This window comes from Diceros bicornis, chromosome 39 (assembly GCF_020826845.1).
Source record: "Diceros bicornis minor isolate mBicDic1 chromosome 39, mDicBic1.mat.cur, whole genome shotgun sequence".
Classification (NCBI taxonomy): Eukaryota; Metazoa; Chordata; class Mammalia; order Perissodactyla; family Rhinocerotidae; genus Diceros; species Diceros bicornis.
Genome location: NC_080778.1, coordinates 4306308 through 4378396, shown reverse-complemented (window position 1 = coordinate 4378396; position 72089 = coordinate 4306308). Strand labels below are relative to the sequence as shown.

General features: G+C 41.4%; 1 protein-coding gene across 4 annotated transcripts; it reads left to right on the top strand.

Annotated features, from left to right (window-relative positions):
• The first annotated feature begins 13377 nt into the window (after positions 1–13377).
• Positions 13378–44316, top strand: CEP43 (centrosomal protein 43). 4 transcript variants are annotated; one of them, XM_058534004.1, is made up of 13 exons: positions 13378–13515; positions 14323–14376; positions 17153–17207; positions 17679–17767; positions 18209–18346; positions 22983–23063; positions 25388–25447; positions 33048–33271; positions 35558–35670; positions 37061–37129; positions 41864–41903; positions 42664–42760; positions 44057–44316. In XM_058534004.1, the coding sequence occupies exons 1-13, from the start codon at positions 13414–13416 to the stop codon at positions 44129–44131; spliced, it is 1197 nt and encodes a 398-aa protein (XP_058389987.1). In that variant the 5' UTR covers positions 13378–13413; the 3' UTR covers positions 44132–44316. The 4 variants fall into 4 exon arrangements, with proteins under 4 accessions (XP_058389987.1, XP_058389986.1, XP_058389989.1 ...); XM_058534003.1 differs by having other exon boundaries at positions 33045–33271; XM_058534006.1 differs by lacking the exon at positions 25388–25447.
• Positions 44317–72089: the final 27773 nt, after the last annotated feature.

Below are 72089 nucleotides of genomic sequence, written 5' to 3'. Positions count from 1 at the left end.
TAGAAGAATACATAGAATAATATATTTCTAATCTCGAGCTATGCAAGGATTTTTTAAAAACAAAGCCCATACCCAGTGGCATAGTGGTTAAGTGCGCGCGCTCAGCTTCTTTGGTGGCCTGGGCTTCGCAGGTTCGGATCCCATGCACAGACCTACACACTGCTCATCAAGCCATGCTGTGGTGGTGTCCCATATATAGTAGAGGAAGATGGGCATGGATGTTAGCCCAGGGCCAATCTTCCTCAGCAAAAAGAGGAGGATTGACAACAGATGTTAGCTCAGGGCTAATCTTCCTCACACAAAAGAATAAAAATTAAATAAAAATAAAAACAAAGCCCATAAAGTACTAGCCATAAAAAGATGGTAAATATGACTATGTTAAAATTTAAAATTTCTGACAATGCAAAGAAATTGAAGAGAAAGCCACAATCTTTGTAACACATTACTAACAAAGGCTTGGTATCCATAATATATAAAGAACTTCTAGAAATCAATAAGAAAAGGAGAATAGGAGACAACCTAATAGGAGAATGGGCAAACGAGAATCTCACAGAAGACAAAACACGTACAGCTAATAAACACATGGAAAGACATGCAATCTCAAGTCATTAGGAAATGAAAATTTAAAACACACTGAGAGACCATTTTATACCCACCAGTTTGGCAAAAATTAAGATGTTCTGAAAATACCAATTATTAGCATGATAAGAATCGTTGTCTTATAGTGGAACAAGTAAACTAAAAAAATATTCTGCAGTAACTTGTAAAATAGAATATTCACATGGCCTGGGCCCTCGTCATAGAAAAGTCTTAAAGATGTTCACCAGGTGACATACATTAAAGCTTGTTTATAGTTATAGTGAAGGGGGTCAGAACACACCACCCCAAAATACATTACTTTGACACATGGGTTATTTTGAACTGAAGGCAATTGAGAACCAACAGACACAGGAAAAGCTCTTTACCTTCCCCTTAACTACCTAAAATACAGTATAACTTTCCCCTTTTGTAAAGGAAATTTAAATTTATAAAGGAAATTTCCACTAGTAAAGGTATCTGTACCAGAAAGAGAGCTATGTCCAGATACACATTTTTCACCTGAGGGACTTATCTGCATAATAAGACAATCTTTATTCATCACACATTTCCTCCCCTCCCCTCCCATAATTTGCGTCCCCCAGCCCAGAATTCCCAAACCCCTACTTCTTTCCTCAGCTCAGGATGACGTAAAGTTTCAATCATCTGGCTGCCTCCTTGAGTCTCATATTTTTGGGAAACTCCTGTGCATACGTAATGGAAATTGTTTTTTCCCCTGTTAATCTGTCTTATGTCAATTAAATTCTTAGACCAGCCCCAGATCCTAGAAGGGTAGAAGGAAGGCTTTGCCTCCCCTACAATTGCCAAAGTGCTCAAAAGAGCAAGAGAAGAAAAACAGTCCACAAGAACGGATAATTGTGTTGGGGCATATCTGTTCAATAATAGAATATTACGCAGCAAGGAGCATATTATTAAACACAACAGCATGGACACAGCTCAGAGACACAGGTTGAGTGAAAAGAGCAATACCCAGAGGAGAATATATACCCTGATATAGCTCTATAAAGCTCAAAAATATCGTGTAGGCATACAAACATATGTGACAAAGCTGTACAAAGAATAAAAAGAAGGGATTAATAAACCCAAAATACAGAACAGTGGTTCCCTCCACGGCAGAGACAGGGAGATGGGATACGGGAGGAGACCATAGGTAGTTACTAGTTAATGACAATTATCTAGTCCTGGGTTGGGGGCTAGGCTCACAAGAGTTCACTATTTTTATTATGCTTTATAACTTATATACATGTCATACATTTCTGTGTGCTTTCAAATATTATATTGAAAAGAGAATAAAATTCAGTGTAGTTTATGGCAGCGGGAGAATAATAGGTAAGTTAAGAGCAGACATTGGAGGACAATGCTATGTATTTATTGAAAAGCTTATAATCTTGATAAACATTAGGCAATTTGGCACATACTTTCAGGGTGTAAATACCTCTTTGTCCACGTAGCACTTTATTTTTTTCACAGCTAGTGTATGATTGTGTGAATAACTTACCATCTCCGGCCTCTGCTACCTCATTTGTAAAATGAGGATGATAGTAATTTTGGTTTCTAAATACTATTTTCCTCTAAAAGGAAACAGGGATCCTTGGATAAACGGCTGATTCCAGAGCTGGGACAGGGAAAATACAGGCTAAACCTAGAACATCTCATGCAGAAAGGAAGGAAGTGATAAAAACTGATGGGGAAATGTGAAAGGGCAAAGGAGTCAAAGGGACCCCCACAGGTTAAATCTGTGGCAATTAGAGCAGCAACTCCCAAATCCAAAATGTCTCCAGACACGGCCAGATAACCCCCGGGGAGGGCAAAATCACCCCAACTGAGAACCACTGCTCTAGATCCAGAAGTCAAAACAAAGAGAGGAAGCTGGTGTATGTACATACACACGTGTACGTGAAAGACATTTTAAGAGGCTCAGGGTTTCTTTCAATGGACATGTCCTGACCTTTGTGTTTTTTAATCTTCTTGTGTATTTTTTAGATTCACCAATTAAATCAGCCTAATTTTCTATTTCACCCACGTTTTAGAGAATTCACATCCATTTTGGAATTAAAATAGTACTGGCATCTAATGGTTTTAATTAATTTATCTTAAGCCCTGATATATTGGTCAAATTCTGAGCTTCAGTGTCAAAGATATTTAATTAATGGGTTAAAAGAATGGATCAACAATGGAACAGAATTGAAAGCCCAGAGATAAAACCACACATATACGGACAGCTAATTTTCGACAAAGGAGCTAAGAACATACAATGGAGAAAGGAAAGTCTCTTCAATAAATGGTGTTGGGAAAACTGGACAGCCACACGCAAAAGAATGAAAGTGGACCATCTGCTATCGCCATTCATAAAAATTAACTCAAAATGGATCAAAGACTTGAAGGTGAGACCGGAAACTGTAAAACTCATAGAAGAAAATATAGGCAACACACTATTTGACATTGGTCATAAAGGAATCTTTTCGGATGGCATGCCTACCCAGACTAGGGAAACTAAAGAAAAAATAAACAAGTGGGACTTTATCAGATTAAAGAGCTTCTATAAGACAAACGAGACCAGAATCAAGATGAACAGACAACCCACCAGCTGGGAGAGAATATTTGCAAAACATACATCTGACAAGGGATTGATCTCCATAATATGTAAAGAACTCACACCACTGAACAACAAAAAAAACAAACAACCTGATGAAAAAATGGGCAGAGGAAATGAACAGACACTTCTCCAAAGAAGGTATACAGATGGCCAATAGGCGCATGAAAAGATGTTCAACATCATTAATCATCAGGGAAATGCAAATCAAAACAACACTAAGATATCACCTCACGCCTGTTAGAATGGCTATAATCACCAAGACAAAAACAACAAATGTTGGAGAGGATGTGGAGAAACAGGAACCCTCATACACAGCTGGTGGGAATGCAAACTGGTGCAGCCTCTACGGAAAACGGTATGGAGATTCCTCAAAGACTTAAAAATAGAGATGCCCTATGATCCAGCCATCCCACTACTGGGAATCTATCCAACAAACCTGAAATCAACAATCCAAAGAGGCTTATGCCCCGCTATGTTCATTGCAGCATTATTCACCATAGCCAAGAAGTGGAAGCAACCTAAGGGTCCCTCGACTGACGATTGGATCAAGAAAATACATATATATATATATATATGTATATATACACAATGGAATACTACTCAGCCATAGAAAAAGACAAAATCGTCCCATTTGCAACAACATGGATGGGCCTGGAGGGTATTATGTTAAGTGAAGTTAAGCCAGAAGGAGAAAGACAAACACTGTATGCTCTCACTCATATGTGGAATATAAACCAACACATGGACAGAGAAAACTGTATTGTGGTTACGAGGGGCAGTGGGGGTGGGGGGTGGGCACAAGGGGTGAAGGGAGTCATATATATGGTGATGGACAAACAAAAATGTACAACACAAAATTTCACAATGTTAAAAACTATTAAAACATCAATAAAAAATAAATACATAAATAAATCCCATACCCTGAAAAAAAAAAAGAGTGGATCAAAATAGTAAGAGCAATTAGAAGTAATTTTTAAAAATCCCAATTCTTCAAGTTTGGGTAGTACACAGCTTCTGAAACACTGAGAACGTGCATTTCCAAGGTTTGGATGTACCATATTCTGATATGGTACTGTAGGTATGGCTTTTGTAACAATCAGTTATGCATAGACATGCACTTAGCAACAAGATAATTAAATTCACAAAGAGGGCTAAGCATTGTAAAGCTAAGTAAATAAATAAAACCTCAGAGAAGTAGTGAAGTAGAAGAAAACCACTTTCATGTTGTTCTCGGCATCAAAGAGCATCTACTTTACAGGCATCAGTTAAGTGGAGAGTCCATTAGCTGTTAGCAATAGTTGTCCACCTCTGTGTCATATCTTTGAGCTGTTACTGAAAAACAATGAAAAAGGGGACCCCTGCCATTGTCCTGGTGCACACTGTCCCCTGGTGGCGTTGAACGTGCCTCGGGAAGGTAGACTCCTATCTCTTGCGTTCCATATCTCCTTCATTCAATCATTTTTTTCTATTTTGTTTCATTCTATTTGATTTAATGAAGTTACATTCTATAAATATTAAGGGGAAGCAAAATATGGAAACAAAATGGGTTGGGGATGAAATAGATTTGGATGGTTAATCTTAGCTGCAAGCTGTGTGACTGTGGGTAAAATACCTAACTCTTTTGAGCATTAGTTGTCTCATCTGTAAAACGGAGTTAAAATCGAAAACAAAAAAACCAGCTCAGAGCATCATGGAGAAAACGAAATGAGGCTGTGTATACAAGGTAACTAATAATGGCTAATATTCTTATCCTGTTTTCTGTTTCAGACCTTGAATACTATCTAGCAATCTTTCTAACTGTACGTATTCACACACACATGAAGACTTTTACCCCATTTCAAATGGGAAACCAAGGCACAGAGAGTTTAAGGAGCTTGCTACAATCAACACAATCAGTAAGTGGATTTGAACCCGTGCAACGTGGCTCAAAAGCCCATACTTGTAACCACCACACAAAACCTGTTATCAATAAATCCTTGTTAAAATAATGAACTAAGTAATTTCTATAAGGTGTGATGAATATTGCAACATGGGAAATTTCCCAACATGTTACCGTATTTTGCACAATCTATAAAATATTTATGGAAACTCATTGGCCATTAAGAACTTTATTCATTCTCCACCTCTGTCTAAACTATCCTGACTTTTGCAAGCACAGAACGGCTGACCTCTAGAGAGAAGGCCTTAGGGTCCGGCCCCATGACTTAGCAGTTAAGTGCGCGTGCTCCGCTACTGGCAGCCCGGGGTTCGGATCCTGGGCGCACACCGAGGCACCGCTTCTCCGGCCATGCTGAGGCCGCGTCCCACATACAGCAACTAGAAGGATGTGCAACTATGACATACGACTATCTACTGGGGCTTTGGGGGACAAAAAAAAAAAGGAGGAGGAGGATTGGCAATAGATGTTAGCTCAGAGCCGGTCTTCCTCAGCAAAAAGAGGAGGATTAGCACAGATGTTAGCTCAGGGCTGATCTTCCTCACAAAAAAAAGAAAAAAGAGAGAAAGCCTTAATATTCCTGAGTGCAGACTGAAAGACTATCTCCATGATTCGATACACATTTTCAACATTTTAATATTAAAGAATCAGGAATTTTCTATGCCAAGAATATGCAAGTGGGAAGTCAGAGACATTTCTCTATTCTAGGATCCTGAATTTATTGTCAGAATCTAGTTATTTAAAGAGTTTGTTTCTATAACACATTCGTATCTCTCAAATCCATCCTTTTCTCTGCACCTTCACTTCTGCAGCATGAGTCCAGGTCCTTTTTCTCTTCAAACAGCAAATTGTCATTATTTCTAGGTGTCAATCAGAAATACATTGAGTACGTATACGTTCACATAAGAACTTGTACACAGTGTTCATAGAAGCATTATTCATAATAGCCCAAACTAGGAAATGACCCAAGTGTCCTTCCACTGATGAATAGATAAATAAAATGTGGTACATCCATCCAATGGCATATTACTCAGTGTTAATAGGAAATGAAGTATAACACATTACAACATGGATGAACCTTGAAAACATTGTGCTAAGTAAAAGAAGCCAGTCACAAAGGCACATGCTACATGATTCCATCTATAGATATTGACCTGAAGAGGCAAAATTACTGAGACCTGAAGCAGATTAGTGGTGGCCTAGGGCTGCAGAGTAGGGTGGAGAGTGACAGCTAAGGAGTATGGGGTTGTTTTAGGAGGGGCAAAAATATTCTAAAACTAGAATGTGGTGATGTTGCACAACTCTGTAAATATGTTAAAATCATTGACTTGTACACCTTCAGTGGACGAACGTATGGTATGTAACTTATCTCTCAACAATGCTCTGACAAAGAGAGAAATAAATTGAATAGCTTGGATAAAGAGATGAGTTAATAACACAAAATTATCAACTGTGCAGTTGTTTCTTCTTTATAATATTCTTAAATAAAATATAGAGACTATGTTAATATAAGAACAAGCTAAATGTGAAATACATAATTAGTAACACATTTAAGGGCATCTTTTTCATTGTTTCATTTACATTTTTTTAACCTTTAACTCGTCAATTTTGGTGAGATATGAAAATTAACAAATAAATAGCTCTCTACCCCCCAAGCCCATCAGTGATGCATTTCCCATTTCTCCCTCCTGTGAATGTCTCTTTAATTTAAGTATTTGGAGGATTCTTTTAATTTAATAATATGTTTTCCTTCAATTATTAAAATAAATTGTAAGTAACAGTATTAAAAATCCCATGTTGACAAATGTATAAGTAGTGATACCTCCAGCCTTAAATTGCTCAAGGAAACAGATGTTTCTGGACAGAGCTTCTACTTGATTGATTTTATGATAGGAAAAAACACATGCATTTTAGGGCCAATTCCCTCATTGTGTAAACTACTCCCTGGGGGAAAATAAGGAGTTATATTAACTCTTTTGAGGAAGGAGTAATTGAAATAATAACCTAGTGACTTAGAAAGAGTTACCTTCTAAAGCTGCTAAAGGAAACGAAATAGAGAATTGCAGTTTAGCTGAAAGAGGAACTCTAGTTGCAGCCCTGGGAACCACCGAATAAACACCGAGTGTGCCAGGGCCTCGTGCCCACTTAGTTCCTTCCTTCCCCTCTTGTGGGTCCTTCCCTCCCTCCCTCCTCCATCACCCCTCCCCCCTCCCTTACTCATTCTTCTATGTCTCATTCCCAATGAACATACTCTGAGACCCTGCCACATGCTGGACACACATTCCTCTTACTGTGGCAACACTCACTTCTCATTACTTGGCATGTTTATATTCATTACGTAACATTCAGCTACTGCTGTTTATTCAGAGTATTGGGCAATGTTCCTCTCCTCTTTCCCTAATTTATGTCAACTTGTTATAGGACGTGGGCTGCAGCATTTTATCCCTTCATTTTCTGAGTAATTATCTGATCTTAGAAATATCTTTCTAAGTCCCAGCTGATGCATCTTAATAATAATAATAGTATTAATAACATACAGTGTTCATGGTTATTACGCAGATAAACGGTTTAACGTATGGAGCTTAAATCACAGCTCATTGTAAAGGTTCAATGACACTCTTTATTTATTTTTTTAATTTTTTTATTATTATATTTTATTTTTTTGTGAGGAAGATCAGCTCTGAGTTAACATCCATGCTAATGCTCTTCTTTTTTTTTTTTTTGTATAATTTTATTTATTTATTTATTTTCCCCCCAAAGCCCCAGTGGATAGTTGTATGTCATAGCTGCACATCCTTCTAGTTGCTGTATGTGGGACGTGGCCTCAGCACGGCTGGAGAAGCCGTGCGTCGGTGCGGGCCCAGGATCCGAACTCTGGCTGCCAGCAGCGGAGCGTGAGCACTTAACCGCTAACCCATGGGGCCGGCCCCAAATCCTCCTCTTTTTGCTGAGGAAGACCGGCTCTGAGCTAACATTGCCAATCCTCCTCCTTTTTTTTTCCCCCAAAGCCCCAGTAGATAGTTATATGTCATAGTTGCACATCCTTCTAGTTGCTGCATGTGGGACGCGGCCTCAGCATGACCGGAGAAGCGGTGCGTCGGTGCGCGCCCGGGATCCAAACCCGGGCTGCCAGTATTGGAGCGCGCACTTAACCGCTAAGCCACGGGGACGGCCCTCAATGACACTCTTTATTGAAGACCCTCCGTATATAATATTATACTGGGTAATAACAGTTTCACAAAAGAAATATGTTAGTCTCCAACTGACTTTTAGAAACTTATGTTCCTTATTACTTTTTAAATTTAGAATAATGTAATTTTATTATTTCCTTTATTACATGGCATGTGGCAACAATTTCAAGGAGTTTTGAGCTATTCCATAGGTAAGGAGATTAGTGAGCTATTTCTCCTTGATATCCAATGAATTCCTGATAAATAATTAGCCTCCTCTTTTGAGTGGAGTCCGGGCCCATCTTAATCCTCCCTGGGTCATTGGGCTAATTCCCTGGCCTCCAGTGTCACTACCTCCAACCCACTCTTCCCCCCTTGCTTCTGGATGCTTTCTAAATCCAAATAGGCCAATGCCACATTCTCTTTAAAACTAAGTTTAGCACGCTATTCCGCACCTTCATGACAAAAGTCAAACATTTTACTGCTAGAAAAAGCCTTTGGTGATCCAGCCACATCCTATCTCCCCCACCTGCCCTCCCTGCACAGAGCATACCACCTTGGCCTTCTGGCCTTGGCGTTCTGGTATGGTAGGCTCCCTCTGCCTGGAATGCCCCCTTCTTCCTCAGTTATCAGGAAACCTCGCGTTATGTCGTACTTGTGTCTTATGGTAAGTGTCATCTCCATCAGCAGCCATCCCTTGTCCCTTCTTGGCCAATAAGCTGCTCCTTCCTCTGCCCTCCCAGAGACCTCATGTGAGTCTTCACATGTTGTTGGAAGAGCGTGTCCTTTGTCCTTTGTCTGGATCCCTGGATCCTTGGCTGCAGGAACTGGGTGTTGTCTGTCTCCTCACTACCTAATGCAGCTAGGGTTCCATTTAGAGTGCTGAATACATAAATGGTTTCAAACTGTCTTCTGATTATCCAAATCTAGATATTCAGCTGACACCTCAAATGACACATCACTGTCTACGTGGACCCAGCTCCTCCTGATTCTGCCCGTCACTGATACTGACTTTGGCTTCAACTCCCTGCTTTCTCCCCCACCCACAACACTTGTCTCCCCTGTCTAAAGTTCATATATTCCATGGTCTGCTCCCATTTTTTCCAGATCCACTGGTTTCTGTTTTCTCTCGTGTGTCCTAATTCTAACAGATCGGATCCCCTGTTCCCCCAAGCGGGCCATGCTGCCCATCCCTTATCTCTTACTCACATTGTCCTTGATGTTTGGAATGACCTTCCTTCTCTCACCTTGTTCTGATTTAGTTATTCTTCTCAAGGCCCTCCTCAAAAACCAACTTCTTAATGAATCTTTCCTTTCCTGATCTCAGGAAATAGGTGTGATTTCCAACAAACTATCTTATTTTATATTACAAAACTCTTAGGTAGGTTAGTACTTCACACCTGAGGGGACTGAGGCTTAGAAAGGTCTAGAAACTTTGAGAATTAAACAGTATAAATCCTCAGATTCAGGAAGCCTGCTGAATGCCATGGTGTGCTAGTGTCTTGACATGAGTACAGCCATGTTTGGCGGCTCCATTGACCTATAGCCACCAGCACACAAAGAAATACAAAGCTGCTTTCTGTGTGGTGGGAACTGGCCTTTTCCCGGGAACTGGCCTTTCTCCCACGGAGGGAGTTGCAAGTTGTAACAGTTCAAGGCTCTTGGAGCGTCGTAGCACGGGATGGACTGGCCATCTGTCCTGGGCTAAGAAGATAACCAAAGAAAACAATGCACGTACACAACTACTGGGCTGGGACGTTAGCCAAGGGGCTCAGTGCACGTACGCCACTGATAACCATGTGTGCATGGAAACACTGGATGCTTGCTCTGTAAACTCTGTAACTGCTTATATAAACTGCTGGAGACTGAGACCCGGTGAGAGTTCCACCTGTGGAAGGGACACCTTGCCCAGGACGTGTGATTCTTGCCCAGCCGCGTCGATTGACAGGGCTCTCCCGGCAGTGGGGCGTGGATATTGTGAGTAACTGATTTGATATAAGTAATTGATTTACTATAAAGTAACTGATTTGATGTGTTCTCTTTTCAGTCAACCTGGTGTTTCTCTTTCCGGTTGATTTGTGTCATTTCCCTTCAGTCGACCTGGTGTTTCCCTTTCCGATCGATCTGATGTTTTTCCCTCTTATTATATGACCTATTCGGATCTGCTGCTATCTCAGCCGATGTGGATATTTTCCCTTTCCAGTCGAGCTGGTGTTTTTTCCCTCTTATTATTTGACCTATTTGGATCTGTTTGCGGACTATCGCCTTTACTATACTCTATATAATAAAATATACCTTCAGTCCATTTGTTTGGAGTGGAAAGTGTCTTTTACATCTCCGATCGAATCCCCAAACCTCTCATAACAGCTAGTAAATGTTTAATAACTGGCTCTCTGTGAAAAGGAAAAGCCCCAATTCATAGTATTTGCCAATCTCCATGGTGTTTCCTACCACAGTGAATTTCAAGCTACCAATGTGATATCATGGGATTTTCTGGCTCACAAAAACGGCTTTTACACAGTGCCGTAGGTTGATACCTGGCTGTCATATTCTTGCTTCAGCATTTTGATATCATTTTTAAAAAAATCTGACTCCACAGTCTTTAAAATTACCATCGCCCCCATATCCCCAAGTGCTAGAGAGATTGCACCAGCCTGTGCCCCCCTTCCATGGTGTCCCCTCTCACTTAGTCATAACAGCAAAGCTGCTGCACCATTCCAGGGGTACCACTGCCCCACTTACCACCAACAGTGTGTCCTTGTTGCTATCTGGCTAGTGAGTGATCCAATTCCAGAACCCCATTCCTAGGATGGGCTTCACATGACCAAATCTGGGGTAACTGTCTTAGTCTGAGTGCCCCAGAAGCCTGAGATAAGGATTTGAGTGCAAACAGTTTATTTGGGAGAGAATCCCGGGACACAGCAGTAGGGGAGTGGGAAATGGGACAAGGCAGGGAAGTAAACTCATAAGAGCCGTGCTATTAAGCAGGTTTCTGTTTAACTGGAGCTCAAACAAGAAACACCGGGAGCCAGTGTAGAAGGCACCTTAGAGGTACCTTTCTGCCCCCCTGGGGGTGAGGGAGTTGGGGGTCCTTATCTACTCTCTGCCAGCACTTGCAGGCACTCTCAGGAGGTATGTATTCCCTGGCACTTCAGGCCTTCCCCAAATGCAGGCAGAGCAGGGTCTGGTGACCAGAAAAAGTCAGCAGGCAAATCATCTCAGGTGGGGGCAGTTGGAGTATGCAGAAAAATCTTCAGTTCAAGGGCATAGGGGCTCTGTCTAACAGACCTATTATACCCCTAATAGGGTGGATGCTGTGGCTTGTTTTTCAATTGACCTACAGACAAGGTTTGAAAATATAATTATAATTAAGAGAAGAATGCAAATTCTTGATAGCATAAAAATAAAACTCTAACTCAGAACATTAGGAGCAGTAGAGGTGGAAAGGTGAGAGAGAGTATAAATACATGAATTTCCTCATCTCCCATATTAGGGAGCCAATAGGCAATGTGTAAAATTTATAAATAATGATTTAGGTAAACAATTTAAAGTCACGAAATCTTCCACCAGCAGAACTAAAAGTAATGTAATTTTTAAAATTAGGAGTTGGAAGAGAAGATACATTTTTATCCTTTGAAAAGCTGCTGTTTATGGTTGAGGAGTCAAGATGTATATTATTTAGAGTTATAACGAAAAGAATGAGAAGAACTAAAACAAACATAATTGTTGTTGGGTCTAGAATATGTACCAGGTGATGGATAGGTGAGTAGGAAAGATGCAGAGACTTTTACTTTTCATTTAATGTTTTCCTCTTGTTTGGATTTTTAACCATTGGTATGAATTACTTCCACAACAAACAAAACAAATGCAAACATACTGTAGTCTAATAACAAAAAATAATTTTTGGAACACCCTTAAACAGAGCACTATGCAGGAGTTAAAAAGAATGAGGCAGAGTCTATACCTACATACATCAAAAGATGGTCAGGATTTATTAAACGAAATTAGTAAATTAAAAGACAGTAAGCACAGGACCCAAATTACGGAAGGGGAAAAAGTACACGTGTGTAGTAACGTGTCGATGTACAAAGTTGTCTGGAAAGATATATACCGTACCAATTTTAACAGACGCTGCCAGCAGGGAGAAAAGTTGGCCTCGGCAGAACACCTCGACTTCTACTTCTCATTTGACATATTCCCTTTGTGTCTCAGATAATAATCTGCAGACCACCTGCTTTAGAATCACCTGGCCTACTTGTGAAAATGATTCCTAAAACCTACTGCAGACCGCGTGAGGACCCCTGGGGTGGAGGTCTAGAATCTGCACTTTTTTCTTACAAGCTTCCTAGTACGTAGTTTTGAATTTCCTCACTTTTCTCAACATGTTATTCCAAAACTATGCAAACACACAGGGTGTAAAGAACAGTACAACAGTATATTGAGCGTCCATAAATGCTCCACTGTACCGCACAGTGTAGACGTGCTCTCTCTCGGAGAGCGGGTGCACATACACGCATGCACGTACATGCTCTCCCGGTGACTGCATGCACACACGCACACACGTTCATGTATGCACACACATTTCGGCCGCACCTTGGAGAGCAAGTGGCAGACATCAGGAATTTCCCCCGGCTTCCAGCACCCGTGTCTACACAGACAACCTGCAGGCGCACACCAGGAACATTTCAAACGCCTCTGCTACCCCAGTCTCCCCTCCCCGCCCTTCCCCGCGCCGCCCCCCTCTTCCACCGTCGCCTGCAATGTTCCCGCCTCCCGAGACCCTGAGGCCCCGCCCCGCCCTTTCTTATTGCCCCGCGCCCCGCCCATCTCTCGTCTCCCCGAGGCCCCGCCCCGCCCTTTCTTATTGCCCCGCGCCCCGCCCATCTCTCGTCTCCCCGAGGCCCCGCCCCTCCACATCGCCCCCCCCCCCCCGCACCCCGCCCATCTCACGGCGCCCCCTAGGCCCCGCCCCCGGCCCCCCCGCCCCCGGCGTGAGGAAGGGCTGCGCGCTGGCACCGGGGGCGTGGCTTCGGCCGCGCCGGCGCGCGCCGTGCGGAGTCTGCGGCGGCGGTTGGCCGTTGGCGCGGCTTGGGCGGTTGTCTTGGAGAAGCAAGATGGCGGCGACGGCGGCCGCGGTGGTGGCAGAGGAGGACACGGAGCTGCGGGACCTGCTGGTGCAGACGCTGGAGAACAGCGGGGTCCTGAACCGCATCAAGGTGGGGCGGGGGCCGGGCCAGGCGTGACGAGGGGAGGCCGGCGGCGTCCGTGCCGCAGGGCCTGTGCGGACGGCGGGCGTCACAAAGGGACGCAGGGAGCGTCGGGCTGGCATCCCGGGCGGGGGGCGGGCCACCTCCAGGCGGACCGCGCGGGGGTCGAGGGTCACTCCCGGGAAGCTCCGGCCGCGCGGCGGCGTGCGGGAGAGGCGCCCCGGCCTGGACTCTTCGTCCGAGGAGGCCAGACCACCGGCTCCCCGGGCCCCCACCCCGCGTCCGGGGCTCCAGTCGCCCGCTGCCCCCCTGAGTCCCCCCTCGTTCGGGGGTCGAGTCGCCCGCTGCCCCCCTGAGTCCCCCCTCGTCCGGGGGTCGAGTCGCCGGCTGTCCCCCGACCCCGCCCTACGTCCGGGGGACCCAGTCGCCCACGCCCCCCCCCCCCCCCCCCCCGCCCAGCTCGCTGTAACCAGCTGGGTTGCCCGTGTCTGGCGAGGTATTTCTCCAGGTGGACTTCTCAGACATTGTCGTGGCTCGTAGGCACGATTAGGAAAGGGAGAGCAGAGCTAAAAGAGTGATGGTGCTGAGAGAAGATGGAGGGGAGCAGTGGTAGACTTGGGGAACGGAGAGCTAGTTGACTCTCTTTTCAGAATGTTTCAGGATGCTTTTTCCACATCTCTCTGCGTTATCGTCTGGCTAGTTTTCCTTTCGTTTGGCTTCAGGTGGTGTGGATGGTGCCTATCTTAGCAAGTATTCGCTTCTTGTCATGAAAATCGTGTTGAGATAATTTTTGTTCCTTTATCCTTCTTTTTTAAGGCGGAACTCCGAGCAGCTGTGTTTTTAGCGCTAGAGGAGCAAGAAAAAGTAGAGGTATGAAATTGACAAATTTTAATGTGACTGTATTCGTTGATGTTTAATTTCTAATTACTTAAAAACCGTTCTAAAATATTGTTTATAGTAGCATATAGCCAGGGATAATTTTGGACTATTAATGATTACATTTTTTACTGTTGAGAGAGAGTCAAAATTATTCTCTTCTTGTGTATGTTTTAGAATTTTGGAATAATTTAAAGAAAGTTAAGGTACCACAGTAACTCTGAGGCTGGTACTAAATCTTAAATGTCATAGATCTCTTTCCATAGGGGAGATCTGAGACACAAGTTCATAGGAGTTACACACAGAAATGATTCTGTTGTCAGTGAGTTTACTTTCTTGCAGGATCCCTCAGAACCTTCAGTATGCTAATGTTCATTGGGGAATATAGTATGCAACTTTTCCCAAAATTATCTGATCACCTAGTTGTTTTAAAATCATGTAATCTTTCTTATTGTCAAAAGTCAAACCACTTCTCTGTACAAGCGTATTTCGTTTTTTCTCTCTACGCTGAGTCCCATCACCATCCTGAGTAAGTGTCTTGGACCTTGTCATCAACAAGAATCACTCCATAATCAAGCTCCTCACCTTGCCCTCTGACAAATCGCTCCCCGCCACAGCTCACTTCTTTAGACCTAGATGCCTGCTCCTCTTTAACTCCATGGAGCTCTTCCAGGCATTAGTCTTCTCTTGGCTGTCTTTTGTTCCTGACTGGTCTGGATGCCATGGGCCATATCTCAAAAACCCTAACTACCTCGCCTTCCAGCCATACTTGGTCTGGGAAAAATCCTAATGGTCATTGAATTTAGCAAAGTAACTCCCTTCCCTGTTCGTGCATGTGCGTGCTAGAGCAAAGTCACCCAACGCTGTGATTGCTGATGTTGCTAATTGGTGGACACCGACCTCAGTGAGGTCCTGAGCAGACCTGGCTTTCTACTCTGTGCTCAGGACCTCCTGTGGCAGCTTCACTGTAGCCCGTACCTCACCCCTTTGCTTCCCTCTCCACAGACGGTCTTGTCTGTTCCTTCAGGGGAAGTAGAAGCACCAGGGCCTAACTTGCTGTGTCCTCTCCCTCAGGCTGTCACTCACCTCAGAAAAAGCTACCCTGCATCTGTTTGTCACTTTTCCTCCTTCCTTCCTGCTTTAGTAGGGGAAGCTCTGTCTTGTCCAAGAAGCATCACTTTCTCTGGGTTTTGCCTTCCAGGTACTGTCAGCCCCTCAGCGACTTGCTGTATCTTTGGCCTCCTTCTTTCTTTTGGCTCTTCTCTTGAGGATGGAAACATGTTTACAGCTCTCTCAAGGAGAAAGCTGTTCCCTTGACTCTTGTTCTGCTTTTAATACCTCTCTATTTTTTTCCCTCATGGCCTAGGTTTGAAAGAATGTGTATGTCTTATACCATTTCTTATGTTCTAGGCACCCTTTAATCCATTAACGTCTTAAATCCAACTCTACTACACCAAAGTAATTTCTCTTGCTGCGGTCAAGAAGAATCTCCTGATTGAGTCTATTTTAGTTCTTACCCATCTTAGTTGCTCTTTGTGGCATTTGACATTCTCAATTCCTCCTTCCTTCTTGAAAATCTCCCTTGACTTTTGGGACCCTTTTCTTTCTGTTTTCTTTTTTCCTTTTGATCAGTCCTTGGATTCTTTAGCGTGATCTTTTTCCTAAACACCTCACTTAAATCATTGGTGCATTTTCCCGTAGTTCAAATTCTGTGTTCTCTCCCTGGATGACCTCAACCACACCAGTAACTAACTTCAGCCCTCTGTCTCTGGTCCATATCTCCGTCTGGAGCTTCAGACCTGTACGGTACACTGCCTCCTAGACTGCTCTTCTTTACAGGGACCATAATTTATCCAAGCAGGAAACCTGAGAGAGCCCCTAGACCTTGCTCTTTTCTCCGCGTGTCCAGTAGGTCGCCTGCTTCTGTGTCTGTCAGTTCTGTATCTGAAATGTACAGCTGCCCACTTTGCCTACACTTAGTTATCTCTTTTCCAGATTACTTTACCGTTTCCTTTTCTCCAGTCTCCCCTTCACTGGTGTCCCTCACCATCTTCCTGAAGTCCTTTCCCCACATTGCTCCCAGCTGGGCTATTTACAGTACACATCTGATCTTGTCCCTCCATTTTCTTTAATATTTCAGTTTACTCAGCACCGTTTTACATGCCCATCGGCAGTGTATGAGACTACCACTATACCTGTAATTCACGTGGTCTGCTTAAAGAAGCTTTGATGTGCTAGAAGTATTTTTCTATATTTATTCAAATAAATGTGTAATGACAAAAATAAGTAAGTTGACCTCTGCACTACATAAAATCACGTCAGATGCCACTGATGAACTGGGAATCGCAAGTGTATATTCAGAGTCGTGTTCATAGACAGTATGCTATAAGTGGTATAAGATGACAGAGGATCAAACTTTATATATTTGAAATAATAAACAGTTTTTATAAGTAAATTTAATGTCATTTCGCATGAGTATTTGAAGATCTAACTTCTAAAGTAGTTTAATAAGCAATTTATAAAACATTTAGAAATTTAAACTAAATATAAATCTTCATATTTGGTTTTGTTTTATTAACTTTGAGGTATTATTAAATAGCATGAAACAATTCCTGTAGTAATCTATAGTTGTAGAATGGATTTAACCATAATTTTCTGAGTGACAGTATTTTACTTACATCTTTGCCCCAAAATTAAACTTTAATTTCCATTTTTTAGTGGTTTTTAGGATAAACATGTGACACTTAAACAATATTTTATTTTTTAACAGAACAAAACTCCTTTAGTCAACGAGAGCCTGAAAAAATTTTTAAATACGAAAGATGGTAAGATGGTCAGCTTGTTCTTGTTTATTGTCTGTCTCTGAATTTTTAAATCTTGACTCCATTTGGTGGAAATCAGGAATTTCAGATTATTTTTTAAAGTCTGATTCTTATAGGCCCTCATTTTAAAATTGTGTTTATTGTACAACTGTTAAGTTGCTATTAAATATTGGTCATGGGAAATTGCTGGTTGAAGCCAATTTTACTATAAAAAGCAGAACACTGTAATCCATTTATGAAATATCACATTGTCTTACCAATAGTTAGTTCCAGACTAATGATCCTAATGAAAAAATGGGGAGGCTGAGATTTTCGTTACTTAATTGTATTATTCAAAGAGAAGAAATTTGTAATTAAACAACTATAGAAACCTCTTTTCTCTCTTTAATTTCGTTTACTTTATTTCACAGTGTTAGTGCAGAGGCTCCAGGGTTCTTAAAGATTTGCTCACCGCCTCTGTTTCGCTCTTTGCAGGCCGGCTGGTGGCCAGTCTTGTTGCTGAGTTCCTTCAGTTCTTTCATCTGGACTTTACCTTGGCTGTTTTTCAGCCTGAAACCAGCACAGTAAGAATAATGATTTTTACATCTACCTTTGAAACTGTCTTTGATATGGATGAGTTCATTATAAGCTGAAAGTTAACAAAATTTGACAGCTTATAGTGTCTTGCATAAAGGTTTTTTTTTGTACTTGATTATCTGTTTTTCTTAAAAGCCATCTGAGCTGTCAGATAGCTGGCCCCACTGTCCCTGCTTCATATAACTTGAAAGGAGTGTTACTGTAGAGTTAATTTGTTTTGATGTTAAACTACGTCTGTTAATGGAGACTTTGAATATAGAGATTTGGTAAAAGAAATATATAATTTTTCAAAATGGATACTTCATTCATTAGAAAAATGGTCTCTGAGTTTAGAGATGTCTTTAAGTTCTGAAAATATTTTTCTTTAATCTCTGAAAATAATTTTGGTGTATTTTTGTGCAGCTGTATCTTACTTCTGTCTTCTCTAGTTTCAGGGTCTTGAAGGTCGAGAGAATTTAGCACGAGATTTAGGTATTATTGAAGCAGAAGGTACTGTGGGTGGACCCTTATTATTAGAAGTGATCAGACGCTGCCAACAGAAAGAAAAAGGGCCAACCAGTGGGGAAGTAAGTACAATCCTATCCTTTGTTACCTTTTTCTATTTTCTGTTTTAATTGGCTACCTAGTGTAGCCGTGCATGTATCACTGAATACATAGTGAATCAAAGTTTAAATAAGAAGAAACTATCCCTTAAAAACAAAAGGAAACGCACTCAGGTTGTCTTAAGTGCACTTCATAATGAAAATTGGGGCTATGGTAGCTCTGGGCTGCTGCTGCTCCTGCTCTGGGGATTGACACTCAGAGGTTGAGTTCAGGAGCCAGGCTGTGTGGAACCAGTCCCAGCTCCTCCACCAGCTAGCCATCCACCCTGGACACACTACCCGCTCCCGCTCCTCTGTAGAATGGAGCTAGGAGAACCACACGCAGGAGTTGGTGCATGTGCAAGGCTGGGAACATTCAACTAATTGGTAGTCGTCATTTTTTTATTTTAACTAAATATAGTTATAGCTGAAGTATAGGCTAGTTAATAATTTTTTGAACTTAAAGGCTTTTTTAAACTAGTCTTAAAACTGTTTAAGCTGTTTATTTTGCTTAGTTTCTAAACATTTTCAAACTTCAGTTTTTTTGATTAACCATTACCTTTCTTAGTCTTATTCTTTCTTTTTAGAAATCGTGCTAATGAAATTAATGGCCTGATTTCTGTTTACAAACATTAGCTTTACATAAAGATGCTGTTGCACAGATATAGACAACATTGTAATTGTTCCAGATAGCTGGTTAAATGTGTGCTTTTAGTCAGAAGTTCATAGGTAAGAATGTGGAAGGTTGTGGGCTGCTGCTTCTCCATTTGGAGAGTGTCAGATTGTACTTTCTATTAGAATCTTTGAAAATCAGCAAAGCTTGACTGAATACCTATTGCGTCTAAGGCATAATAAATAGATTCTTTTAATTAAAAGATAAAATATAGGAAAGTTACTTGTCCTAGGAGAGTTGAGCGCTATTCAAGGTAAGATAAGCTCACATAAGGAAATGGACATTTGAATGGTAGTTTACGATTATAGAGGAAGTATCATATAATATATGATTAGTTCCAAACATTTTATGAGTAGTGACTTTTAGTTAAAAATGGCAGTGGTTGTTTTATGTAGAGATTTTGTTAAACTCAGTCTTAATGTGAGGGTAGCAGGTCAGTTGGGGGAGAGGACTGGGAAAGGTATTGCAAGAAGGATGTGGAAGCCAGGCATGGGGGCGAGAAGCAAAACCCCATCCGGGAGGAGAGCACGTGTTGTCATCTCAGCTCGTGCATTTTAATTTTATCCAGTCATTCATTTGTAATTATTTAACAAGTTTTTGGTGTGTGCTTATTATATGATGGTCCTTGTGCTAGCTACTAGTGAATACAAAACAAACAAATTTAAAGAACCCCAGTCTTGGTTCCTGCTCTGTCCTGGGCCACAGTCTGTAGGTGGTGGTGACATCTCTTGGCTTCTGTGGCCCTGACCTCTGTCTCTCTCTGTGCCTTTCATTTCCCTTCCTCGCTGCTCTTCGGTTTACCTCACGCAGGGGTGGTTGCCCATATTTTTCTTTCTGGTTTGCTCTCCCTTGCATAGCATTCTGGTAAGAGCATGGCCTCTGGAACCAGACAGCTTGGGTTCACATCCCAGCTCTGCCACACCCTGTGTGTGGCCCTCTTGAGTCCTGTCGGTTCCTCCTATGCAGTGGAGATGAGAGAACTGCAACCTGGTGGGCTTGTAGTGAAGACTGAAGGGCTCAGTACGTGTAAAGCTCTGAGGACAGCGCTTGCCATGTAGTGATTGTATCAAGAGTGCCATGACTGTTATTACTGCTGCTTATCTTGTTACTATTACTGTGTGATGACTCCCTAAGTCCAGCTCAGTCATTTCCCCTAGCTTGAGACCAGAATTTCCAGCTCTTCACAAAACATTCCCACCTGGTTAACCCACTAATACATTTGAATCCTGTGTCAAAAACTGACTTTATTCTCTTTACTTCTTACAAAGTAGAAGTCACACCAGGCCAAAAAAAATCTGCTCTCCCCCCAAAAAACCACTTAGTTTTAGTGTTTCTGCACTTCTCAGTTTATGTTGATTGTGTTCCTTTGACTTCTTGGTTTCAGCCCGAGGAATTGCCTCTCCTCTTGTGCCCTGGGTTCAGTCAGTCTGTCAGTAAACTCGCTCCGCTCCTATACCGGGCAGCTCTGGCAGCAGGTCAGGGGAGAAGGGTGGGTTCCTGGAAAGCTCTCTTCTCTGCTGGACAGGAAGTCTGCCTCACGGTTAGAGATCCAGTAAAAACTTTCCTGTCTAATTGGTTTGACTTGAAAACCAAAGCTGAGTAAATGTATTCTTCAGGACGCCTTTCTGATGGATGGGTCCAGAGCCTCCCTAGTCAGTTTATGTCGTTTCATAGCTGGGATTCGGTCAAATAGACTCAGAATAGGATTTCTGCAGCTTCAAAAGGTAATTGTTTTACTCTCAGAATGCAAAACCATTAAGTTGGACATTTCATCTCCACTTTTTGCTAGCTTTCCCCTCTTGATGTCTGGGTATCTCACTTGAACAGTTCGTATATGTGTGTATACACATATAAATATTAGACAAATTAATATTTAAAATAGGGAGCTCACAGGTGTCCATTTCAGCCCTTCCATCATTTACTGGTGTTCATCACTTTGGGAAGAAACATGATTTATAATGAAAAATTATAGATGTTATTGACCTTTGTTTTGACTTTTGGTGCTGGAGAAGAAAACTAGGTGTGGATTAGCCCATTGAGCTCAGTTAGTGATGCTTTTACCAAAAGTGCATTTTAAAACATCCTTCAGAGTCAAGTCGCTGTGCCCCACATCCTGTGACGTGACTTTGGTTGATTTTGGTGGATGCTCCCCAGCCGTAGATAATTAAAAGCACTTTGTTTTCAAAGCTCCTCAGTGAGCCATTTTCATTCCCATGAGCATCTTACAGTTGGTCCCCATCCCTGTTCAGCAGCATCATTTCTTCCTAGATCTTCTCATCTTTTCAGTGTCTACTATTCACTGTTGCTGAATTAATTTTAAAATTCAGCTCTTTATTCCTTTCCTCTTTAAAAATTGCATTGACTATATATAATGGCAGTTAATCTCCAGCTTCCTCAACTTTAAGATCCTGCATGATGTGGCACCAACCTGTCTTTCTAGCCTTATGCCTTTTTTTGAAATGTGAAACGTTGTACTTAAGCCACACTGAGCTTATCCTTGAAAGTGACTTGGTTTCTTGCCTTCTCCTACTTCTCTACCTGAAATGGTACATCGCTTCCCTGCCCAGCTGTGGAATTTTATCATTCCCATCCTCTCTTCGACTCTGACTTTGGGAGATGTTTCCCTTTGTTCTTCCTCTCGGCCTGCTGGCAACTGTTGTAACTGAACGCCTCATCTGCATGGCTGTAATAGTTAGTGCACTGCCTTCACCCTGTTCCTGCACCGTACCACTGGGGACAGGGCTTTGTCTGGTCTTTGTGTCCCTTGCAGGGCCCAACAGGGATTCTTAACAGATACGTGTGCAAGGTCAGTGGGAGACTTTTGAAGGCTTTTGTGCAGGAGGAGTGCTCATTTGGAAGACAGATTTGTGAAGGTAGATTGGTGAAATTGAAGGAAATTAAAAGACTAGAAGAAGTGAAACCCATTAGAAGGCAAATGTAGCCAAGAGTGGCAGCAGTAGGAACAGACAGATGGGCAAAGAGGGTGCCTTTTCCAGGCAGGACTGAGGAGATGTGGTAAATTCATATTTGGGCAGAGGGACAGGGCTTAGAGGTCAATATGGGAAAAAGAAAAGCTTTCAAAGGTGACATTTAGGTTTTTAGCCCAGAGAAGATGATGCCATTGCCAGAAATAATGGGACTTGAGGGAGAGCAGAAGGTATGAAGAGCAGCACATTTTCATATTCAAAAAGTTGTAGTTGTTGAAAGGATTTTTGTAGCAAAATAGCCAGTATTTAATATGTGCAGTGTATAGAGCTTGTGATGATAGAGTGGATGATTTTTAGGAGATGATTTTCATTCAAGAAACCTGAAAAAAAAATTCCTCCTTTGCGTTTAGCATAGTGCTGAGAACCCAACAGTGTCTGCTCTGAAATTTGTGTTTCTGTGGTGACAGGGTGCGGTGAGGCAGCTGGACAAGAATAAGTGCTTAAGAAGTGACAGGAACCATGGGAGTGAGAAGGAGGGAGGCCAGTTCGGCCGTTTGAAGAGGGCACATGTTTTATGAGAGTGTTGCCATTGGATATTTTTTCTTGAGACAAAATGAAGTAAGGAAGCAAATCCAGGGAGGGGAGAAAGAGTAGATCTCTGTGGCTCACAGGACAGTATTTGTGTCAGGTTGGGACAGGGAAGTGAGGAGGTTGATGTCTGTCTTTTGAAAAAGAAAGTTGGAGGCACTTTGAAATGCTGAGGGTAGCCTGTTCAAGGTGATTGAGTGAAATACTTAGCAGGTAATTAGAATCTGTGTTTTGCTTTGTTTTTTTGGTAAAATTAGGGGAAAATCTAATAAGGATATTTACATTAATAGGAAGAAGTAAAAATACCAACATTGTGTAGTAATTTTAAATGCTAAAATTATATTGAAGTATAATTAGTATATTCATGTTTTATAGTTAAATATGTTTTAATATAGTTAAATATGTTTTAATTTTAAATTGTGAAATATTTTAGGGTGCACTAGATCTGTCTGACGTACATTCTCCACCAAAGTCACCGGAAGGAAAGACAAGTGCACACACAGCTCCCAGTAAGGTGAGTCAGCACGGGGCACTGGGGAGCCGAGACTAGGACTCCAGGGGGGTTTCCTCTCTCTAGTCTTGTTACAAGTTGTGCTGTGCTTTTGTAACACGATACTCTTTAGTTTCTTGAAAGTGCTTTTTTCCCTTTGATGAAGTATGTATTTTTTTTAAAATTAGTTCTTTTGCTTTGTTGGAAGTGTTTTGAATTTTGTATTGTAGAAAGGAATATGCTGTTAAATAACAGAATTGTAGGATATTTGGACTCATTTGGTACTTTGAACACTTTTTCCTTCAATTAACAAGGAGGTTTACTTAGTTTTTGTTTATAAATTCCTAATTTGAGAATATTAGGTTCTAGAATAAAAAATTGTTGTGTTCAATATTGTAGACGGGTGGCTAGATTTGGAATTGTAAATCATGATGGTTTTTTATATTAATAAGCTGTTTTTTGAGGATTTATAAGAAAATATATGTGCTCTAGTTACGTGTGTGTGTGTGTGTGTGTGTGTGTGTGTGTAGTTAAAGTTAAGGCCTTCTGATTTCAGGGATTTGGCATTTGGCATAATGGAGAAAAAATTTGAGTGGAACACTTTAAGTTGAAGTCAAGGATATATATACTAACAGGAACAGGTGGAAAGATGCTTGTCAGGAAATATGCTGTCTCCTGCGACTGGCTGGAGGCCAGCCTGCAGTGATAGCACCAGCTGTCTCCCCAGAGCCTGGTTTGGGCCGATTGTGTTGTGTGACTGTTCCTCTGATGGCCGTTCGACAGGAGTCAAGGGACGCCCTGGAGTACCTTCCAAAAGTGATTTCTGGTGCTGAGTTGACTTGTAGATTAGATACAAGTTGTATCTTTTTACATTTGGTGAACTTCTAGAGGGTAGAAATTAGGCTGCTTTCTTCTTCACATGCCTGGGCGCAGACACCGGTGAATGCTTCCTGTTGTTATTTGTCACTGGTTCTTTGATGTTGTTCTCCTTTTTATTTTTTAAATTTAGAAATCAAAGGAATTTTATGCTTTATTTCTAACCAGGAAAAGAGACCATCATAGCATTGATAGTTGTTCCTTTTCCCTGAGATCTAGTTAGCCTTTTCTGTAGGGAAGGTTTCTCCTCGATGTTCATGGGAGGCTGTAACCACGATAACAGAGAACGAGATCGGGAGTAAATTTAAAAAGGCAATTAAATTTAAATTAATTGCCAGATAAAAGAACCTTTGTAAAAAAGCTTTGCTTTCTGTGAAAATATCTGGCTTTAGAGGGATTAAAATAATGCATATTCCAAAATACTTAGCAGTACCTATAGCATTGAGCTATTTAGAAATTCTCTTTTTAGCAAATTATTATTTTTTAAAGCAAATTAGCAATACTAACCTTCTGCATATGGTGTGTCTTCAAGATAAAATATCGTCTGGTTTCCGTATTCTCTCTACGTAAATTGTTTTTTAGATCTAAGAGTTATGATGAGAATCTTAAGTTGTGAGTTGGTTAGGAAATGTTGCTCTAAATACAGAGACGTGATGGTAATTTTTAAGATTAATTTGGAAAGCAGTAATCTGTTCCTAGGTGGTATCACAGTGCTACCACCTTCTGATGGTTTTCGTCAACATAGCCTCGGTTCCCAGCATCCTAGGCCTGTGGTAGCAGTGGGCACTTCCAGAACACCATAGCTTATCTCTGGTGGAGCTGGGGCAGGATCTGTTTTAAGATAAGGCTTTCTTTTGTCAATTAAAACACAATTCCCCCATAGTCCTAAAGGATCTGGATTTGAGATTCTGGTACTTGCCCCACTCTTTTCTCGCCAGCTTTTTTCTGTCTCTCAGTGGTCTTTGAATAATTTGGGGCTTTAAGAAGGGCCTATGCCTTAGGGCACCTCATCAGTCTTGAGAACACTAGGGACTCTGGGAAGTTGTGGCCAAGTATAGAGTCCAGCCTGACCTTTAGGAACTTACTTTGTGTGCTCCTGAGGAAGGTAGGGTCACGCCAGGGCAGTTCTGAAAGGAAGCTGCTTAGGAGTTCAAGCCTGACTGTCGTAGAATGCTGCTGAGTGGAGCATGAGATGAGTGATTCTCCACACAGCAGAAGTGGAACAGGGAAGGCTGTAGTATCTACATCTGACTGCGTAACTGTTGTACGGAGGACTTAAACGTGGTTGAACCACTTTAGGAAGAGAGTTAAGAAAAGACATAAAAAAGTGAGTTTCAAAGAAGATCATATTAATTAGATTTTCCATTTTTAAGAAATTTTCTAATAGGAATCTTTATTAGTTTGGTTATGAATTAGTTTATTTTTACAGATTTATATTTTGTGGTAAAATGTCATTTTATTCTCATGCTCAGATACCAAGGTATAGAGGACAAGGTAAGAAGAAGACAAGCGGGCAGAAGTCTGGTGCCAAGGTAACATGTTTACAAGGGCAGAGGAAGAAAGCAGCCTATGCTAGAGCAGACCCCCCGCTCTGTGTGGGCCTCCTTGTGGGCACTGCGTTCCTATTGGCCTAGGCTTAAGTTTTCTTTTGAAATGTCCCTTCCTTTTATCTATAATCAGAACATGATAAAGTCATGGTGGCATAAATCAAAAAGTAATTGGACTTGCAATTTTTACCCAGGTGAAAATCATACTGTTGTATTTTAAAACTGTACTGTCAGTTTTACTTTGAGAATTCCTTATTATGTTTGTTGGCAACAAACAAAATTGAAAATATTTATTTTCCTTTTGAATGGATGGTCATATACATATTCTTAACATTATGGTTTTTATCTGAGGTAAATAAAACATCAAACTACATTTTGGATAAGTTCCAATCCATAAATTAAAGGCTAAACTCAGCCTTTCCTTCAAGATATTTTTGTTTGTGTTGAGCAGCTGATGAGACCATTGCACATTTGTTAACCTTTCCGCCACACCTGGGCTTACGGTTGACTCGCAGTGAAACGCAGGTGTGGAGCACTAATGCTGCAGTGATCAGTGCCTGGGCTGCTTTTGTTTCCTCCCCACAAGATCACAAAAATTGACTAAGCCAGTAGATTAGCTGCATATAAAATTTAAATATTAGAGGTCTTAGAGGCATTATTAATCAGTACAGTTCTTACACTTACTTAGAATAAGATAAAACTACCTTTCAGTTCTGTGAGATTCATTAGTCCTTGTGGAACCTTGGGTTATGTATAGATTTTTTCACTAAGTCAAGGACCTCCAAAATTAAAGGGTTTTAAAAAATCATATTTGCTATGTTATTTGGCTTTAGTTATGGTGGTTTCAATGGTAAATTCCTGTTACTGTATTTGTTCACGCTGTTCTTTATGCATTATTACGAGAGAAGATGTTTCAAATGTTACTCAGCAAGTATGTTTGAACATTCACATAGTGAAAGTCATTGTGTTAAGTGCTGTGGGAAAGAAATTTAACATGGTTCTCAATTCAGTGGTCTACAGTCTGATTAAGAAAGATAATAATATAAAACAGCATTTTTTTTTTTTTTATTGTGAAGAAGATCAGCCCTGAGCTAAGATCCATGCCAGTCCTCCTCTTTTTGCTGAGGCAGACTGGCCCTGGGCTAACATCCGTGCCCATCTTTCTCCACTTTATATGGGACGCCACCACAGCATGGCCTGACAAGTGGTGCGTCAGTGCACGCCTGGGATCCGAACCCACACCACCAGCAGGGGAACACGTGCACTTAACTGCTGTGCCATGGGGCCGGCCCCAAAACAGCATATTTTTTATAGATGCTTTTAGTCATTTTCTTGTACTTTTTTTAGAAATTAAAAGTGTATTTCATAGTGTTAAATTTTTATACTCTTATTGGTGTCATGGGTTTTAAAGAAGTTAAACCATCTTGAAGAAGTTGACTCAGAACCAAAGCACACTAAGAGACACACGTGCACTCTGTGTGATGGAACGCAGCCGCGGTGGCCCTGTGGCGGGCAGGGCCTCCTGTGCTCCCTGGCCTTAAGGGCTGACTGAAGAATCTGTGAGGGCCGTATCCTGGACTTGGAGACTGTAAGTCGGGCCCCTCTTATTTCATTATTGGATTCCTGAGCCCAAGATGTTTCCTCAATCCCCTGGAAACCTTCTTTCCTTCTACTTCCCTGCTCATGTTTCTGAATTGCCTTAAATGAAGTCTGTATCATACCCAGCATTGCCTATTTCCAGCCTGATAGATAAGCCCTTAACTCTTCATCCCTATGTCTCTCTGCTTTGCCTTGTGCATGTGGTAGATTCCCATATTCTTAATATCCTAACATTCTTAACATCTTAATAATCCCAATAGCAAGCTGCATTTGGTCTTTGAGATTGTACACAGCCAGACTCCAGGGGGAGCCATTCACATGGTAGGTGAGTGGCATTTCCCAGCTGGGCAAAGCCGTAAGTGGTAGCCCTGCCTTCCGTGAACCAGGTATGCAGTGCAGGGACCGTGAGCGGAGTGGAACAGCAGGAGAGCTCTGAGCACCCCACAAGGAGCATTGGTGTGTCGTCTTGTTTCTTTTGCATGCAGGAAGGCACAAGTACTCATGGCTCATTTGGAGACCCTTGGTTGTTTTCAGAGAAGCTATATTCATATTAGAAATAAACTTTTAAAAATCACTCATATATATGTATATATACATAGAAAATGCTGATTTGTGCTTACTATTATAAACCTGTCAATATACAAAGCAAAATCTAAGGTTTTTGAACTAATTTAACTTGAGTAAGAAGAAAAGTTACATTTCTTGTTCTTGTTATTGTTGTGAGACAGTAAAGGATGGACAGAAGAGTTGGAATACAAGGTGGATAAATATTAGTTGGGAGGACTTTTTTTTAATGAGTTAAAAATTTTAAATATATTAACACTTCCAAAGTATCATCTGTAATAATGTGTTTCATTTTGTTGTACCAAACATGGTGTTATTTGTCTGAAAAAAATAAGTATATATTAAAAATTAGAACAGACTTTTGGTAGACTCTGCTGACTTAGCTTTTTACCATTCAGCTGAAAAAACTGAATAAGATTAGATATTTTTTGTTGTTGATATTTAGAATAAGCTGCTTTTTATCATCACATTAAATGTAATATGAAAGGTCATCCTTTGTTTTTGTCATCAGGTTTCAGGTGTCTTACAACTAATGTGTACTGAGGAATTTTTTGCTTCGAGTTATTAACATTTCTTAATTCGTTGTTTCTTGTTTTAAAAATTCTGGGATAAGCCCACCTTTGTGTTGATTTAGGGCAGTGATGGGGATCACATTATATGTGTTTATGGAGGGTGTTTCTGCATCTTTTGCAGTCACCTCAGTTTTCTAGACAAGCCAATCATCATGATTCCCTTACACACAAACGCACCAACACCCACCCCATCCTGAATGAACGAGTACTCATGGGTGAGCCACGTTCCCAGCGCTTGGCCCTTAGCAGTTCTGCTGGCCAGCTGCTTCAGATCCGAGACCCGGCATCTTGGTGCTACTTGTCGGCCGAACTCTGAGCTGCTGCCTGGATAGGGTGAGAGACGGGAGCCGCTATGCAGAAGGTTGTTTTCAAATCTGATTTCAAAGCCAGAGATATGGTTCTCTTTTGCATTTATGGGAATTACAGATTGTTTATAGAGCATAGGGAGAAAGTTTCTCTAGAAAAACTTGTGTTTTTAGAAAGGGGGGTTTAAGTGTTTTGTGGCTAGTGCTTTACTTTCTGGATGAGTGAATTGATCTTTTAAATATATGTGTGTGTTAAAACAGTAGTAAAATTACTTCTTTAAATTATTAGTAAGTCATGGATTAAAAACTGCCTTTGGCAGAATGGGGGAGGAGAGCTGGGGGGCTGAGGCATTAAATATTGCATGAATTTTTTTGAATACTTTTGCAAAACTGGTATTTGTCCTTGATGTTTCTCTATTATGAGCAGTGCAGATTAAGCCTCTAGTTTGGAAAAACAAAATTATTTTTTCCATGTTTTAAGATAGTCTAGTGATAATTCAGTTTTTGGCTACTGGAAAGTTAGTTATTTTCACTGTATAACTTCTGTATACTAATTTCTGTTAATCTAGAAATGATTGAAATCTTGAATGTATAAGTGTGCTGGTAGAAAATTAAACATATACTAAAACTTTCTTACAACTTGAATTTACCATAAAGCTTATTGGTCTTGAGATCCATCCAAGGGAATTTAATGACTACTGTAGTGCTGTGTAGTAGGTCTCTCACTTTTATGAAAAGACAGAACTTTATTATAAAGTTTCAGTTATTTATCATAAAAATACCTCTCTTAGTTCCTAGTGCTGCTGTCACAAAGTACCACAAACTTGGTGGCTTAAAACAACAGAAATTTATTGTCTCACTGTTCTGGAGGCTGGCAGTCCGAGATCAAGGTGTCTGCAGGGTTGGTTCTTTCTGAGGCCTGTGAGGGAGAATCTGTTCCAGGCCGCTCTCCAGCTTCTGGTGGTCCTCAGGAATCCTAGGCGTTCCTTGGCTTGTAGACACGTCACTGTGGTCTCTGCTGTCATGTTCACTTGACGTTCTCCCTGTGTGTGTCTATCCTCTCTTGTAAGGACAGCAGGCGTATCGTGCTAGGGACCTCCCTACTCCAGTATGACCTCATCTTACCTAGTCACACCTGTAGTGGCCCCATTTGTAAATAAGGGCACACTGACATACTGGGAATTAGGACTTCAACTTATCTTTTTTGGGGGGACACAGTTTAACCCATAATAACCTCCAAGGCCTCTGAGGTTGTCCGAGGAGTGAGTTCTCAGCGTTGTCATGGGATTTTTTTTTTTGGTCACACTTCTTTGTTTTAAACTATTCTTAACCTTAGCTATTTAGATTCATCCTGAATCTTAACTCCAGTTTATCTCCACCTAGGTGATAGAAACTCAAGTAACTGAAGTTTATGTATAGAAGGTAAAGACCTGTCTTAAGCCATGATAAAGGTTTTTTAAACAAATCCCAGGGTATATATAATGAATGATTTGTTGTTGCTTAAAAGCTTTGGACTCCTCCATGGAAGTTGCTCTTGAAGTTCTGTACTACTTTTGTTTCACCTGCAGAGTATTTTGATAAGTCTTTCTCCTCTTAGTGTGAATTTTTTTTTAATAGTAAAAGTTATTTGGAATTAATTTTAATGAATATTCATTAGTAACCCAGTTGGGTGATGGTCTTTTTGGTAAAAAATGAGCCAAGTTTTAAAGTAATGACATGTTCCTCTGTGGTTTAGAAGTTGATTTTGAGAGCAGTTCCAAAGCAGATTGTTTTTAAGGTTTAATTTTACCCCATAGATAAATAGAACTATAGTTTTAAAACAAACTAATTATTTTTAAAAATATATATTGTGTTGAACATCATAATGTGCTTCTCCATGAAATTTATCTTCCTAAAACATCTTTCTTTCCATACCAGGAGTATTGCTGAAACCAGTCAAAAAATAGTCATGGGTATATATTAATTACTAAGTTGAGATGGTTCATTATGTGGACTTAAATTATGTTGGTAATGTGAATTCATGGGGAAGAAAGGCTTCATTGGAATAATTATTGTTTTTTGTAATGTTGCTTTACACTTAACATTTCAGTTTATTTCTTTTCTTTTTTTTGTGTGTGTGAGGAAGATCAGCCCTGAGCTAACATACATGCCAGTCCTCCTCTTTTTTTGCTGAGGAAAACTGGCCCTGGGCTAATATCTTTGCCCATTTTCTTCCACTTTATGTTGGATGCCGCCACAGCATGGCCTGACAAGCGGTGCATCAGTGCACGCCCGGGATCCGAACCCAGGCCGCCAGCAGCGGAGTGCGTGCACTTAACCGCTACGCCACAGGGCCGGCCCCTCAGTTTATTTCATGTCAGTTATGCTTCTGAGTTTTCTCAGGAGTGTTTTTCTTTTTTTAAAGATTTTATTTATTTATTTTTTCCCCCAAAGCCCCAGCAGATAGTTGTATGTCATAGCTGCACATCCTTCTAGTTGCTGTATGTGGGACGCGGCGTCAGTATGGCCAGAGAAGCGGTGTGTCAGTGCACGCCCGGGATCCGAACCCGGGCCGCCAGCAGCGGAGCGCGTGCACTTAACCGCTAAGCCACCGGGCCGGCCCTCTCAGGAGTGTTTTGAAGGAGAGAATTGATCACTATTTCAGTATTCGTGATTGTACATGTGTCTGCATATCACAAGACTTCAGGGTGTTCATTTCCAAATGCATATACCTTTGAAAAGATGTAAATCAATTTTAAAACATTTATAAATCAGAAATTATAAGGGCGTGAATCTAATTAAGAAATACATAACTATATTTGATAATACTAAGAAAACTTCAAGAAAGTGGTTAGGAAATTTTTAAAATTTTCTGCTTCTTTGAAAATATCCTATGTTGTCTAAAAGCATGCTAACTTTGGATTTGTTTTTCCAGACATCTCTTTTTACAATCATTAATTTATCTGTGTCAATAGCATATGGAATGTATAGTGCTATACAGGGCCCTAAAAATTGTATAGCGTATATCTTGCCTGCTGTCAGCTAATCATGGCCTCTAACTAGTGTAAAAATATAAATGTGTATCTTAATACAAACACAATACATTCTGTCTATACACATATTAAAAGTGAAATCATCCTTAGAGTATCTTATTCTGTAATTTCTAACCCACATTATGACCACCCTGCTTCAGTAGTCATTAACTTCTACCCAGCTGCCCATCCTTTCTTTCTTAACTCCTGGTAATAATTTGACTTGGAAAATACTAAGCTAGTTCACTTCTTGAGGAAATTCATGCCTGGGAAAATCAGTTCCTTCAGATTATGTAGTGAGTAACGGAGGATGGACTGCATTCTCCGTACCGTGTTTCTCATACACCACAGGCACTACTCTCTTTAGTGTGGAAGGTGGAATCTTGGGAAATTGCCATGTTTACCCCACAAACACTGCAATTTCATGTGACTCAACCTAATAGCATAAGTATTAAGAGCTAACTCCAAGAATCAGACTCTGATACCCCTAACTCCCCAGGGACCTTGGCGAATGACTGAAATGTCTCTACATCCCCTTTTCCATATCTGCAGTGAAAACAGAACCTACCCCCACACCATAGGGTTATTTTGAGGATTAAATAGCACATGAAAAGCAGTTGAATGCTTCCTGTAAATGTTAGCTACTTTTATTATTACTCTCATGATTTTTTGGTTTTGTTGTTATCATTTTTATTATTCTTCTTGACATAGACGTGTGTAAGGGCAAAAAGAAATCTGGTCGAGGGTAGAATAAAATTAGGTTGTGAAGGTCAGGGCTAACTGTAAACAAGAAATACAGTATGCTTACAACACCGTCAGATGAGCAGGACGTGAGTAAAGTGCCGGAGAAGTTTGTTCATTGGGTTAAGATACGTAGAAACATAGACAGACGACACGTGTCCCAGGACACTTAAGGGAGGTGTGGGTTAGGGACTTCCTCTGAAAGTGAATTAAGACCATTGCTTCAACTAGCAAATCCTTATGTTAGAAATGTACATGCTAAGGGTGGCATCTTTTACCTTGATGTCTCTTGTATTTGGCACTGGATGGAAAACTGCTATTTTTACTGATGAACACTTTGTTTTAATACTTGGTTCATTTATGTGAAATAATCTTCCTTCTCTTCTTTACTAGTAATGACTTCTTCTATTTACAAGTTGAAAACATATTAAGATAATTTAGAAAGCAATGATATATATGTAAGAGGAGATGGGAAAGTTGTTTATAAATGGGAAAGGTATAGTAAAGATTCTCCCATTTAGGGAGGGAGCAAAGGAATGGTATAAATGTATTTCTTTGACATTTTTCCCCTTCAGAAGTTAGCCATGCTGTGAAGCCTGGGGATGAACTGATAGGTCGTGAGGTTACTCTGCACCTCATGCAGTTGCAAGACTCCACACACACGCGCACACACACACACACACACCTAGATTTGCATACGTTCACATGACTTCTCTTTATTACTTAAAGTATCTTATAAAGTTTCATTTCACCAAGGAGACCTTTTCTGTTTCCTTCTCTCTCTTTCTAGAAGACCAGCAATGATGCTAGTCAGAGTGATACAAGTATCTCCTCGTCAGAACCAAAGAGCAAAAGTAGTCTTCATTTATTGGCCCATGAAACAAAAATTGGATCTTTCTTAAATAACAAGAGTCTAGATGTCAAAGACAAAGCTGGTCTTTGTCCAGATGAAGATGATATGGAAGGAGATTCTTTCTTTGATGATCCCATTCCTAAACCAGAAAAAACTTACGGTTGGTGAGTAAACTGTGTTGTTGGATTATCAGATTAGAGCTTTAAAAATATAATTTCTAAATGTTTTATATTTAAAAAATAACGAGCTACCGGTGGTTCTATAATTATTGAATTCATAATTTCGATTTTGTGTCATTAAAGCTTTTTATGTTTATAAAACAATTCCAGGTTTTAAAAAACCTATATAGTAACGATTTCAGTGGGTAAGTGTGCCTACCAGGTGCCAGGTACTGTTTCAGGTACAGGGGACAGCGCTGATACAGCTGGCACAAATCCTTGCCTCAGGAAGCTTATGCTCTTGTGGACGGAGGCAACAAACAGTAAGTAAGAATCACAACATGGCTGTGTTGGTGACGCAGGCAGTGTAACGGAGAACAGAACAGAGAAGGGAGGGAGTGTGAGTGTGTGGAGGGCATCAGAGAAGGCTTCTCTTTGAGGCTGCCATTTGAGCAAAGAGGTAAAGGAGGGGGGAGAGTGAGTCAGGCAGATATCTGGGCTTCTGGAGTTCTGGGGAGAGGAAGCAGCAGATGCAAAGTTGTGTAGCAGGCCAGAGAATGGCAAGGTAGAGTTGGAGGAGGTGGACTCAGATGATGGGGCTGGACCGACCGTAGGAGCGGTTTGGCTTGACTCTGAGGAAGACTGGAAGCCCTGAGGAGCTGAGCAGCAGAGTGACTAGATCCGACGTGCATTATGCAGGATCACTTGGCTACTGGGTCTCTAGGTGTGGATGCAGGGTTTCCAGGTGGGAAGCTGTTAGGATTATCCAGGTGAGGGATGATGGTGGAAGTAGTGAGAAATAGGTGGTTTCGGATGTATTTTGAGGTTAGCTCCAAAAGGATTTGCTGTGAAGTGTTAGAGAAAAAAAGTAATATTAAGGGGAACTCCCAAGTTTTCAGGCTGAATAACTGGAAGGTTGAAGACACCATTTGTTGAGATGAAGAGTGGAAAGAGCAGATTGGATTGCACAGGTTGGGGATGCGACAGTCTGGAACTCACTTTCAACGTGTTAAGTTAGAGAAGGTTGTTAGTGGAGAGGTAAAGTCGGCTATCAGATATGAGTCTGGGGATTAAGGAAGATGTCTGGGCTGGAGATACAAATTAGGGAGTCATCAGTTTTAGAGAATGTTGAAAGCTGGGAAACTGGAGGAGGTTACCAAGGAAGTGGGCACTGTGGCACCTCAAGGTCAGCGAGATGAGGAGGAAGTGGGGAAGGGGACCAAGACAACCTGGAGAGGGAGGTGTCCTTGAAGGAGGAGGCCGGAGCAAGTAGCCGAATTAAGTTCTGCTGAGAATCAGCCATTGCATTTAGCAACATGGAGGCCAGTGATGACCGTGACGAGCAGTTCAGTTGGAATGGGGCAGGGGGTGTTAAAGGATTAGAGCGGGTTCAAGAAGGAGTGAGAGGAGAGGATTGTAGATGACGAATAATTTTCTGATAAGTTTTATTTTAAAGGGGTGCAGAGGAGTGGGTGGTGGCTGGAGGCAGGGACATGGGGCGGAGAAACACTGAAGTAGGAAAAATAACAGCATGTATGTATGTTGAGAACAGTCCAGTTTTACAGAGGAAAACTCAAAGATGTACAGGAGTGAGAGACAGTTCCTGGAGTGTGGCACTTCAGTGCCCAGCGCGGGAATCCAGTGTCTGCTGGAAGGATGGAGAGTGTGTGGGCGCAGTTAGGGTGGGGTGGATGTGATGGTAGGAGCCTGTGGAAGTTCTCGTCTGAGTTCACAGTTGAGGATGGAGGAGGGGGGTTGGAGATGTGAGGACTGAAGGAGGTATGAAATCAATGTGTGGGAAAGTGAGGAGAGCAGGCCGTCAAGAGGATGTAGGGTGCTGGGCACCGTTAGACATCCGCTTGAGGTTGGTGATGGTGACTGGGAGGGGAGATCAGCTGGGAGGCTGTTCAGGGCTCTTCTCAACAATGTCGTGTCTGAGGTGTAGTGGCCTGGGCTAGTCGACTACTGTGCTGTCCCTTCCCTTTGTTTCTGGGCGATGGAAGGGGCTTCTGATAGAATCACAGACAGTGAAGATGATGAAGAGCAATTTAATTTGTAAGGTATCAAACAGAATTCTAGAGAGAGGTGAGCTGATTTCTCATTGACAACTTACCGCATGACTTGTGATTGATCCTTAGTCTGCACTGCCTTGTAGGTATGCTTTATGATTTTGAATCTATGAAATGTATATCTATTTGCCAACCACTGTGCGCCTATAAGATATATTTAAGTTGCTTATGTTGTAGTGGCAGAATATGAGTACTATTTAACTGTACACTTGTTTCTTGTTAGGAGAAGTGAACCTAGTAAGCAAGTAGGAAGCCTTGCATCGCTCTCTGACGCCCCCCCCTTAAAGAGTGGACTCAGCTCCCTTACTGGAGCCCCCTCATTGAAAGACTCTGAAAGTGAGTGCCCGAAGGGCCCTAGATTTGCTGACTGAAGATGTGGACTTTGAATACTGATGATATTTTTTTCTCTAATTAATTAAGTAGTATATGATCATTGTTTATTTTTTCATAAACGTGTATGTAAAATCACAAAAATAGATCATAATTTTACCACTCAGATATTTCCTATTAATATTTCTTTTTAATATGGTCATATATCATTTTGTATATTGCTTTTCCTATGCCATCAAAATACTTTTAGGAAATTGACTTTTTTGCTGCCTTATATAATAAATAGATAGTATAATTTTAAACGATCTCCCTTTTGTTGGATATTTAGACTGACTTGAGTAGGATTTAAATTCAATTAATTTTTAAAAATTTGTTTTCATAGACCTGTGATAGCACAGTAGTCATCATAGGAATGTTAGAATGTTATTCTGCCTGCAGGAATTCAGCTCTGAGACATATGTTTATACATAGCAGAGAGAGGGATTATTAGCTAGACCTGGAAGAGCCCTCCTACTGCACGACTGACCTTCCTGCCCCTCCCCGCACAGGTGGTACAAGACCAGGGATTTAGAAAGCATGGCCTAAATGTGTAGATAGGTAGATGAACTTCATGTGCTGTTATCATAGTAAATACAGGATTTAATTGGCAGAGTGTTTAGAGCATAAATGTGCCTCTTTTGAGAAAGTTTTCTAAAAAGTAGATCTTTGTTAGGCAATTGCAGTGTGAGTTTTGCAGGATTTTGCAGTACTTACTAACCTTTTTGTATTACATGGTAGGATTTCCCAGGACATGTAAAGGAGATGGTCTGTGGCTTCTCAGCCTCTAGTAAACTAGCCATGTATCCGTTAATACGGCCCACGTCAGTTTCCCTCTTTTTATTCTTTCCTCTGGTTATTGTCACTCTCAGTAAAGGAGTCCAGAATGTCACCGTCATGTCACTCTTAACAATGACTAGCGAGTGAAGATTTAGAGAGGACATGGAAAACTAAGGACTGAAGAAATAAAACCAGTGAGGAGACCAGTTTGATCAATGTAATAGCAATTGAATAGAAACAAAATTTTAGAAGTTCAAAGGAAAAATAAAATTGATGAGAATATTTAGCTGTAGTCCATAAGTGCATACCCAGTAGGGCTTCTTATAGAAGGTGATATCTGATAGTTGGGCAAAAAATTACTCTAACGGTAATGTTCCAATAAAGAATAGTATTATGTTTGGCTAAAAAGGAATGTAGTGCATAATGTAAGCAACCGTTAGTCACAGTTTGTAGTTTTTTCTTGGTTTTTGGTAATTATGTTTCTGTCATAAAGAAATTATACTAAAAAAAAATTGACATGATTTAGAGACTGTTGTAGTCTAAAAGTCAATTTAATGCCAATATTTTTTCCTGTTCACAGGTAAAAAGGGAAACACAGTTTTGAAAGATCTGAAATTGGTCAGTGATAAAATTGGATCACTTGGATTAGGTAACTAGATTTCCAATTTTAGTGTTGATTGCTCTAAGGTGGTTATGTTTTTAGAGTAAAATCGTAAATGGAGTGACTCGATCAGCCTACAGTGAGCACCTCATGAGTAGATGTTTGGATGGTTTGTACGTGTCCAGGGCTACTCCACATGCCAGGAATGGAGACAGCAGCAACACGACGGACTCTGTCCCTGGGGGTTTTAAGTCCCGTAGGGAAGGTAGGCATTAGACGGGTACCTACCGATCCTTGGAGTGTTAGAAGAGTCAGGACACACTGGTATGAGAATGGGTAGTAGGTTGACTTAACCTAGCCTCACCATTCGGGAAGGCCTCTCCTAGGAAGTGACTTCACTGCTGAGACCTGACAGGTAAGGGAGAAGAGAAGAGATTTCAGTTCAGACTGAGAGGACAGCTCGTGCAAAGGCAGAGTCACTTCTCTGGGTGCTGGGGGCACATGGTCCAGGCCCCAGGGAATCGGTCTAAGGGGGAGACAGACTTGTAACAAGAAAAACTGGGCTGTTGTGTTTAATTCTCGTATATGGAGCAGCAGTTTGTTACCTCGAGTGAGTAATTCGTTTCTACCAAAGGAAGAGCCTCAGTGTGAACATTACAGAGCCCTGGGCGATTCGTGGAGAACATGGTTCTCATCCAGTTTTCTATTCTGTGCAAAACTGCAGACAGGTGTGATAGGTGTGCTTTAGGCACACCTGACGTAGCAGCCAACCGGAAGGAGATGGTTCAGCCCAGGTTCTCTGTGGGACGGAAAGTCTGTGCGTGACCCGATGCTTGGTTCTCCCTGGTCTTAGAGCACTACATGAGGGGGCACTGGAGCCCAGCCTCACAGGCAGGCTGGGAGAAGGAACGTGTGGCCCCTTTGTGCTGTTTGCTCCTACAACTGCGAGCATCTGAGTGGGATGGCTCAGAGAAATGCCCCTCCCTCTTCTGGACAAACAGTCTAGAGAGTGGAAAGAACTGGGGTTTGGAAGTGGATAGATTTAAGTAAAATCACAAATGTGGCCCTAATTGGTGAGTAAGGTAGGTAGGTAAACAGCTATTTCCTCATCTGTTAGGTGGAACTAATAATGTCTACCTCGTTTTGAAGAGTAAACAAATAAAATTACAGTGCCTGGCATAGTAGGTGCCTCATACATGTTAGTTCCCTTTTTACGTTACTGTGTTCCCCCATTTGCAGCAGAATAGATGTTCCTTGAGCTGCCGGATTCTGTTCAACGGGACCTGGACTCGCGCTCACTGCTGAGGTGGTGGTGCTGGCTGGCCAGCTGGGTGGGCCTGCTCCCTCCTTCCGTTTGTCTTCCCCCATTGGGTGTGATTGGGTCTTCAGTTAGGACGTTCTTGTCCACAGCCTGATGGAAAGTCTGCGCCCAGGTTTTCGCTGCAGGCGCTGCCTCTATGGACAGCCACATCCGGAGATGCTCTGCCCTCCACACCTCGACAGCTGTCCCGTCCCACTGCGTTCTGGCTTTGTTTGTGTCTCACCTTTGCAGTGTTGTACTCTGGGTTGCCAAGCCATTTAGCTTCTCTGACTGCTCTGTTCTCTGTCAAAGTGAGGGTGTCCCCAGTCTGGTTTTGAGGAGGAGCTGCTGAGAATTCTTGGTGAGGGGAGGGGGTTCTCCTGCCTCAGAAGTTGCTGGTGCAGTGGGACAGTGGTCTGCTGGTGCAGTGGGACAGTGGTCTGCTGCTTCACTCCACTCTAGTGGTGACTCGGATGTACCTGGGGCTGGGACGTTTGTTGGTTATACCGGTGAGACTTACCAGTTCACGAGCTGAAGGTTTGGTCACTTAGATGTTAGGATTCCATATAAATAAGCATTTTTATTTAGTTTTGTTTCATGGCATTGAAACAGTATTATTTTCTGTTTGTTTTTTTATTTTCGTTGTAATACACAATATTCTCAGTACTTTGGGTAATATATAAGTGTTAGTGGACTAGCCTAGGATAATAATGAAGCTAGTGATATGTGCCTGGCACTGTACCACAAAACTGGTGTATTGAATTCATATCTTATGAGGTAGGTTTTATTATTAGCTCCATTTTCACAGATGAAGAACCTAGGTGAAGTAGGTTGCCTAAGATCGTACCACTTTTAGAATCCTGATATACCAACAAAGAGCCCTAACCACTGGATTTTACTGCCTAGACATTATTCAGACATTATTTAAATATCATTTCAATGGAAAAATAAATTCTGAGTTCCAAAGAAACAACTTACAAGTAAAGCTTTAGAGCACAACTTGCTTTGCATGTTTAAAGCGTGGGTTGGCTAACGTTTTCTGTAAAGGCCCAATAGTAGATATTCTAGACTCCGTAGGCCACATGTGGTCTCTGTCACATATTCTTTTTTGTTTTCTTAAAATCCTTGAGAAAATGTAAAAGACATTCTTAGCTCTCAGGTTGTACAGAAACAGGTTGCTGGCTGGATTTGGGCTGCGAGCCAAGCTTACCTGTAGTTCCCTAGTTCTCTATAGACCTAGGCAGTCAGGATCTAATGTTGTGTTCCTGCACATCACTCAGTATTTTGTCTCTGAATTGACTGCATATGCCCAAAGGCGGAGAGTCCACTCTCTCTAATCCAAACTGTAGCCCAGCTCCCACTGCCTGAGCTATTTCCACCTCTGCGCTCTGCGCTGGGGTTCACACGGGCACGCTGTGCCTGGATTGGGCGGCTGCCTCACCGTGTAGGAGTGGCTGCTGCTGTGGACTCCCTTGGCACTTGCAGACCAGCTGGTGGTTTGTTTAATCAGAAGGTTCCACTCCTCATTCTCTGCCGTTCTCTGCCTGTGTGCTGTCTTTCAAGCACTGTACACCCCTTAACCTTTGAGGGCATGAGTCATCTGGGCGACGAATGCAGATAGGCTCTTTATTCGAAAGAGGAAGACAATCGGGAAACTTGATGCCCACGTGCTACTTATTGTCAGGGACTCCTGATTCATTGTTTTCTTCATTTTCCAATATTCTTTCCTCCCCTCCCCGTACAGTCCATCCTTCTGTCTCTCTGTCTGATCTGTAGGACACTTGCCTCCCCCCAGTAACCCTAGTCGTCTCTGGCCTGGACATTGCGGTAGCCTTCTTTGTCTTCTCTTCCTTCTTACCTCCCTCAAGCACGTGTCTTCCTGCAGTCGTTGGAGTGTCTGTGGAAAGCAGAAGCCTGTCCTCTTTCCTCCCCTGCCTCCCCACTTTGCGTTTTGGCTAACATCCTGATCATGATCTAGAGGCCCTAAATGGCCTCTGCCAGCCCCTCTGCTCTACACTCCTTTGTCTTCTCCCCACCCTGCCCCACATTCATTATTTGATGATACACTAGCCTCCTCACTATTTTTCAAATCACTGTGCCCTCGCCCATCTCAGGGTCTTTGCGCACGTTTCTGCTTCTTGCAACACACTTTCCCCAATAATTTGTACATCTGATACCTTCTTTAGGTTTCAACTCAGCTGTCACCTCAGAGAGTTCTTCCCAAACACTTGAGCAGCGTCTAGTTTGTTCAACTGTTGGCTGTCCCTTTCCTCCCACTACAGTGTCAGCTCCCTGAGATTAGAGCTACCACCTTTTCCACTGCTGTACCTCAGGGGACCTAGTAGTCGCTCACGTATTTGACAAATGAATAAATTAGTCATGGAATTTTATTGGAAGAGGATCACCTTGTCTGGCTGCCTGGGCAGAACTTGAATTCCCTCAACAATGCCCCTGACAGAGTCCCGTCTGACACTTCGAAGGATCTGAGGGACAGTATGAGTAGCATCTCTGAAGAGCTCGCTGTTGAGCCAGGCTTCCTCTCCGTGCATGGTCTGCGCTCTTCCCCTGGTGGCCACGTGTGATCCATGTGTGTCTGCCACCTGCCAGTCATTCACACTTTGAGGTGCCTCTCCTGGGCCTCTACTTCTTTGCTTTGAGGTTGACAACCCTGTTTCCTCAACTGTTCCTCAGAAGACATGGAGGGAACAAAGGCTAGTTTGTAAGTCTCAGAGGTGTTACTCTGTGGAAGCCCCGTGGTGCCCTTTTAGACACTGTGACACTGCTTCATTAATCAGGCCCCTCCCTTGTGATGTTACCTTTCGTCAAGCACTTACTGTGCACTAAGGTTTGTTAGGCACCTCACATGCATGAATCCTTATGTTAACCCTGTGTTTGGTGTGGGTTTGGCCATACTTTAGAGCTGAGGAAATAGCCAAGAAAAGTTCCCTGAGTCTCCCACAGTCAGAGAGCAAGAGCTTCAGGGCTGGGCCGGCCTGTGAACCCAGCTCTGTCTGACTGGAGATGCTCTCATTGCTCTGCTGTTGCCTCTTCACACCGCGTGATCATTTGTTTAATGTTGTAGCTGTATTGAGTTGAAGAGTCTCAACAGTTCAGAATGGTAACAAGAGAGGGGGTAGGTGTTAACTTGCTTTTGCTAGATCTCACTAATCAAATATTTGTTGTTAATATCAGGTGATATTATAAATGGTAAAAATACAATAGGATTAAGCTTTTGAGTACTTGGAATGAAAGACTAGATATTAACTACATTTTATATTGTATCATAACTTCAAAATAAACTTAGGTAGTTTATTTTGTCATTGGCTTTCATATATGGTAAAAATATTTCTGATATTTGAGACTTTTTTAATGATACAATATAATTCAGTAATATAGATTTTTTTGAAGGAAATGTGTATGTTTGTGGATAAATCATGAAGTGTGTATATATAAACATGTATATCTCTTCTTAAACTTAACAGGGACTGGAGAAGACGATGACTATGCTGATGACTTTAATAGGTAAGAAAAATAGTTGGGCGACAGCTCTATAAATGGTAAACGATTTCTGAACACAGGACAGTATGAGAGAATTACATGGTGCTTATTTTAGTGTATTGGAAGCCACTTGAAAGCATTTAAGTCTTCACTGTGTTGTGGGTGCTCGGTCTGTCCTCCTTCCGTCTCTCTGCTGGGAATCGTCTACATTCAACTTCAAGAACTTGTCCCTCAAATTATTGTTATGATTCAGATGACATTTCTTAATTTTTTTCAGATAAGTTTTTTTATAAACATAAAGACAGTATCATCTATGATTGGCTAATAATTTGGAAGTAATATTGGTGTGGATATGATTAGAAATTTAAATTTTAAATTTCAGTCTAAGAATCTTATATATTTGACAGTTTTTCAATTTTGGAATTGTTTTAATTTTTTACAGAATAATTTACTATACAGCTTTTTTGAGAGATGGCTGTAGTAGAAAATGTAGTAGAAGAAATTTTGAAAATCTGGGTTTGCTTCTTTCTTGCCATTGTGACCATAGTCACCACTACAAACCTCAGTTTTCTCATCTGTGAAATTGACTTGACTGTTCGTAGTACCCTTGCTAGATTATTTTAAGGGTCAAGTGAGATAATATGTATGAAATTAATGATATTTAATATTTTATATTTTATTTAAAGGATTGAAATAAATATTTGAAAGGTGGAAGAATGATAGTTGCTCTCCTTAAATGTTTATATTCAGAGTCTGTATTTCTCTTTTTTTTCCCTGAAATTAGTACCAGCCATTGCTCAGAAAAAAGTGAGCTGAGCATTGGTGAGGAGATCGAGGAGGACTTCTCTGTGAAGATCGATGACATCAACACCAGTGACAAAGTACAGTGTTGAGCATCGCCCGTAGATGCTGTTTGTGCCGATTTGTTGCCTTGATCTACTGTAAAGCTTCAATAATTTACACAGATTAGGAGAAAAACAGTTGAAATTATGAAAAGGTTATGACAGAGTTACCCGGTCCAAATCTAAAAGAATGTCTTTAATGAATATGTAAGATTGTTTTCAGTAGTCGCTTCCTTTGGTAATTGAGTACTTCTGAAATGTCTGTGTATTGTTACTGGGCATCAATTGCTGTGGGTTTAGGTGGGCCACAGTGGGTCAGGACTAGAGTCAGAATCAACCCCTTCAGTGGTGTGGACAGTTAGTGTTGGCAAGAGGTCGTCTTCAGAGAAGACAGGTTACAAAGTTGGCGCTTGAGTAAGAGCACTGTGAGTGGAGGAGCTGAAGCTGAGACTGGAGTGCAGCGTTGTGAGCTCTGAACAGGCAGGTCAGGGCTGGTGCCAGAAACCCACGGGAGACAAGACAGCAAAAACGGTGTCAGGGTATAAAGTTAGGAGTCTATATCGGAGATCCAAATGTGACATTTTTATTATGCAGAGAGCAGAATCTACTTAGATGTGTATTAAACGTGAGATGTAAGGTAGTATGTCAGGATCGCGTGTCAGTGCCCACAGCAAGCTGTATCCCCAGCTGAGGTGAGCCTGCCTTTGAGGTTGGGGTTTCCTACAGCCTGGAGGTGAATGTTGCTTTCCAGAATGAGAAGGGATTCTCCAGATGCTTCAAGTGATTATCACACAGGGAGAAGGCCTTTGAGAAACTCGGCATTTTATAATGAAAACAACACAATCTGAGCCAGCAAAATCTGGGCTTGCCTTCTTATTCTTTTGTGTACTGTGTTTTCCTAGGCAAACTTTAACCTTTGATCCTCAGTTAGTTTATTCGTGAGATGGAAATATTAATGCCTACCTCATAGGATTGTTTTGAAGGTAGTGATAGTATGTAAAGTACCTTCTCTAATTGCTGGCACATCATAGGCTATTTCTCTTACCTTTTTACCTTATGTTACCCTTAAGAGGCCTAAAAATGTTGCTTTAAAGTTACCAAAGAACTACAGAAGATTCTTTTAACAATCAATTTTCTTGTTAATGCAGAGGTCAGCTGTTAGCTCAGCCTTTTGGTATTATCAGATTTCAAAATAAGAAGAAGGTGAGGTAAAGGACTTTGGAATATGAAGCAGTTTGTAGAGTATAATATTTAAATAATAGTAATAGATTTTTAAAATTATTTGACTCTACTTGCATTCTGACACAATTCTTTTCTTTCTTTTGAACAACAAAGCTTGATGACCTCACACAGGACCGAACTGTGTCCCAGCTCAGTGATGTTGCAGATTATCTGGAAGATGTTGCATAGACATGAAAGAAGGAAGTATTCTAATTGACAAAGGACAAAGGACTCTGATTAGTTCCATTTTTTTTTCCAGACAATCATTCTTTGCTGGAATGTCTCCTCCCTATTGGTGCCTTGTGTTTCAAGAAGACTGCAGATATTTTTAAAATTAAAATTTTTAAAATTAACTTTTCATTATACTAAACAAAATACTTCTTAATTGAGCCCATGTGTGGATTCCTAATTTGGTTTAGCTACATGTTTCTCTATGGAAATTATTTGTGCTCAAATTCATTATAAGGAGCGAAGCCGTGAAAATACCAGTATTAAGACCATCCTAAAGGTGTCAATAAAGCTACAGGCTCACACAACTCTGCATGCGTGTGTGGCTTTAGTCATGTGGAGTCAAAGCATAGTTGGTGTTAGGTGGTTCTGCAGATACTTGGCAAATGACCTGGTAAATTTGTAGTACCGAAGCCTATTACGTAAGTTAAATTTGATATGTCAGCTTTATTTTGTATTTCCTTCCATTTGGAAGGTTTGTTAGACCATTAAGGTTATATTAAAATACTCTTCTGTGTGCTACTTAGTTTTGCTTGTTTTAAAGAAATCTAGAGGTGGTTATGACTTAATTTGTGGAATTGTCTCTGACAGCATTTGCAGTCGCCGCCCCTGTGTCCATGTAAGAAGCTTTAGTCACAGGTTCTCTTTGTTATAGTTATAATTTATTATTTGTAAAGATGCCTTGAAACATACTAAATACCAAAATGCATCTGAAACCATTAAGCAGTGCTTTTATGTCAGATCTGTAAGTTGATTATATTAAAATCCAAATTGGACTGTAACAGTAGTAATGGCCTAAGACCATATCCAGTTTGATGAGCTTTATACACTGTACATAGTTTCATTGTAACCTTTTAAAAATTGAGCCAATAATAGAGTTCCAGACAGTCTCAATTACACTGTATCCGTTGTGCTGCTATTTATGTAGGTTACTGACATTGTGATACTGAAGTGTTGAACAATTGGAAGTGAGCATGCGTGTTCATATAAATATAAGTAAAGCTGTGATTATGTGTTAAATTTTGTACCTTTTTATTTCAATTAAATTATGGCTTTTTATTAAGTCACCTTAATTAATAAAAGGAACATATTAGACCTGATTCATTGATATCAGTAAGTGAGCAGACTTCATGGTTTGATTAATGCCAGCTTTTCATTTCATATTAGCCTAAATATTACAGAAATATTTGCTGGGCCCTAAAATGTAAAGAGAAATGATAATGTAAGGATTAAGGTTATGTAATATTAGAATCTGATTTTATCAAATTTAAGTGAAACAGCCATAAGCACCAAGAGGAAGTAGCACAGAAAATGGGCCAGGGCTGCCTGGAAGCGTCCCAGTCATCGGCCCTCAGTTTGTGGGCCACTGTCTCAGGCTCGGTCGTGCTTTTCATGTGTATATGAGTGAACAGCACTGTGTGAAGATGTCATTATTGCTCAAGGTCCCCGTGTGCTTGTTATAAAATGCATCTCCCTGGCTGGCATCTCAGTCCACAGTCACTGTCTGTAAAGATGAGAGTTCTGTTCTGGTGCTCTGGAATCTGTCACATGTGTGGTTCAGTTTTTATAGTCTTTGATAGGAGCTTGATTTCAGTGAAATGATTTGAAAGTATAGCAGGGATAGCTTTTTGAATCTGTGGAAAATCTTTGACCAGTAGTGTCAAAACTTGTCATTTTTCTATTACCTGGAGAATCTGACCTTTTGATAATATCTGGGAGGATGGGGAGAAAAAGGCCAAATATGAAACATCCTTTGTCGTCACTACATACATCTGATTGAATAATTTTAAGTAACTTAAAATTGAGCTATGAGAAAGTTTTGTTTCCGTGTGTTCCTTGACTAGACAGGTTTTGAGTGTGACTAGTGTTTTCTTTTTGTTAAGAAATACATATTGAAATATTAACCCATGAAATACATTTTTATGCTAAAACCTGTATTTTAGGGTGGAGTTTTTCAAATGCTAGTTCTCATTTTATGGACGATAAGAGTGAATAAAAAGCTCACGCCTTTTGTTCTGTGGTGTGTGACAATGACCAAGCGTCAGGTGTGGGACATGGTTCTTGTTCCCTGTCTCACGGTGGCCTGTCTCCAGCCCTCTTCACCCTCTTCTCCTTGCTCCCTGCCCCAGCCCCCCTGAACCAGCACTTGGCACACAGGCCTGTCTGCCCCTTCCAGCTGCCAAGGTGGGTCCTGTGCTGGGGTGTATTTGGTTCTTTTCCGGATTGCCCTCCCCCAGAACTGTGCCCAGCTGGCCTGTTTCTGTCCTATTCTCAGAGAAGCTCCAGCCTGGAGGTTATGCCCATTTTCCCTCCCACCTTGTCACTGTCACAGCTACCCGTGTATTTTCATCGTCTCTCTCCTCTGTCTGCACTGGGCCTGTGTGTGGTCCATAGCTCCATTGGCATAGGGACTTTTTGACCACTGTATACCGTTGGTACCTAGAACAGCACTGAGCCCTAGGATAGGCTCAGTAAGGGTTCCTGGTGATGTGAAGGGCACTGGCAAGGGGCCTGGGAAGTGTGGTTTCTGCTGGGCAGCTGCCTCCCAAGGACAAGTCCACTCAGTGTTGAGGGGACAGCTGTCCTCACCCTCAATCTGGAGGCCTAGCTTCAAGTCTGAGGGGTGGGCTCATGGCTCAGTAAAGGCCATCTAATGGACACTGGGTCTCTGGCTGCCCTGCCCACCACCAAGGCTAGTTGGAACATTGCTCTTGAAGGAAGTGGACAGTTGTCCTGTCCGTGGCTTGGCGTGAATGCTGACACAGGACAGATGCAGAGCAGGACCCAAGGAGGCTGGGCTGATGACCCTGCTGGACCTGCAGGGAAGGCAGGCGAGGGAAGTCAGCCCTCCTGGAGAAAACGAGCCCCGCCCTTGGGCTGGGTGGGATCCCCACCTGTTCTCTGCCCTTGCACACTGACCCAGCCCTGCCCTCTTGACATAGTCTTTACTTGACATAGTCTTTACGCCCTTCTAGGAAGGGGTGTATTTGGGGAAACCAGTGCCGAGGACATCAGGGAAGCCACATTTACAAATCCTCCATGCCTCTTTCAGAGCTCTGCACGGCCGACCAAGAGGCCCTGCATGTAAGGAGAACAACATGTCACAAAAGGCTGAGATGAACAAACAGAACAGCTTATCTTGGGGGAAACAATTCAGAGAACAAAATAATTTAAAAATAAAAACCTAATTACATTACTAGAGATTTGAGAAAGCTTTTGAACTTAAAAGAGGCTTTTATGGAAAAGGTATAGTGAAAATGATTTTTGAGTAAAAAACTTGGGCTAAGTCATTCAGTACAAGGGCTGAATGATGAGATAACTCAAAAAAGAATTAGTAACCTCAAAGAGAAAGAACTCTGCATGCTTAGCAAAAATGACAAGGATGGAGGCAGAACAGCCAAGAGACAAAAAACGGAAGATTGGTTGAGGACTGCAGCATCTACACATCCAGGACAGAGGTTGCAGGGTTGAAACCAGGGCAGTCAGGTATCAGCAAGGACATCCTTAGGACGTGCTGAGCTGGATGACAGAAAACAAGGCCCGTGGCTAGACACACCTTGGTGAAGTTGGACAATTCTTAGTGTAAAAAAAAAGGCGCTTCCAAGATTACTTGAAGGGAATGAGAATGAGAATTGTCTACCCTGGATGCTAGAAGTAATAGAGCAATGACTACCAACTTAGGAGGAAAAAGTGATTTTTGAACATAGAATTTCTACCCTGCTGAGAAAGGAAGCTTCCTGCCAATCAGAAATGAATCCCAAAGCAAGGTCAGGAGAGTCTGGCGTCTCCCAGGCCAGCGGGCTTACACTGTGTTCCCGCAAGGCAGTGAGAGAGGACCTAGACTCCCTCCCCACCTTCTAGAACATGGCTTTGCCTTTGCCATGACTTTGCCTCGTCTTTGCCTGCCGGCAGAACAGTTCAGTTGTGTGAGATGGGGCCCTGCTTCCCAGAAACAGGAAAGAGAAGACGGGCAGGAGAGCAAGAAGAGAGGCCGAGGGCTTTCATGGGGCCTGAATCTCAGGATGGATTGAGAGGAAAGGGGACAGGTGGGAGCAACAGACACCAGGACAAAGAGGTCCAGACGCCTTCTAAGAGGGTTTTTCTGATATTCTAGCTTGAGGTGTTGGTTGTTTTTGGCAATTTATGCAATCTTCAGATTTGAGGTGAAATTATTTTTTTCCATGAATGTTTAATTTTCAAACACTTATAGTTTCTAAAAAGCCAATTTTGGAGTGTTTTATAAGTTGCCAGACTACTGGATATAGACTTAATCATACTTGTTGTCTTTTAAGTCATTCTTCAATTGTAAAACTGAGTGTTAGCTCTCCTGAAATGAAGATTTTTGATGAATAAGAAGCAGTCACACTAAATATTTTAACCCTCCTTTTTCTGTGTAGCAAAAGTAAAACCAAGGACACAGTATGAATTGCACGGCTTCTAGCTGTGCAGGGGGTCTGCCTCAGGTCTCTAACTCACTGTCGTCTCTCTCAGATTGCTAGCCCTCAGTCTGTTGGCCTGAGCTCTGTTTACCTTACCTGCTCTTTCCTTCCGCTTCCCCTTCACGCCCTCGTCCCCCAGTGCCAGGTGTCTTCACCAGCCCTGCAGCATGTCTCTCCTGGGGGTGACTCCCCCAAGCCCTCCTGCTCCCCGCACAAGGAAGTGGCACCTAATTGTTTCTCTAATTTTTTTTTACATTTTAATGTATACTATTGTGCACAAATATATTAATTACATTTATAGAGGTTAGGTGTATAGGAATGTGAATAACATCCCCCCAACACTTTCATTTATCCTGATTTATTATGGGGCACATTTATTTGACCTACCCCAATTTGTTTAACACACATTTCCAAGAAAATATTCATCAGATTAAAAAGAAAGAAAAAGACTGCCTGTACCTAAAGCTGTAATCATCAAGTTTCTTAAGGAAAATGTATTCCTGGAGTTAAACAACACACTTGTGATTGGAATTTCTCAGCAGAATCTCGAAGTTTGGAACTGCTTCAGCAAATTAACACTCTGTACATTTCAAGAAACATTTGCTGATTGATTATTGTCCAATAAGCCTTCCAAACACGGAGAAGAAGACATGGTCCCGGTCCTGCGATGTGCCACCAGGTCCTTTTTCAGTGAAGGGCTGCCCAGCCCAGCTGCTTGGGAGCTCTGACGGTCCCTCCAAGGACCACCTCAGCTGTAGAGAGCCACATCACCCAAGGTCAACCCCCACCCCTGGTGGCCCTCATCCAGGGACTACAGTGGCTGATCCATGTGGGGGCGTAAAGGCCTGGCCGGCTCAGCCTAAGTCCCAAGGGCCATTCCGGTGTGGAGCACCCTATGGGCTCTGCAGAGGCTGCTGTTGACTTGCCTGGTGACTTCTCCTGCCTCCTCCAACTTCCCTCCTGTCCTACTGCAGGTGTCGGCCCCTAGGGTGCCTCTGAGAAACACCCTGCCTACAAAACTCAGTCTCCAAGAGATGGCTTCCTGGAGAGCCCACTCTGCACCGCCTAGTAACTGGGACTTGGGAAAAGCAACGTCTATGCAACCGTGTGCTGAGGGCTGGAATAGAGTGTGCTGCCCGCCATGCCTCTTAGAAACCTGGCAGAGAGAAAAATGAACCTGGACCTTGTGTGGGGACTGGAAGAGTGTTACGCAAAACAAGAGAGAAGATGTTTGAGGTGATCTTTGAACTTTTTAGTACCCAGGAAAACTGATGGGCTGATGGGATTGGCAGCCTCCTGGATTGGCAGCCTCCTGGAGTCACATGGGATAAGCAAAGGCCCGTTCTAAGAAGGAAGATGTCCCCAAGAAGGAAGTGCGGTGGGGTTGCATGGGTGTAGGAGGCAGGAGCAGAGTGATTGGGTGCACATTGGAAACTACTCCACAGATCAGAATCCTGGATGCCTAACTTACTGGCTGAGTGCTGTTGGGCAAGTTATTTATTATCAGAATTCTCAGTTTCCTCATCTGTAAAAGGGAGAGTAAACCCTTCCTGACCTCACAGGGCTGTTGTATAAAGTAGATAATGCTGTAGAGTGTTTAGCATTGTTCTTGGCAGACAGTAACCACTCAGGAAGTATGAACGATTCTTAGTAAGAAAGTAAGTGTCCTAGTCTTAGTTTTACTTGGATGTTTAGGGAAGGAGAAGAGAGAGTGCCTTGGGCGATCGCTCGGTTTCTGATGAATTTCTCTTCATCTTCCAAGGCCTGATTCAGACGTCACTTCTGCCATCGAGTCTTCTTCACCCCCCTGAGCCACGTCCCGTGTAATGTGTTTCCATGACCTGGTTTGCTCTGGTGTCCCCATCAGTGCTATTGTAACCTGGAGTTCTCGTCATGACTCCATCACCACTTAAGGAAGACTTTGTATATTAACAAAATGAAAACCACCAAACAGTTGCAAAAATCATGGTATGCCATAAAAATTTACATTGAATATGGTTTTAACATCCAAAAATGCGTTGTAATAGGATTGAAAAACAGCCACTCTTGGTGCACTACACACTGAGCTGTCCAGGGATGAGGTTCAAGCCTGAAGTTACATGATGAGCATCTTTATGCAATCCTGCTGCGTCAATCTGTGTGATAAGGATGAGTGATGACACATGAGAAATGGTCCCAACATTAAAAACTAATTGTAACAAAGTACTTTGCAGATTGTACCAAAAATAGTAATTCATGAGTTACATTTTGAATAGAAATAGTGTATAGGCTCTTGCATTATTTGATAATTCAATTAATGGAGAGGAGTTCATCATGTAAACACATTGTAAAAATATTTAAATTAATTACTGATTTGACACAAAATATTGAAAATAAAATAATATGCCATTCATGAGGACACTAATTAAAAACTTAATGAATATCAGTAAAAGATCATTTATATTACTAAATGTTATCAGTCATTGAAAGAAAATTTGAAATGCCATAAATCCTAAAATTGTATGTAAAAAAAAAAACTTGAAAAAGGTTTCCAAAATTTAACAATTCTAAAACTTAAACATTTCTAAAAATGAATTATAAAGATTGATGAAACTCTTAAAATATATCAATAATTGAAAAACCATTTTGATCAATCATTCTAGAGTGAAATTATTTTCTTCTATCTCCATGGAAAGATATTTTAAAAAATCATCCTGGTATGAAGAGGTGATATCAAAAATTATGCCTTTAAAGCAAAGTAGGAAATATGTATTATAAAGATATGTTAGGCAGTTAATAAAAATATTCTATTATTTTCCTACATTTTGTGGTGTTTGTGGTATTTGTCAGATTTTCAGAATTTATAATTTGTTGGGATTTTGTTTCTTATTTGAAATATTTACATTTATAGCTAATTTTTATAAGTAATTTTGTATTCCTTTTCTAAAAGGAGATAATCCCAAAATTTAAGGCTTCAAGCACTACCAAACAAGGCTCTGAGCTATTGAAAAGAAAATAGAGGGGATGGTAAAAATCAGTTTAAATCTATTCTCAAGTAGCATTAGTTGTTGAAAGTATGTGTAGTCTGAAATTTGAGCAGATCCTACACATAAAATAACTTTGAGAAATATTGAAAGTTTCTCTCCTGAAACTCAGATCCTGAGAACCTTTGATGGAAGGGTCTACACCTTACATTATCACCCTCTTCCTCCCTCATCCTCACAAACCTTCGTGCAGTGGGGTACAGCATGCTGCGCTTCATCCGAGAGTGACACGTCTGCTTCTCTCACCGTCTGATGGAAGACCAGCTTCTCTCTGGCATAATGCCTGCCCCAGGGGTGTCACCTTCACAGGCGCAGTCAGCAACCTACTGCATCATAACGTCAAGGTTCTCGGTTGCAAACAACAGACTCAGTTTATCCCTAACTTAGAGAGAAATGGAATTTCTTGGAAAGACACAGGAGAGAGAATCAGGCAGGAACCAGCAAGAACCTAGGAAGATTCGGTAAAGAAAGGATCTGGCGCTGCTGCGGCAGGACACTGGACCTGCTACAGTAGACTCTGGCCGCCATCACTGCTGTGCGACCGCCTGGCCTTCCTTGGGCAGCCCAAGTGCTGAGCCCAGGCCCTCGCCCTGAAGAGGCTGGAAGGAAGGAAGTTCTGGTTTCCTGTGGCTTCAGCAGTGGGCGCTGCCTCCTGTAAAGACTCACATGGTGGAGAATGCTCCCCATGAGATGGACGCAGGTGGAGGAGCATGGTGAGTGGCCACTACAGCCATTCCTCTCAGAACTGTGCCACTGGGGTTTAGTAGATGTCTTGTGGTGGGAGCGTGGTTATAGTTACCATTTACTGAGGGACGATCGTGTGCCTGGAGTGCACTATGCACTTGGTGTGGACTCTTATTTAATCCTAGCCATAACTTGATGAGACAGTAAATCAGTGAGAATAAGCTAGACCATGCTGTGAAATCTCAATGGCTTCACCCAACACAGCTTTATTTTTTTTTCACGTTAAGTCCACTGCAGCCCTGGGCAGCCATTCTCCATATGGTAGGTCAGCCCCCATCCTCCATCCTCCATCCTCCATCCTTCACATGGAGGCTCAGCCCCCAGCCTCAACTCTCCCTGTGAAGACTCAGCCCCCATCCTGCATCCTCCAAGTAATAATGAGTGTTGGTGAGGACGTGGAGAAATCGGAAGCTTCATACATTGTTGGTGGGGATGTAAAACGGTGCAGCTGCTTAGCAATTCCTCAAAAGACCAGATGTAGAGTTACCATATGACTCAGAAACTCCACTTCTATGTATGTACCCAGGAGAAAAGAAAACATATGCCCACACAAAAACTTGTACGTGAATGTTCTTAGCAGTACTATTCATAACAGCAAAAAGTGGAAACAACACAAATGTCAACGTATGAATGGACATATCAAATAAGATATATATCCATACGGTGGACTATTATTTGGCAATAAAAAGAAATGAAGTGTGGATTCATGCTACAACGTGGATGAGCCTTGAAAACATTATGCTAAGTGAAAGAAGCCAGTCACAAAAGAACACATGTTGTAACATTTTGTTCCATTTATGTGAAATGTCCAGAACAGGCAACTCTATAGACACAGGAGGTTGTTGTCTGGGGGGGTGGGGGAAAATGGGAAGGAACAGCTAATGGGTATGAGGCTCTTTTTGGGGTGATGAAAATGTTTCAAAATTGATTGTGGTGATGGTGGCACAGCTCTGTGGATATACTAAAAACTATCGAATTGTACACTTCACATGGGTGAATTGTATGGAGTGTGAACTATGTCTCAATGAAGCTGTTAAAGTAAATATTGGAATGCGGGGCCGGCCCCGTGGCTTAGTGGTTAACTGCGCACGCTCTGCTACTGGCAGCCCGGGTTTGGATCCTGGGCGCGCACCGACGCACCACTTGTCCGGCCATGCTGAGGCCGCGTCCCACATACAGCAACTAGAAGGATGTGCAACTATGACATACGACTATCTACTGGGGCTTTGGGGAGAAAAAGGGAAAAAAAAGAGGAGGATTGGCAATAGATGTTAGCTTAGGGCCAGTCTTCCTCAGCAAAAAGAGGAAGATTGGCATGGATGTTAGCTCAGGGCTGATCTTCCTCAAAAAAAAAAAAAATATTGGAATGTGATATGAGCTGCATTATGGCATGTTCTGGCCTGCAACGCACAGCCCAACCTTCTTCTCTGAGTGTGTGTCTCAGCCATTGCAGCTCATTGCTTGCCAGCTTGTTCTTGGGTGAGTTATGCCCAGTAACTGGGCATGGGACTGTAGGCAGTAAAGAAAATATTTCTGTATTTCTGTGTGGTTAGGGCTTTCTGAACAAATTTTACTGGGACCTGGGACAAAGGACAGGCCTTGGAAGTTACTGAATTGATAGACATTCACCTCTCTCGTGGTGTGTGCTTACATTTCAAAAGGGTTGGGGATGCAGGAGCCATGGAGACACTCCAGGGTCTCTCCTCCTGGAGATGTTTAATTGTATTCCCAAGAGTAAGAACCCAGGATTCTTCCTCTTCTCTTCCTGAGGAGGACTTATTGACATTGGGAAGAGAAGTTTCTTTTCCTCTCTCAGGGGGAGAGAGGAACAATGTGTATATAAGCCCCTGGATTCATATTTTTTGGGTTCCTCACCTACGATACAGACCCCAGAATTGGTAAGGTGATGTCAGTCTGGCCTTCACATCGCCACAGAAGGGAGGAAGAATTAGAGTCAAGGAGATCAATATGGTTATTGCTCTAAGGAATAATCTGTCCCTGCCCCAGGAATCTGTCGATGCAAATAATCCATAATCAATCTATAAATCAAAATTGGGGTGAGTTTATTATATGAGCCAGTTTGAAGAATATAGCTTGGGGCTTCTTTCCCCAAGGAAGGAAGCTGTCTGAAGAAGTGGGCTGCACAGAGTGGTTATACGCCATCTTGGAACAAATTGCATACATCACATGTGACAGGAATGTCTCTTTTACTACTATCACGAGATGCCTTGCTGGCACAGCAGGTCAGTGGTCAGCAGGTCAGTAACTAACCCTTAGTTTCCGGGAAGAAATGCTTATCCTTGAAGAAATGCTGATACGGAGACGGCAACATCCCTATCTTTGAGGGCATCATTCTTGGCTTTGGGACGTTGTAAATGTTTAAAGCAGATGTACAAAGCAAGCTCGACAGGCCACCTCGAGCCTTCTGAAGAAACAAGGCCGGGCTGATTAGTTTTAAGCCAAATGGTGTCCTCAAATACTCCAATATATCTTATTGCTTTTCGTTACTTTATCAAATCCCATGTCTACTTTCAAGACAATACAAATAAATATAGACATTGAAAACTTACCAAGGCCATGCCCATTTCTGCCCACTCTCAGAATTGGTTCTAGGCTGCTGTACAGGCTGATTTGGGTGGCATCTCCGAATGTCTCAGTCTCCTAGTTTGATCTCAAACTTTGTTGATGTCATCACATGCTGTGCCACCTACTGTGATTTCTCACAAACAATTTGGATTACTTCAATTGAATTTAAATAAAGTTTAGGCAACAACGTCTCGTAGCTGTCTATGATCTTTCAAGAAGTTGTACAAGGGTACAGGATGAGTCTGAAGTATGATCTGATGTGTGCGCTGCAAAGCCTCAGAGCGGGAAGCAGAGTGGAAATAGCAAATTGGGAGATGAATTGACTTTTGGAGGCTGGCCCCTTGTTTTCTACATTTCAGTCACATATTGCTACAGAAAAATGAATGTTAATCCACCGACTTCCTAGTGAAGTTTTGAAATGTAACTTTTTCAACAAATTGAAGCCTGAGTAATTTTCTTTGGTTGTACTCTGTATCCATGGAGAAGGGGTCTGTTATATAATCAAGATAAACCATAGTAAACGAACGTTTGAATGGGTACATTGACCCACCCATTACCTTGAAACCAAATGATTATTTAATGAAATCTACATAGTTCCTAGGAAGTCAGTGACCAAAATACTGTGAGCTTTGAGTGCTGAGTCAAAATAGGTGTTGAAATGAGCCTCAGGCAAAAGAATCGGTCAATTTTTGCCCATAAAACATGTGTTTTAGATGAAATCGCAAATAAAATGCATGAATGTGCTTGGCAAATTCGAAGTGGTCTTGTTTGAAAGGAGGAAACCTGGGCCCAGTCAGAATAACAGGGCTCTGGACCCTGCTGTATGACCACCTCTCGGCACGGCCCGCTTCTCTGGACTCTGCCTCTCTCAAGTCAGCTGAGGGTGTTGGCCCCTTGGCTGGTGTGTTCACACGGGCTGGTGGAGCCCAGGCTCTCAGGGGGCCTCGGGGGCTGTGGAGAGGGGACCCGAGCACCATTTTTTCCCCTATAATGTATAATCAAATTCTAAAATTTAAAAACAAGAAATCACCTAAAACAACTGCTTTGGAGGAAGCTCTTGCACTAAGTGCCTCCAGCCCCAACCTTCTAAGACCTTCAGAGCTGCCCATTTCCGTCGTGCATGTAAAGCTGGCGCTGCCTGGAAGGGGTGAGCGCCTGGCAGATGAGAGCAACACTTTGTAAAGAAGGCAGATGAGACCTCTAAGTGATCAAGCAAGTGCCTTCTGAGAGAACATCAGTTTCTGCTGCTCCAGACGGATCCCTCAGGCTCCAAAGACCACAAGCGGGTGCTGTTGGCTGGGGTGGTGGGGCTCAGTCAGGGAGAGTGATAACTGAAGTTATTTAATGTCTTACAAGCAAGCCTCCCTCCCCCCTTTCCCCGCCCCCAACTGCCTAAAACTACTTCACGTTTTTCTATTCATATTTAGGTATTTAAATAACATCATCTACATAATGTGCCGGTTGTAGAGACAAGTAAAATTAGGTCGTCTACACAGGTTGCATTTTCAATCACACCACTCGAGTAGCAGGGGCAGTTTAACTCCAGCTATTTCTATGTCTTGGAAAAAGAAAAAAATAAAACTGCCACGGGCTTATAAAACTATTTGGCAGTGTATCTCCTAGGAAACAGCAGAGAAACTAAATTATTTTTCTACTGAGAAAATAAATGGAGGGCTCAGAAATCTTGGAAATAGAGTGTTAGGCCAACTTTATAAAAACGAAGAACTAGATATTCAGCTGATTTGCTGTGGTCAAGGGTCAGGAGGAGAAGGTGCGATGAGGAGAGGGGCGGGGATGGAGAGGGGAATTCAGGAAGAGTGGATGGCAGCAGGGCGAGCCTCGCGCGGTCGCAGGAATGGGCTTGCAGGGAGAGAAAGGTAAGCTGCTTTTGTTCTCATTGTGCTGCTGGTTTGGGCTTCTCTTCTCAGAGGGGGCCGTCGACTGACACGGCTGCTGAGACTCGTGTGTCAGTAATGAGCTGCCACACACAGTTTGCCTATCACTTCTGTCAATTATTGACTTTTCTGGATCCATTAGTCACAGAAGCTTCCTGGGAGGAAATATTCTCCACTGCGGTGGAGTGGACAAAATAATCTCATCTCATAAGGGAACTGCTTCAGGATATGAAATCCCGCAGATGTTCCCCAGCGCGATTCTGGGACTACTGGAATACAAGGGGAATATGTATATATTTATATGTGTTTAACAGGTAATTTTTGTAGCTGATGTCTACCCTCTAACCTACGAGATTCTCGAAAAAATGAGTTATAAAGATCTTCAGAATTCTCAGGGGTTTATTTGTGTATCAAAAAAGGAGTGAAATCTTAAGTCCTGTGAAATATTTTAAATATCTCACTAATATTCAAAACCTGTCTTTGAGATTGAGTACTGGGCCAAAGAGGCAAATTCTTTCCCAAGACCTAACCACCAGGATGCCCGATCCTTTCCCACAAAGCATGGTATATAAGCACTATTTAATATGCCATCTGTCCCCAGTTTTAGCCATCATTATATGATGTTTATATATACACTTTTTGCATAGAGATAACTCCTTCTTAATTATGTGGGCTTGAGGAAGCATTAGAAATATAGGCCACTTTAGAATGCACAGCAGAATAGGAAACTTTGCAGACAATTATCTTGCTATTTCTCTCCAGAGTAGCTGAATTTTCCACTGTGGTTTGGCTTCTGTGGTTTCAGAAATAATATGTGTGCTGAGAGTGTGTTCTGTTATGTAACAGCAACCACGCCATAGGTGTCCTTGTCCAAAGGTCTTTGTTCAGCCACACTGGTACAAGGTAACACCCTGGTTAGTAAGATGACTCAGAGATGGAGCGCTCTCGTTAATTACATTTTCTCTTTACATGAAAGATTTGGAAACTTTAACATTGAAAACATATTTAAAATGCAAATTAGTTTGTTAATAATCTTAATGAATGTCCATGTTTTTAACTGCCTTCTGTAATGATTTAAGATCTTTCGTAAATTCAGGGTCATCATCCTCAATGTCAATTACTGTTTAATACCTCAGTTCTTGCTGCAGCGCAGTATGGAAAACACGACATTAAGCATCCAAATGCTACCATTTCCGAGTGGCTACTTCGTTTGTGACCTTTGAAGTCACCCTATAAAAGCCATAGAGAATGTGGAGCCACAAGAGGGGGCAGCCGGGTCCCTGAACAACTGTGTGGAGCAGATTCCCCCTCTCTGAAGGCTGGTAGATGATTGGATTTCTATGTGCATGAGAAATAAAGTTCTAGTGTGTCTGAGGTCACTGAGGTTCAGAAGCTGACTGTTACAGCGGCTGTTATCTCACACCCAACTAACATAAATATTCATTTCGTGAGAATCACAAAACATCATGCCGAATGTGTGCCAACACATTCTTTAAAAATCACTTGTCATTCATTCATTCATGCTTTCATACCATTAGGGGTCCACCCTGTGCCAGGTATTTTACAAAAATAAATCCCTTCTTTTAAGTTGTTTTCTCGTTATTTACTTTACTCCTAAAGGTGATGAATAGAAAGAAATTTCAGTAGAACATTTCTTACTAGTGGGATTCAATCAAATACAAGTTTTACTGGATTACTTTAAGAGGTGAAAAATAACACACTGGAGGGAAATAATAGCAAGTGAGAGGGTGCTGAGGGATGGTGTCGGGAGAGAGGGAGAATCTCCCTCTGCCCTTTTCCTTAAGGTTCTTATGGCTGGCCAAATAATCAACAAGACAGGTTAGCAGGAGAAAATAATACCAAGTTTAATAACATGTATACATGGGAGAAAGCAGGGACACTGCGTTTCTCAACACAATAGCAGAAATTCTTGTCTTAAATACCATGTTCAGCCAATGACAAAGGAGGATTTTGGGGGTGGGGGGAGTCAGTTACAGGAAATTACCACTAAAGCACAGTAAACAAGAGTAAGGTTATTATGCAGATTTAAGGCCTCACCTTCCACATTGATAAGTTTCTAGAAATGAGGCCATCACCCCTTTTCCCAATACAGAGAGGGAGATACCTTTACAAACGGAGATTTCCCTTATAAATGTAAATGTTTGTCTGGCAACTCCTTGCAGGGCCATCCAGAGAATGTGGCCAGAGAGACATAAGATGGGCTTGTTGATGCCTTTTCTATTGTAACATCTTTTTTACATTATGTTACAGCCATCAGATAGAAGATCTGTTCCAGGAAGGAGTTACTATGTCAAATTCTTTAGGCAGTTAGTGGGGGAGGTCAAATGTCCTCAGAGAAAACAACCAAGGTAAAGAGATTGCAGGGTGGCCAAATCTTGATCTCCCACAATGGCAATAACCATCACGGAAAGATCACATTTTCTCACTCCTTTCCCTGGATCATTGAGAATAGTTTATGTTCACCAAAAAGGATAGCCATGCTAAGAACCAGAGCAAGACTTTTCCTTTTGTTATTAAAAAAAATAATTGATATACTCTTAATTCCATAATCCAGGTCAAAGAGATCTGTTAGAAAATCATAGGAAAGAAACATTGCACTTGGTGGACAGCATTAGAAGCGTTCCACCAAATAGAAGCCTGTTTGCAATAAAACACAAAATGTATATGGTTAAATTTAATAGATTTGCAAGACCTATTTATATGGAACATACACAAAATTACGTATCTATGCTGGAAGGGACTCCAGGAATACCTAAATAAATAGATGTACCATGGATTTGGATAAGAAGATTCAATAATGTAAACGTATCAATTCCCTCAAAATCTATAAACTCAGTGTAATCTCTTTTAATTCTTGTAGGGTTTAAAAAAAGTGGAACTTGACAAACTAATGCTGAATTCATATGTTAGGAAATATGTTGACAAATTATCCCTTCTGCTCAATCATGCATTTTCCTCTCTTTACCACCTGCTCGTTCCCCTTATAACTCTTACACCCTTTAAAATCATTGGGTTTTTCTGTCCATTTCCCTCCCAGATAATAAACTCCACAATGGCAGGGATAAGGGATAATCTATCTTGTTGATCTTTGTATCTACAGTGTGGTCCAGTGCCTGGCTTAGAGTAGGCATTCAATAAATGCTTTTGAAATAAAAACCAAGATACATTTGAAAAGTAATTTTGTATTCTTATTAAAAAACACAGGAAGGGAAAGTGAAAATTGTTGGGAAGGGTAATGGATTTGAATCAGGATTTTAAGTAATGTGTTCAGCGTTGTTACATTGTTCTCCAAAGGAAAAAAAATCTCTTAATTTAAAAATAAAACGGTCCTTGTGACCTAGCAATGTTAATTCTATAATCTCAGTCAAATGGCATCAGACGTCAGGAAAGGAGTGATTTAGTGGGTGTGGATAGAAAGGGGTCCAGCAGAAACCAGCTAGTTCTGGCTCAAAGACTGGGAAATGGGACACCTAGCACTCAGAGAGAGGGTGGGCATCCCCCACTTTTCTTCTGTCATGCCCCAGCCCCCAGGCAACCCCAGTGGCAGTGGAGGCCCACAGCTGCGTCATCTCCGAGGGAAGAAGGAGAACCCTCCTCTCTGATGGGAGGAAATGAGGTCCCAAAAGGGTGCAACAAACACATATGAGATTTTTTCTCTATCTCTGCTCCTGCAGCTTGGCCCTGGATGGAGGCACGATCAAAGGGAGTGAGGAGTGTTGTGGGTAATTAAATCTAGAGCTGTCTGGCAGGAGGACTAAGGGAATCCGAGGAGCCAAAAGTCCTGGGAGCTTGTAGAGAGGGAGGAGCTCAGAAAAGTGACCCCATAACATTGTTTATGAATCCTGGGCACCCCTGAGCTGTGCATGCGTGGATCTGATCCTACACAGCATACTCTAGACATCGAGTGCTTAACCATGGGACAAGCCACCGCCCAGGCCTAAGACTGGCCACTGGGTGCCGTATACATGGGACAGATCTGAATTAGCACTGCAAAGCCTTTAAAAAGTGATCTGGCTTTGGAAACACAACCCATGGAAGGCTGGTAGGAACTTGGAGCTGGAACCCAATTGGATTGATTGCCTACTAAAATGAAAAATATCAACATTCTTCATGGAAGTGAAGCAAGATCTGGAAGCTTATAGTGTTCAAATATCCCAGACACAAACCAAAAGTACACTGCATACACAGAACCATGAAAATCTCAACTTGTGCAGGAAAAGACAGTCAACAGCTGCACGTGGTGAGATGACACAGGAGATAGGATTATCAGATGAAGACTTTAAAGTGGTTATTATAGTAATGCTCCTTGAAATGGATGGAAAGATAGAAATTACCAGCAAAGAAAGAGAAGACATCAAGAAGAACTAAGTGGAAACTAGAACTGAAAATGAAATAATGAAAATGAAAAAATGAGTAAAAGACTCACTGAGTGGGTTCAATAGCAGACAGAGGAATGAGTCAGTGAACTTGAAGACTAATCAACAAAATTATCTAATTTGAACAGCAGAGAAAAGAGAGACTGAAAAAAACAAAAAGAGCCAGTGGACTTTGGGATAACGACAAAAGGGCTAACATTTGTTTTATTGGAATACTAGAAAGAGATGAGAAAGAGTGTGTACAGAAAAAATATTTGCTCTGCACAGCAAAGGAAACCATCAACAAAATGAAAAGACAACCTATTGAATGGGAGAAAATATTTACAAATCAAATATCTGATAAGGGGCTAATATCCAAAATATATAAAGAACTCATACGACTCAGTAGTAAAAAAGCAAACAATCTGATTAAAAAATGGGCAGAAGATCTGAATAGGCATTTTCTCAGAGAAGACATACAGAGGGCCAACAGACACATGAAAAGATGCTCCACATCATTAACCCTCAGGGAAATGCAAATCACAACCACAATGAGATATCACTTCACATCTGTTAGAATGGCTATTTTCAAAAAGACTAGAAACAGCAAGCATTGGTGAGGATGTGGAGAAAAGGGAACCCTTGTTCACCATTGGTGGGAATGTAAATTGGTACAGCCACTATGGAACAAAGTTGGAGGCTTCTCAAAAAATTAAAAATAGAACTACCAAATGATCCAGCAATTCCACTTCTGGGTATTTATCTGAAGAAAACAAAAACACTAACTTGAAAGATATCTGCACCTCATTCATTGCAGCATTATTTACAATAGCCAAGATATGGAAACAATCTAAGTGTCCATCAATGGATGAATGGATAAAGAAGATGTGGTATATATACAATGGAATATTATTCAGTGATAAAAAAGAATGAAATCATGTCATTTGCAACAACATGGACGGACCTTGAGGGCATTACGCTAAGTAAAATAAACCAGACAAAGATAGACAAATACTGTATGATTTCACTTTTTTATGGAATTTACATAACAATAACAAAACCGAGCTCATAGATACAGAGAACAGTTTGGTGGTTGCCAGAGGCAGGGGGTGGGAAGTGGGAGAAATGGATGGACTGTTTTTGTTTTGTTTTGTTTTTCAGTTTAAATAAATTGAATTAAAAAGAAACCACCACCCCAAAAGAGTATATATAAGTTAATGATCACACATGTATATATAGTATTTGTGTCATGCATGTATGTGTATATATGTATGTGTATCTGTGTACATAACACATACATGCTTACTTATGTGTATATAGATATAGTGTGTGCATGTGTATATCTAGATAGATAGATAGGTGGATGGGTGGATGGATAGATAGATAGATAGATAGATAGAGAGAGAGATGATAGATAGATAAACTGGAAAATTAAATCCACAATTCTTGGCCTTTGTTATGGGGGTGGAGGGCTGATGATGGGGAGTGGGGAAATGATGTTAGGAAGGTTAAAGATGACATTGTCTTCATTTAAAAGTAGTTCTATCTTGATTGGAAAAGCTGACAAAAAATTAGCATTACTAGTCGAGGGGTAGAAAAATGGACAATATTTAGATTATTATACTTTTCTGTATTTTTTAATTGGTGGAGAAGTTCCAAGAGGGAGAACAGAACCATGCAAAGCCTCTGGAGGCCCAGGTCTAGAACTCACACTACATCACTTACACCATATTTTACTGGTTAAAGCGAGTCACAGTCTAGTACTAATTGAAGGGGCAGAGAAATAGAAGCCACCTCTTGATGGGAGTAGCTGAATAGAACTTTAAAGAATTTTGACTATTTTTGAAATCTACTACATAACCTTATCTTTCTAGGGGGATGGTGTTGCCTTCTCACATGGAAACGTTTTCCTAAAATATGCAAGAATTGTTCTAAGCAGATGGACAATTTATATACCTCATTTATATATAGACTCTCTCCCATGAAAAGAAGATCCAGAAAGCATTCCTAAAATTCTTAAACTCATTTTTAAAAATAAAGTGAAGAATGAAATCAGAAACACGATACATGATGATTTAGGCAAAAGCTGTGACTATCATTCTGATTCAAAAAGAAGTCACTTCAAAATATATCTCCAGTCTTAGTTTCAGTGACATCCATGCTATGCTAGCTTCTCGTTGGAGACATACTTATTTCAAAGGAATCTTCAAGTATAAAGATTATGTAAGGAAAGAAAGAAAGAAAGAAATATTTGAAGAGATAATGGCTAAAAAACTTCCAAATCTAGCAAAACATATAAACCTACAGATTCAAGAACCTCAGCAACCTCCAAACAGGATAAATCAATGTCTAGACGCATCATAATCAAACTCCTGAGAACTAGACAAAGAAAAAAGTCTTGAGAGCAGTCAGAGCAAAACAATGCATTACTTATAGAGGAACAAAGATTCAAATGAATGCAGATTTCTCTTTAGAAACCATGAAGCCTACAAGGAAGTGCTGAGATAAAAGAACAGTCAACGAAGAATTCTATATTCAGTGACAATGTTTTTCTGGAATAAAAGTGCAATAAAGACATTCTCAAATGAAGGATAACAGAAATTTTATGGGTAGGAGATCTGCTCTAAAATTAATTGCTGAAATTCGAAGCTTTTCAGACAAAAGAGATATGATACCAGAGGGAACCATGAAATATCAGGAATGAAGGAATACATTAGAAATGGTAATTACATAAGTAAGTATAATTATGTGAGCAAGTAAGTATAGGCTAATCTTCTCTCAAGTTTTTAAAATATGTTTGATAATTAAAAAGAAAAATTATAGCATTGTCTGTTGAGGCCTTCAGTGTATGTACTGTATTTTGATGTCATGCATAATAACATAAAGGTGAGAGGTAAAGGGACCTATATTATGATTAGGTTTCTCCATTCAACTTGAAGTGGTAAAATATTGATTCTAAGTAGACTGTGAAAGTTAGTTATGTAGAGCGTAATCCTCAAGCAACCACTAAAAAACTATACAAAGAGGTATAGGAAAAAATACAATAGATAAACAGCAATAGTATACCCTAAAATGTTCAAATAATCCAAGAGAAAGCAGGAAAGAGCAAGCAGATGAATGAAAAACAGAAGGCAAAAAACAAAACAAATGATAAAATGGTAAACCTGAAGCAAATATATCAACAATTATATTGAACATAAATGGTCTAAACACACCAATAAAAGGACAGAGATTGTCATAATAGATTTAAAGAAGAGAGAGAGAACCTAACTCTATACTGTCTATAAGAAACTCACTTTGATTAGAATGATATAAATAAGCTAAAAATAAAAGGATGGAATGCATCTTTACTTTTTTACAGAGCAAAAACTGACAGAAATGAAGAGAGAAATAGACAATTCAATAATAATTGTTGGAAACTTTGATACCTTGTTGTCAATAATTGATAAAATAACCAGAAAGAAGATTAACAAGGAAACAGAAGGCTTGAACAAACTATAAACCAACTAGAGCTAACAGACATCTGTAGAACATCCGACCAACAACAGAGTACACATTCTTCTCAAGTGGACATGGAACATATGCAAAAATGGATCAAAGACCTAAATGTAAGACCTAAAATTAAAACTCTTAGAAGAAATCATAGGAGTAAATCTTCATGTCCTTGGATTTGGCAAAGGATTCTTAGATTTGATATCAAAAGCACAAGGAACAAAAGAAAAAATGGACAAATTGAGCTTCATCAAAATTAAGATCTTTCGTGCTTTGAAGGACATCATCAAGAAAGTGAAAAGCCAACCCACAGAATAGGAGAAAATATTTTCAAATCGTGTATCTGAAAAGGGACTTGTATCTAGAATATATAAAGAATTGTTAAAGCTTAATAATAATAAACCCAAATAACACAATTAAAAGATGGGCAAAGGATCTGAATAGAGTAATTCAAGGAAGATACACAAATGCCAAATAAGCACATGGAAAGATGTTTGGCATCATTAGTCATCAGGGAAATGCAAATGAAAACTACAATGATACCACTTTACATCCACTAGGATGGCTAGAATAAAAAAGTCAGATAATAATAAATGTCAGTGAGGATATGGAGAAATTGGAACCCTCATACACTGCTAGTGGGAGTGTAAAATGGTGCAGTTACTTTGAAAAACAGTCTGGCAGTCATTCAAATGATTAAACATAGAGTTACCATAAGACCCAGCAATTCCACACCTGAGTATATACCCAAGAGAAGAGAAAACATGTGTTCACAAAGCTACTTATACATGGACAAGTTTACAGCAGCATTATTCATAATAACCAAAAAGTAGAAACAACCAAATGTCTATCAATGGATGAATGGATAAATAAAATGTGGTATATCCATACAATGGAATATTATTTGGCCACAAAAAGGAACAAAATACTGATACATGCTACAACTTGGATGAAACTTGAAAACATCATGCTAAGTGAAAAAGCCATTCATAAAGTTGGTGCACTATATGATTCCATTCATATGAAAGACCAGAATAGGTAAATCTATAGAGATAGAAAGTAGATTGGTGGTTGCTGCTTAGGGATGGTGTGGCAAGGGTAGGGATAAGGGGTGAGTACTAAAGGGCATGGGGTTTCTTTTTGAGGTGATGACAATATTCTAAAATTGACTGTGGTGATGGGTGCACATATCTGTGAATATCCTAAGAACCTATTGAATTGTATACTCTAAATAGATAAATAGTATAGTATGTGAATTATATCTCAATAAAGCTGTTTAAAAAAACCCTAAAAATAGAAAAAGAGAAAAAAAACAAAAGCATTGAAAAGCAAGGCTGTCCACTTTCATCACTCCCATTTAATATTATACTAGAAGTGATAGCCAGTGCAATAAAGCAAGAAAAAGAAATAGAAAGTACACAGATTTGAAAGAAGATACAAAACTCTCCCTATCCACAGACTGCATGATTTTCTATGTATAAAATCTTTGGCTTGGGATTTTATGCAGCCTTGATTCTCTCCACCTTGTCTGTGTTTAGCTCTCTGACAAAGGGCCCTGGCCTCTGCAGGACATTCTTGTCACCAAGGTCCAAGGCAACAAGAGCTGACCCAGGTTTTTGTCCATCCTCATGGGATTCCAGTTCATAATGTACGGTCCAGCTGCCCTTGATCTCTCCTGTTTTTTATCCGTTTTCCTTCCTGACTGCCTGTCCTGTGCACTTCAAACTCCAGCATCAGATACAGAGAAAATGGACTTACAGACTGCGTATGGACATATTCTACTGGTTTTGCTTCTCTGGTTGAATCCCGACCCAGTTATCTAACCTCTCAGTTTGATCATCACAAAAATGGGGATAACTGTATCTATTTCATCAGTTCATGTATATTAAGTTGAGATAGCATATGTTCAAAGTCTGAGAACTACAGTTCTTAGGTGAGACTCTTGGAGGATTCTCCGTTTTCATTATGTAATGATTTTTATTTTTATTTTAGAAATCAAATGGAGTTAATAAGCTGTTTTGTTTATTTCTGTGTGCTTATTCCTCAAAGACAAATGATGCATGTTGTGTGTTGTGGATGTGAGATGAGGGTGTTTGCAAAATGTACTATGTTTACAAAGTTCCTGTGAAAACTCCCTTTGTTTCTAGAATATTCTGGCTTGTTACTTTTTCTTATTAGAAAAAAGAAAGGGATCTACCCTTTCTTTTCCTTTTTTCTTCAAATGCAGTGAGAAGGATATTTAATGTCTCCCCTGAACATTTGCCCAAAGAAAGAAGAGAATTATATTTGGATAGTAACATTGGTCCACCATTTCTGCACAGTGGGACCTGTTTAAAGGGGTCAAAATACCTCCCCTTTTTGAAGGAGTCACCTGGACAGTATCCACAGTGTCCCACTGTGGGTAGGGTTCCTCCCAGTGTCCGCCCCTGAAACCACGTCAGCCCATGCCAGGCGGTAGGGCAGGTTGAAGTGGAATGGGTCGGGCTATAAAGACAATGAAAAGCCCCCTCATTCAACAGGGGGTGGAGGCAAAGAAAATAATGTTTGGACGCTAATGAACATTGTCTCTCACAGGGACGAAGGGACAGCAGGATCATTTGTCTGGACTCGGTTTCTTAGTGCCCTCCAACATGCCTCATTGCAATGAAACCAATCTAAGGTGGACTTTGCCCAAGGTGGAGAGGCAACTTCTGCTTTTGTCAAGACTCTGAGGCAGTTTCTGAAGGGAAGGTGAAAGTCAGGACTCAGAGTGAGGACCTGCTTCCTAGTCTTCTCTCTCCTGCCAATTTACCAGAGTGCTTTCAGCTGCCAAATGCTTAGAGTGGAGTAATTTAGACGTGTGTTTTATAAATCACAGTTAATAGATTTTTTAACTTAAAATTCTGGATAGTTTTGTCTAAACTAAAATAATAAGGCTTGGGTCTTAATAAAATTAATTAATTTAATGAAATTAAAAGTCACTATTATAGAAATCAAGTTGATTCTCCAATTTTTGCAAATGCATTCTCCAGCTGAGTGACCATGCATCCAGAAAGACGGGGAAGATGGATTTGGTGGGAAAACCAGCTGTGGGCTAAATTGCCTTTTTCTCTTTAGAATGAAACCTCACGAGTTTATCAAAAAAGCAGTCATATTTTGATTTCTCTTTAAAAGAACCTGGACACGGGGCCGGCCTGGTGGCGCAAGCGGTTAAGTGCGCGCGCTCCGCTGCGGCGGCCCGGGGTTCGCTGGTTCGGATCCCGGGCGCGCACCGACGCACTGCTTGGTAAGCCATGCTGTGGCGGCGTCCCATATAAAGTGGAGGAAGATGGGCACCGATGTTAGCCCAGGGCCGTCTTCCTCAGCGAAAAAAGAGGAGGATTGGCGGATGTTAGCTCAGGGCTGATCTCCTCACAAAAAAAAAAAAAAAAAAAAAAAAAGAACCTGGACACTCCAGTGATTTGGGTCAGATCTGAGAGGGAAGCAAAGAGTCTTCACTCTGCCTGTGCCCGGCCATGAGTCAGAATTACGGAGCAGACGGGCTTCCTTCAGCTCCCAGCGCCTCATGGTCTTATTCCTTATTCCTGGTGCAGCTCTCCAGGCGCCTGATCTTTCTAGTGACTTCTGGAAAGATGTGCCTTTCCCATGACCCAATTCTGTAAGACGTTGCATGGTGATGTGGGGGAAAGAGCATGGACTCCAAAAAGGGCAGATTTTGAATCAAAATCTAGTTCTGATGTGCACCAGATGCATGAGGGCCTGGTTATTTAATCTCTCTCCAAGCCTCAGTTTCTGCATCTATGAAATGGAGATAGCACCTAGTTTGCATAAAGGATATGAGTTTTAAATGAGAAAGCAACATCCAGGCCACAGTAGGTTCTCCATATTAATTCATTGTCTTCCTCCTTACCTCTGTGTTTTCCAAGTGTCTAGATTATTCAGATTAACCAGCTCTTGCTAAGGCCTGTTGATCCTAAGCCATACATGTGGATATTAACAATGGTCTACGGGACCACCAGCATAAAGCCAGCGTCTCCAGATGGTGCATCTTCCATACGTAGGATGTGGGTATAGAAGTGGATCAGTGTGTCATAAGCACTCTGTTTATTAAGAGCATAAAGGGGACCCCAGTTTCATCGCTTCCTGGCCATGCAACCTTGGGTGAGTTTCCTCTTTGCTCTCAATTCCACTTTCCTCATCTGTCATCTCTCCTCCTCATAGGTGGGTGGGAAAAACAGCAGTTAATCCACACAAAGTGCTTAGCACAGAGTAGGCACTCCAGCATGTGAGCTAGAATTATGAATGCAACCTTTGTGATGCCATCTGGGAAGCAGAACCCACTCTCTTCACAAGGCAAGAAGGACCAAAATGACCCCAGTATTATACAGCCTTAAGAGCTACTGAAACACATCTCCTGAGGAAGTCTTCTAAGAGGTTAAGACATTTTTAAGGCCATTTCTCTTTAGGGAAATCTTTGCCTTTGGAGTTTTCTAAACCTGTCCCTTAGGATAAACCAGCTGTATCAGTCAGGGTAGGCTAGACTCTGCCATGGTAACAAACAGTCTCATTTCTCACCCATGCCATGTGCCCATCCCAGGTCTGCCCCCACTGCCCTCCCTCAGGGAGGCAAGCGGAGAGGGTTCCACCATTTGGAGCACCACAGAGAGGAAAGAAAATGGGGCAAATGGAACACCAGAATCTAAAGGCCTCGCCCTGAAGTGCAGCATATTTCCTCTGCTCTCCTTGTATTAACTAAAGCGAATCATGTGGCAACATCTAATGGTAAGCCAGCGGAGAAGCGCAATCTGCTTGATGTTCAGATGGCAGAGAACTGGAAATACTGACGAGCACCAATTTGTACCACTCAGACATAAACAAAATTGCAGGGCTTTTGAGCACACCCATTCCACTTTACCCATAAAATGGTGCTGATGTTCCATGCCTGCACTGCAAGGATGTCAGAATAGATGCTACTCTTTGGTTCCCAGAAGAAAATTCAAAACAATACCCATAATTTTATAGTCAAATTTAAAGTGATTTTTAGGAATAGCTTTTTCTAGGAACTAATGATCAAATAAAGAGGGATTTGGGAGCTGTAGACTTGCAGCCTGAAGTGGTGATCTTATCTATAAATAAAAACCTGAATATAATTGCTCCTAATAGCAATTAAATATTTAACACATAATTTTGTGGCTGAGGGGCTGATAACAAAACCTTGAAGGAAAAGACAACAGATTCATGGAGACCATATTCCCACTGAAAGCATCAGCAGGAACTTCTTTTTTTTGGTGATAAATTTCATGTCAACAGATCTGTTAATGAAAAAGACCCCATGTGTTCTATGTTACGTTGGCGAATTGGTCTTTCATAAGATTTTTCTTAAATATATCGTGTATCCCCAGTGTGCGCATTTTCAAACAAGCGTAACCTTAGACGATCTCACCAGCAACAACAGATGTCCAGTTCGCTTTAGCATAAACCATGTCCACTGATTGAAATATCACTTAATATCGAGGAACGCACACAGCAGAAATGCTAGACAGATTGTAGATAATGGGAATGACTAGGAGAGTCCTACTGCTGGCAGGGTAAATTCCAGGGGTTAGGGAAAGGATTAGAAATACGCAGACAAAACAAACCGAAATTTATGAATAACAAATTTATAATATTTCCCAGCCTCATGGTAATATATTCATTCATACAGGTGCATTAGTTTGGAAAAGTAAGTAAATAATGAAGGCTGGGATAACAACATACCTAAAAATGCTCAGCTTAGTGTCTGGCTCAGAGTGGGTGTTTGATGAATCCTGGTATTGATCACAGTCTTGTTGAACGGAACCACCATTGGTGCTTTTGTTGTGCATTAGATCTGTCTTGGGAACCTGGGGAAGTCCCAATTGTTCCAGCAAGGCCTTTGATAAAAGTCTCAGTTTCAGGTCCCCAAGATGAGACATCCTTTAGTCAACTCGTGATGTTGCTAATTATGTGCCGCTGCCTCTCACAAAGCACGTTTAGTGGTGAGAGAACTGTGAGGATGCGGATCTCCTAGGAGTGCTCTGCGGGTCCCAGCTCCAGCTCTTGGTTTGTGTTCCAGAGCCTTGATGCCCAAAGTGTGGTCCCCGCACTGTATCAGCATTGAATCACCCGGGGCTTGTGAGAAACAGACCCTGTGGGCCCCAGCCCAGGGCTATGATATCAGAATCTGCGAATTCCCAAGATTTCAGGGGATTCAAGTGCACATTGAACTTTGAGAAGGACCAACCTAGAGAATAACTCAGCATTCCTTCCAGATTTAGAAATGGTGCTTGTCGGGAGTTCTTATTAAAAATGGGGTTGCACAGCTATTCAATGGAGATTGCTTTGCAGCCGCTGAATTGTAAACATCTGGTAGGAGGAGAAGGGCTTTCTTTTTTTCCACATTTTGATCTTCGATGACCACAGCTGGAGCTCCTCATGGAACAGAGAGAGGACACACAACTCAGTCCTTGGCAGATGACCTGAAGACAACGCTGGTCTGAATAGTCTCTTGTCTCTGGTGCTTCGACATGTCTGTCAGCCTCTCTATTCTGGGCATCCTGACTCTTTCTCACTTGAATATCAAGCACTTGCAGCATCCTAACTAAGTCAGCCAAGGAAAGTGGCCGTATCCCACGAAGCAGAACCATTAGGAGGGGGTTTCCAGTCCCAGGCTGTCCTTAGGCCATTTCCTGGAATTACGACCCTGCCCTTCTTTTGACTTAACAATCTGCTCTAGAGGTGTATTTCCTTGATTTGCAACTTCCATTGCTTTTTCTCATGTTTTTGGCCCTGCACTTGTGAGCCAGTCCCTGGTTTCACCTTCTGCCCTTCCTGGGACACAGCCTATGCTCACCCTCGTCATGGGGCTCCAAGTACCTTTCCAGCTCCACTAGGCCCTGACCCTGTGAGTCACCTCCTCAGCCTGGTTAGGGCCTTCTGGATTTTACCCAGTCCCCAGAATGAGGGGAACTGGACACATTCTTAAAATGTGAGCTTCTTATGTAAAGAGGATGAGTTTATTTGTCACAGCTGCAGAATCACGCAAGTATTAAATGCCAACTATGAGATGTCCACTTCCTCTTACTATGGAGAAAGCCTCAGGAGAGAATCACTTCCATCCTCATGACAAGAAAACTCCACATCATCTACTAAATCACAACCTTTCTTGAGCCCTTTAGAGAGCTTCGGGTGCAAGAAAACTATGTGAGCTGAATTCTAGAGAGAGGAAATCTCCTTCGAGGAGAGGTGGGACACGTGAACTATGCCAAATTTGGCAGAAGAGGGAGAAAGAGATGGCTACCATACCATGGGTAAGAACAAAGCAACCAGTTTTAAAGAATCTTTGAAGATCAGATATGGGCCAGCAG

What these genes read in the sequence shown, in the direction of transcription:
- CEP43 (XM_058534003.1), top strand. Translation starts at nt 13,414, where the DNA reads ATGGCGGCGACGGCGGCCGCGGTGGTGGCAGAGGAGGACACGGAGCTG. An exon ending in AAGGGCCAACCAGTGGGGAA is followed by an intron (nt 18,347 to 22,982) that starts GTAAGTACAATC and finishes GAAATATTTTAG; the next exon opens with GGTGCACTAGATCTGTCTGA. An exon ending in CACACACAGCTCCCAGTAAG is followed by an intron (nt 23,064 to 25,387) that starts GTGAGTCAGCAC and finishes TCTCATGCTCAG; the next exon opens with ATACCAAGGTATAGAGGACA.